This window comes from Hevea brasiliensis, chromosome 6 (genome assembly GCF_030052815.1).
Source record: "Hevea brasiliensis isolate MT/VB/25A 57/8 chromosome 6, ASM3005281v1, whole genome shotgun sequence".
NCBI classification, from domain to species: Eukaryota; Viridiplantae; Streptophyta; class Magnoliopsida; order Malpighiales; family Euphorbiaceae; genus Hevea; species Hevea brasiliensis.
The window spans coordinates 15,702,671-15,774,759 of NC_079498.1; the positions used below are offsets into that span (position 1 = coordinate 15,702,671).

Sequence of the window (72,089 nt, forward strand, 5' to 3'; positions counted from 1 at the left end):
CCACTGGCAGAATTTGCATACAACAATAGCTATCAAGCTAGCATCCAAATGGCCCCATATGAAGCACTGTATGGAAGAAAATGTAGAACTCGGTGTCTTTGGGTGAATTGGGCGAAGATAAACTAGTAGGGCGGACACAGTGAAACAGTGAGGATAAAGTAAAATTGATCAAAGCTAATCAAGGTTGCCTCGAATGACATGAAATCTTATGCGACACGAAGAGAAAAGAAATAGAATATGTGGTTGGCGACAAAGTGTTCCTCAAGGTGTCACCGTGGAAGAAAGTGTTGAGGTTTGGAAGAAAAGGTAAGTTAAGCCCTAGGTTCATTGGCCCATATGAAGTCATTGAGCGTGTGGGTCGATGGCCTATAGGCTAGCTTTACCACCAGAGCGGGACAAGATCCATAATGTGTTCCACGTGTCCATGCTCGGAGATACCGCTCGAGATCCTTCACATGTCATCTCCGGAGAAGAAATTGAAATACAGTGGATTTGACATATGAAGAAGAACCTCTACGGATCTGGCTCGGAAGTAAAAGAATTGAGGAACAAGCGATTCCAGGTGAAAGTGCTTTGGAGGCACCACAACACCGAGGAGGCAACTTGGGAAAGTGAAGAGACGATGAGGCAACAGTTCCCTCAATGTTTGCATCAGTAAATTTCGAGGATGAAATTTAAATTAGAGGAAGAGTTGTAACACCCTCCGGTAACCACTCAGTACATTCTCTTTATTCGGTGACCGGTGTCGGTCCGGACAGCTAGAACATCCGGAAAAATAATTAAACTTAAGTGAGGGACCAAAATTAACTCAAATATTAATAAGAAACACTTAGTAAAAATTTTAGAAATAAAATACAACCAAGTCAAACGAGCCGGTGCCCAAGCGATGGGTAACCGGAGGGAAGTTGCGGTTCTCGCAACTAGGAGCCCTAGACAGGGAAAAATTGTAAAATAATTTTTGGGACTCAGAGAAGGGTTACTGAGGTTCCCATGGCATTAGAATGCCAAGAAAATACCTAGGAAAAATTTTCAATCGGTACAGACAATTTTGACCCGTTAAGCCAAACAGAGGGCATTTTGGTCATTTCGCCTTCAGAGGTGATTTTTGGCCGACTTGTCCAGTTGAGTAAATAATTAATATGATATAAAATATGAAGAAACATTGCTAGAAATTAAATTGAAAATGAGTAGTGGAGGAAAGAAAAGAAAAATGCAACATATGCAATTTATGACATCAATGTGATGTCATTTAAAATTTCCAACCAATCACCATTAAGCCCTCATTTGACTAACTAATAAAGAGACAAATTGAAGACTAAATTCATCAAAAAACCAGCAGCTATCCTTCTCTCCTCAAGTGCAGCCGAAATCCATCTTCCTCCCTCCATTGATTTTTTTTCAATCAAGCTCAATTTCTCCTTTGTTTCCACCACTAAACCCTAAACCCCCTTCATTAAAACTTAACCACACCTCTTGGGGAAGTGTTTGGCAGCCTAGAAAGTGAAGGAAAGTGAAGTTTTGAGTGGGAAAAAATCTGCCCTAATCAAGGTTAGTGCATTAGACACTTAAAACTTCTTATTGTCATGAATTGTAACTTGTATTGAGTGAGAATTGCAACTAAAATGAATAAGAATTATGTGTATACATACTATGAATTTTTGGCAGCCCTTGTGAAGGAATTATTTTGATTGTTTTGATAGACTTAAAGTGGGCTACAGATCAAGTTTAAACCATGTGTGCATGTGATTATTGAAGGAGCTAGTATTTAAGGTGTTGTGAAAACTTATAATGGAACTAGGGTTTTAAAGAGTGAAAAATTGACTTGGCTTAGGAAATTGTTAGAGCACATTTTAATGGTCAATTAGTGACCATTTTAGGTATGTTGACCATAAAATGGACTGAAAAATAGGATTGCAAAGTGAAGTTGCAGGCTGCCCTAGGACAGCAGCAGAGGGACTGAAAATTCAGTCCACTTGCACTGCCATAACTTGGGCTGTGTTGGTCCAATTGGTGTTTGGCCAATTGGACATGAAACTAGGCTTATAATGGCACGTTTTTGCTGAAGAAACCATGCCCAAAATACCAAAGCAAGAGGACCAAAACTTGGCCCCAATCCGGATACCCTGCAACTGATTCTGCAGAATGACCAAATGAACAGTACTGTTCATTTGGCCATAACTCACTGTAGATTTGGTCAATTGACCTGAAATTTTTACAGCAATAAGTTAAGACATAGATAAACAACTTTCATGAAGCAACCTACCTCAAATTATGGCCAGAACCTAACCCAAATGGCAGTGGCAGTCACTGTTCATGTTACTGTAGATATGGTAATTTCTGCAGAATGCACATCTGGCCAGCTGTGGTTTTTGGACCATATCTGGAGCTACAAAACTCCAAATAGAGTGATTCAAAAAAGGAAATTCAACTAGACAAAATAAGGAACAACTTTCATGTTTTACATTTCTTCAAATTCCCACAGCAACAGTGTCCAATGGAATAGTGAAGTTGACTCACAAAAACTGAAAATTCTGCTTGTGTTGGTTTAAACTTTGAAATGGTATAAATGCTTAATGCCAACAAGTTTGGAATGCCAAATGTGGTATGTAGGGAGTGCCAAAGTCAATGTACATATTTTTATTCTAAAAGTCAACATTTTTGTTGACCAATAAGATGAATAGTGACACTAAAAATTTGAAATTCACAAATTGAAGAATTTAAAAGTTTCAAATGCCCTAGTATACCTAACATGATTGGTTTGGATAGTTTGGCATGCCAATAGGGTTCGATTAGCGATCGCACATAGCAATATGTCATTCTGTGATTTTATGGCTTTTAGCCATTCGACTTTGTATTGAGCTTTGGCCTTGTGCTCGATATATTCTGAGACAATTGTTAGTTGTTTTGTTGCACACCTGGAGATGCATATGTGACCGATGGTGACGCCCGAGGTACTTGATACCCGCTACCCGTTATCCATCCGATCGTCTAGTGTAGGTTACTTGGGCAACCAAATGAATGAAAGTGAACAAAGTTACTGAATTAATGTATATATAACCATACTAAACAAATGAATCATACACATTCACTATATATTCGTTTTCTTGCTATTTTCTTTTATTATATTATTGCACCACTAAGCATTATTGCTTAGCGCGTTGCTTTTGCCACGCGTAGGTACTGGAGATCCCGATCGTGAGCCCAGTAGACCGCAGACTGGGTGAGTTCATCCTGCAGATCTGCACGATTGTCTGTGTCACCTCACTACCTGCAGTGCATTGGTAGGGCACTAGGTGTCATTTTGTCATTTTGTAATTAAATTTTTATTTTCTCATATGTATTTGGGATTATGTAATGTATTTTGAGGTTCATGTAAATAATAAAGATTTATGGTTATGTATGGAAGTAATTTGAGCTTTTAATTGTTATTTATATATATGAGAACCCTGAGAAATGGATGTTTGAGAAATGAAAAGGCTATTGAGAACTGAAATTGAGAAATATTGTTGAGTTTTTGATATTGAGACTCTGTTGATGAATTGAAGTTGGGTTTGTTTGAAAATTATTTGGAAGTGTTTTCACAGGTTCCGAAGAACGGTTTTCTCCATTTTTAGCCGGTACTCCGCCGGATTTTCTTTAAAATTTTCGGAACCTTAAATGAATAATACTTTTGATAAATGGCTTAAATAAATTGTATTTCATAAATTATATGCAAAAGCATGATATAAATTAATTGAGGAATATTAGAGTGTGCCGGTACACCGTGTGGCATTACTTACTCGGGTATACTATACACGGGTAAGGGGTGTCACAGGAAGTGCAGGCTTCTATGTGTTGGGAAAAAGTAGGTAAAAGAGCTTTAGCAGGAATGGAGTTGGTGGAAATCACCAATCAAGCTGTACCCTTAATTAGGGCAAGGTTGAAGACAAATGCAAGTAGATAAAAAAGTTATTCAAATCTCTATAGAAAAGAAGTGATTTTCTAAGAAGGGGATATGGTGCTTCTAAAGGTATCTCCGATGAAGGGTGTCATCCTGTTTGGGAGGAGTGGCAAATTAGCTCTAAGGTATATTGGACCATATAAAGTGCTACAAAGGGTGGAAAATATATCTTATAAGCTAGCTTTGCCACTTAAAATGGAGAGGATCCATCTCGTGTTTCTTGTGTCTTTGTTGAGGAAGTATGTGGTAAATCTGAACAAGGTTATAGGTGAACCCGACATGGAAATTCCAGAGGATCTTTCTTATATCGAATAATCAGTATGGATTTTGGACACATATATAAGAAAGCTCAAGAACGACGAGATACTCATAGTTAAAGTCCTGTTGAATTGCCATAACATAGAAGAATGCACGTGGGAGACTCGTGATTCCATGTTACAACAATATCCTTACCTGTTATAGTTATGTTTTGCTTTTATGTGATCATGTTGTTATATTAGTTCTTTAACATTTAAGAACGAATGTTTCTAAAGGGTGGGGGGGGGGGGGTGGAAAATGTAACACTAACCTTTTTTCGATGTTGGAATTTCTGTCATTAATATTTTGATGTATTCAGAGATTCCACAGATAAGGAAAATGGTGGTCAGAAATATGTGTATATGTGTATGAGGTGTTCAAAATATATTTAAAAATAAAAATATTTTAAAGTGTTTTTGTGGGCAGAAGGGATTTTGGTGGCCAAAGTATGGACTTTCGACAGCCAAAGTTCCTTTTTACTATTCAAATCCTTTTTGGACAGAATGGACCCTGGTAGCTAGAATTATGACTTTCGGTAGCCGAAAGTCCCTCGACAATGAGGGCATAAAGGGCCAACAATCTATTTTTTTGCCAAATAGGAACTCAAACTCTCTTTTCTCTCTCTCTCCAAGCTTTGGTGAAATGCAAGGTTGGGTTTGAAGAGGTTTTCTTAGCCATTTCATGCTTTGAAGTTTGATTCTTCTACGGGGAAGCTTAGTGAAAGTGGATTAAAGTCAGAATCATCAATTCACATCCTTCTCCAATTCAAGGAAAAGAGGTAATTTCTCTTTTCATTTGATCTTTTAGAAGAATCCAAGTATGTCTAGGTATCTTAGATTGTTGGTTTTTGATTTCATGTATGTTTAGAGGAGTTTTGGGACATGTCTAGGTTGAGAATGGGGTTACATGTTGCGATCTTGATATTTTTATGGTTAAATATGATATGTGAAGCTAATGAAACTTTGGATTCTAGCTTTCAATATTTACATGTGAGTTTCCTTAGGGCTTAAATAACAAGTTTCTTTGGTAGGATTCAAGAATTTCTTGAAGATGTAATCTTGAAGTTTGGTTAAATCTTGGATTCAAGTTTAATTTAGTTTTGCATGTGTGTTTAGAGCTTAATTCCAAGTTATTTTTGGCCCAAGACTTGTGTTTATATATTTGGATCATATTTTGGAAGCTTGGAATGTGTTTTTGGGTTTTTGGGAGAGAAGTTTTACTGGTTTTTAACTTGGGAATTCTAAAAATTACTAGGCTCGACTATCGAAAACCATTATTTTGGCAGCCAAACAAGTAGTTTCTCAGGAAAAAAATCTAGATAAATTTCAAGTTCGGCAGCCAAATTCTAATACTTCAGTAGCCATAGTAGCTACTGCCCGAAATGGGCACTCGATGTTCAAGGGTTCGATAACCAAAGTCCTAGACCCTAACAGCCAAACTTGGTTCTGCCAGCCTTATCTCTTCTTTAGTTCTAAGGCTCCAAAATATGATTCAACTATCCAAAAAACCCTAGAATTGTCTGTTTGATGTATGTATAGAGTTCTAGAGCTTTGAATAACTCCTTAGGTTCCAATGTTTATAGGATTGAACTTGAGAGATTCAGGAAGCTAAGGTTCTGAGACTAGCTACCTTTCGTGTTAGGTGATTGATAGGCTACAAGAGGTGAGTAACTCTAACCCTAATAATTTAAGTTCTTTAAATGCAATTCATGATCATCCACATGCACCATTTCATTGTTTATTAAGGTGTATGTATTTAGAATATGAATATATTGTATTTGGCATAATTCTTGTTTATGCTTGATGGACTTTAGATGACTTACTGGCCTCCCCTATGTCATGTATATGCTATGTTTATGATGTGATCATGCATGATCTGGGTGGTAAGATCAAGTGAGACCTAATAAGCCCCTAACACACTATTTTTAAGTGAAAGTCTTAAGGAGCCTTTGTATGAGCTAGGCACATTAGATTTGGGAGACCATTGATGATAAATCCATCCTATGTAAAATGTTTGTGATGTGAAACTCATTTGAATGATGCATTACATGTGTATGAAATGAATGATATAATTAAATGTCGTTGGTTAGTTTGCTCACTAAGCTTATAAAGCTCCCCTTTTCCCCTAACCCTAGGTGCAGGAGTGTTGGAGTAGAAGAGTTCTTTAGAGTTTAAGTAGCAAGAGTAGTTGTAGAGTTTTTTTTATGTATGTTGTATGTTTAATGGACATGTAATACGTAAAGAAATAGTTATTGTGCTAGTGTAATGACTCAACAAGAGGATCGTTACCAGCGTTAAGGATCGGGTCAGCTTAAGGCTTTCAGAATTTGTAGCAAGTCTAAAAACTTGTTAATCATGAACATAGTCTTCTATCTCGCAATCTAAGCATACTCTAAACTATTACACTTTAGATTTCCCATTCATCATCATCATCATAAAATATCAGTTTAAACTTTGAACCTTTCCATACATAAAACACTAAAGTGTAATTGTTTCATACATATATTCTCACATGAGGAGTTAGCGTAGATTTAAAACATATATAATTACATTACTATTGCTTAATAACAACATCTATTAAACTTGAACACCAGCACAGTAACCATTCTTTTACATATTGTATGTCCACTAATCATACAATATACATTTGAACACTCCATAGCTATCCTTGCTGCTCAAGCTCCATAGAACTCTTCTATTCCTATACTCTTGCACCTGGGGTTAGGAGAAAGGGGTGAGCTTACACAAGCTCAGTGCATAAACTAACTACTTTAATTATCATATTCATTTCATACATATGCAATGCATTATCCATATGGGTCTTACATCATAAAAATTTCGCATAAGATGGACTTATCACCAGTGACTCCCCAAATCTAATGTGCCCGCCTCATGTAGAGGCTCCTTAGGATTTTTGCTTAACTTATATCCAATATGCCCAACTCATAAAGAGACTCCTTAAGACTTTCGCTTACCATATCCAATATGCCCGACTCATATAGAGGCTTATTAGGACTTCCGCTTATAACATGACATGTGTCATGCACCAAAAGGCATCGTAAGATCTCTTCTTGAATTTTATAGATCCATAAAATACATAACATAATATGTTCATAATCATGGGAGGAGTCAGTAGGTCATCTATAATCCATCATGCACCAATAACAATTATGTAATTATGCAATATATTCGTATTCTAAATGCATATACCTTAAATAAATATGACATGATGTATGAGAATGATTATAAGTTAAATTTAACAAGATTACATTTATTAAGGTTAGAATTACTCACCTCTTATAGCCTATTAATCACCTACGATGAATGGTAACTAACCTCAGATCCTTAGCTTCCTGAGTCCCTCAAGTCTGATCCTATAACTATCAGCACCTCATGAATTATTCGAAGCTCTAGAACTCTATACACATATCAAACATCTTATTCTAGGCCCTTAGGAATCATAAAATTATGTTTTGCTACCTTGGAATCAAAGGAGGAATAATGCTGACAGAACCAAGTTCGGTTACTAGAGTCTTGGAATTTGGCTGCCTAACCTTTGATCATTGGGTGCTCATTTTAGGTAGTAGTCACTATAGCTACCAAAGGCTTGGACTTCGACTGCTGAACCTAGAATTTCTCTAGATTTTCTCGAGAAATTACATGCTTCAGTTGCCAAAACAATGGTATTTGGCAGTCAAACCTGGAAATTTCTGAAATTTCTAAGTCGAAAACAGTAGAATTTCTCTTTCCAAAACCTCTAAAACATACCCAAAACCTCCAAAGCACAATTCAACCACATAAACACATTCTCAAGGCCTAAAACAACTTGAATCCATGCTCCAAGCTCACATGCGACACTTAAAAGCTAGGATTCATCAACATAACCACAGGAAATCCTTAGGTTTAACTAAGGAAACTAACCATTCTAGATCCACAAACACTTAGACTTGACATAAACAATAACAATACTTCATTTAATAATCAAATAGCAAGAGACATCAAAGAAACATACTTTCTTTCAGAAAAACTCAACATGTAACCCTTTTCCAAAGATTAAAACTCAAAACCATGTAACAATCACATGCAATTCAAAATCCAACAAACCCATATATATACTTGAATTCTTCTAAAAGACCAAAAGAAAGAGAGATTACCTCTTTCCTTTGAAATGGAAAAGAAAGTCAATTGACGGTTCTAACTTCAATCCACGTCACCAAGCTTCCCCGAAAAAGAAATCAAGCTTTTCCATGTGCAATAGCTAAGAAAATCTCCTTGGAAAGCCTTTTGCATGTATACTAAGTTGAGAGAGAAAGAGGAGTGAGAAATCAAGTCACCTTTGGGTTAGAAAATAAGTTGTTGGTCTTTTATACCATTACTTATCGACGGACTTCGACTGTCGGAGTCTATTATACCCAAAATCAATTTGAATAGTAAAAAAGACTTTGGTTGTCAAAAGTCCATCTTTCGGCTGCTGAAGTTCCTTATGCTCAAAAGTTGCTTAAAACTTTTCTTTAAGCAAAACCACTAATATATTTTCATTTTTAAATACATTTTAAAAACATCATATATATAAATACATGCACTTTTTACCACCATTTCCTTGCCTGAGGAATCGAGTTCTTCAGAATATTCCATCAATGATAGAAATTTCAACATCGAAAAATGGCAGGTGTTATAGCTGGTATTCAAGATTTTGATAAATTTTTTAAGTATAAGTGACGTAATTGTGTATGTCTGAAATCTAAGCTAACTTCTCATATGAGTATGTATGTAAGAACTAATTACACTTTAGTGCTTTTTATGTATGTACAGGTTTAAATTTTGAGCCAATTCTATGTAAATTATGAATGAGAAAACTAAAGTATAGTGGTTTGGAGTATGCTTGGATTGTGAGATATAAGGGTATGTTTGTGTTTAATAGGTTTTTAGGCTTGCTAAGGGTTCCAGTAACCTTAAGCTGACCCGATACCTAGTGCCTATAACGGCCCTTAGTTTGGGTCATTACAGTGTAAGTTCGATACCACTTCCTAGTCCGATCTAAATCCCGATCTTGATTATAAGATCGCCTATCACCCTTATAGTTTATTTTTTCTGATCACTAGTCATTGCCTTTTACTGATCTCTTTTCTTCTTTGAAAGCAGCACATTCATCATCTAGCCTAATATACTTCTACGCCCTTTCCATTAATTGTTGATAATCCCATGTAGGATTTTTTGTTAATGAATCGATGAATTTCACATTTATAGATCCCTTTTTTATTACTTCACATGTTGTTTCATGAATGAGATTATCAATCTGAATAGCTTCAGCATTAAAACCTTAAAATGTAATCTTATAGAGACTCCCCTTCCATTTGTCTGATCTTTTTGAGATTTGAAGAGAACTTTCTTAGGGGAATGCAACTAACAAACTTTTCCTTGAAGGAACTCGCCAATTGATTAAAGCTTTCCATTGATCCTATTAAAAGCCGTTGATACCACTTTTGAGTAAGGCCCATCAATGTGGTTAGAAAACCCTTCATAAAATATAATTGTTAACATTTTGCAATAACATAGTAGATCAAAAATTAGCAAGGTAACTCTTAGGATCAGTTATGCCATCATATTTATTTAGGGTGGGTAATTTGAACTTGGGTGGAAAAACTTCAGTTAATATTGCCTCACAGAGAGAAGAACCATCACCCATGCCAAAATCATCATCATTAGGGTGTTTTTTATAATTTTTGATTGCTTTGGCAACCTTTTAACTTAATGCACTTTCTTCACTTTCAGACTCCTCCTCCCTAAAGAACTCCAGTTTTGATTTGCCTCTATTACTTTTGGATTTGGCCTTCTGTGGATGATCTCTAGAGAGGACAGGAGCTACTGCTAGTGAAGGAGGAGAAGGAAGAGGTGGTACTATAGGTGTTGCTGGAGCACTTCCTCTATTGGGCTACTCATATTCCCTTTTTAATAATGCCAACATAGCTTCCATCTCTTTAATTTTCAAGAACATAGGATCTTGAGATGAATCTGAGGCTCCAACAAGAAGAGTTCCTAGATTATGAATAGTCGTAGGAATTTCAGCACCCCTTGTTAGGGTGCCAGCATCATTGATGATAACTTTAAAAACCACTTTGCTGGTACGTATACTTGTCTTAGGCATAAGAACCAAAAAACAATTAATGAATTGTTGAAAAAATGAGAAACCCAAGAAAACAAACAACAGTTTAAATGTAAACGAAAATAAGGAATCAACCAATAATGCTTGACGGCTTTTTCCTGCAGATGGCACCAATTGATGTTGCCTGTAGTTCTTGAGTCAATGATTGACTTCTTTAAAATTGTAACTAGAAGAAATGTGAGGTCGGTGGCCTGAGTAGGGCCACTCCAATGCTCAAGTCAGTAAATGCCTAAAGAGAAAGAAACAACTACTAAAAGAGAATTAAGAGAATTGAATTGCGTACCTTGGAAGGTGTCATGATTTCTATTTATAAGGTGAAGGGCAATGCCTTTTTACCACACTTAGGATCTTGCAAACTCATATCTAGTTATTTGCTTTCATATATTATGGAAACACAATATACTCAACTCAACTCAACTAAGCCTTTATCCTAAGAATTTGGAGTCGGCTATATGAATTCTCTTTCTCCATTCTAAATGATTTTAGAATAGAGAAAGAGTTCTCGGTGAAAATATGGCACATTCTAATAGCCTATTTTTGGTTTCTAAGATAATCTATTTTTATCCAAACTTAATTCGAGCTGGTCTTTCAAAATCCTTTCAATGGCTTCGCTTCTAGTCTTATCCAAACTCCTTATATCTTATCCGAACACCTTATATCCTGTCCGAACACTTTGCGCCTTACTCGAACACTTTGTGTTTGATTGCCTTAAATGATGAATTCGGATCCAACTTGAACTAAAGATCCAAGCCCTTTAAAGACTTAATCCGAATTTTGGGGTGTACTATATCACATAATTTAGCAAAATATAAAATAATATCATTGCTTTACATAATAAAATATAATATGTTATTAATTTAATATATACCAATTTAAAATATCTGAAAATATTTTGCAAATAATAATTGCTATATATTTTCAAATATTTAAACATATTTTTATAATTTTTTTAAAAATTAAACACTTGACCAATGAAATGTAGGCTATCAAAGTATGTCTTTTAATAGATGAGATTATTAATATATAATATTGATTTTATGATTGAATATATCGACAAAAAAAAAAGTAATGAATTGATTGAATAAATTAATCTATATTTATATCCATTAAGGCCAGAATACATACAAACTCTTACATATTTACAACAGTTTTTATTTCTTTTAGAGAATTTGAGTTTTTTAATAAATCTTTGGAGTGCACAATATAAATTTACGAATGTATCTCAAAACTTTAGTGCAATGAATGAATTGCAATATAATATGTAAAAGTAAAAGGGGCACAATTTTGGTTTATATCAAAGTAAGTGTATTAATAAGATTAAAAAAATATAAAATAAAAGATGAAACTTAAAATATGAGGAAAAATGAAAAATTAAAAAGCAAATATTTTTTTTTTTTAAATTTTAAAGTAAAGAGATAGAGTAAAATACCTAAAAAAAAAATACTATATTTTTAATTTAATCAAAGTATCTTTTATATCTAATTTCACTTTATATTAAATTTTAATAATTTTATTAAAATATAAGATAAAATTGATTTTATATTAAAATATCAATTAAATAATTTAATAATTGTAATTATTCACACACAGCATGGGGATTCGCCGTGTGTGTGTGTAAATATATATATATATATATATATATATATATATATATATATATATATATATATATATATATTAATTTTTAAAATTAGGTAAAGTTATTTATTAAAATTAAAAAGTAAAAACTTATTTTGGCCTTCAAAATATAGTCTAATAGTCATATAAAGTTTTAAGGTATTTTGAGGTTCAAATAAGCTTTTCAAATTTTAAAAGAAATCAAATGAGTCTTTTAAATTTTAAAAATAAATTAAATAAGTCATTTTATTATTTTACAAAAAATAATTTCTTTGAACTTTTAAAAATAGATAAAAAACACTGAACTATAATTTGCTTCTAATATAAATTCAACTAAGGCCGTGTATGAAAATCTTTTAGTGCAAAAGGTCTTCATAGATGATTCTTTATATCTAATTTGTAACATCTCAATAGATATATGCTGTATTTTGAACAAATTCATAATTTATTCTTTACCAAATAGTGCAAAACTTATCTATAGAAAGATGAACTCATAGAGATTTTTTTTTTAAAAATCATTTGGTAAAAAAAAAAAATTATCAATTTGCTCTAGGATACAACAAATATCAACTGAAATATTATAAATTAACTATGTAGAATTATTGATGAGGATCCTGTGCACCGGAAGATCTTCATGTACGGCCTTTGTTAGATTTATATTAGAGGCAAATTATAAATCAATATTTTTTGGTATATTTTCAAAAGTTGAAGGATTTATTTGTCCCGACTTATTTGATCTATTTCTAAAAAATTTGAATGACTTGGTGATTTTTTTTTTTTAAGTTGAATGGGTAAATTCGATCATAAAACACTTTAAGAATTTATGTAACTATTTGGTATAATTTAAAAGGATATAAATATGGCTTTCACCGGTTAAAAAAAATATAGACAACATTAAAAATACTTAAATTTAATTTTTCTTTTACAATTAAATTAAATCTTTACATATAATTAATAAGCCATTGAATTTCTTTTCTTTCTTCCATATTTTTAATTTGTAGGGGATAAAAGACATAAGAATAATTGGATTCTATTAAAATAAAAAAAGCTATTAATCCACTCTATAACAGTTAAATCTAACAATAGAAAAAGAATCACACCACCCCTAATTTTTTAGATTAAAAAAAAAGAAAAGAGAAGATAAAATCATTTTAGTTAATTTACATATGCATAAATAATTTTGCAGATAAAAAGGATTCTTTTCCTAATTGTTCTGTACATGTATAATATGGGCCTTCTTTAGTTCATCAATATTGTAAAGAAATTTCAATTAAATTATTCTATAAAAAAAGAATTCAATTGAATCTTTTAAAAACATGTGTAATTTATATTTCTTTAAAATGAAAATTTCTTAAAGTTAAAAAGCTTAAATTCTTTTATTTTAAGCATAAAAATTGAGTAAAAAAAATTAATTGAATAGAATTTTACAAAAATTAATTAAATTAATTTATTTTTAATCAATTCTCATATTTAGAATAAAAAATTTTAATTATTTTTAAATTAAAAAATTATTTTTAAAAATAAAAATCAAATATAATGATATAAGAATTCATTTAAATTCTTTTATTATAAATAATTTATTTTGAATGAAGTCACAAAATTCTAACTTTTAAACGGGAAGAATATTAAACAAACAAAATGATGTTATTCATAAGATGCTAAAATTTATTTCTTTCTAAATTTATTTAACAAAAATTTACTTAAATTTTATAAATTAATATATATTTTAATTAATAATAATTATTAATTTTTTAATTAAAAATTAAAAAAACCTTACCATGGCGTGTTAGTTATAACCGGTGAGTTGACGCTCGCCGCTAACCACTCAACCCGTCCTCTCTTTTCTCTCCCAGTCATTATTTTTTTTTATTTAATTTTATTTTATAGATAAATCGATAAAATAATAATTTCTAAAAATAATCTCTCATTTCTTTTCTTCACAGGAAGTTGGAAGGACACATTTTGATTCTCTCTCTCTCCGTTTATCAATTGGGAGAGATTGAGTTTTCATGATTAAGCCCATGGCGATTTCTTCACGCGGTCTCTCTGTTTTGGGCGTCCTCTTCTTCTTCTCTTTCTTCTTTCTCATCGGTCTTTCCTTCGCCGATGACGTCTCCTACGATGACGATTCCCCCAAGTCTCCCGGCTGCGATCGGGCTTACAAATTGGTATGTAATTTTTTGTTATTTTGATTTTATTGTTAGGTTAATGTGAATTTTTAAAATGTTGGTTGGTTAATTTCAATTTGTCAAAAGTTTATATACATATGCAATTTCATATGATGTATGTGTAATTTGTGAGATCTGCGATCAGTTTAGGTTTTTTGATGTGTTCGATGCGTAGAAGGCTCTTGAAATATATAATGCAAAGAGGGTAAAGTCTTGAATGCAATTTGGAGCACGGAAGTTCTGGTGTTTATGATCTGTTAAGATATGAAAAATGACAGGACTGAGAAATCTTCTTTGCTTTTTGATTTTTTTTTAATATTATTTTATTATTTGGTGTTTGATAAGGAATGGGCTTGGGAAGGATAGAGAGGATAAAAGGGAATGGAGGATCACCAATGCTGCAAATGAGGGGGGTGGCTTTAAAATTGTGAACTTTGGAGAGTTACATTAGTAAACTATTTATGTACTGTTGTTTGTGGGATGAATAGGTGAGCTTAGTGTTTTTGGTTATGAGGAGGATTTGATAATAAGGAAACCATTTTATTTGTTTAATTCTTCTGTTGTCTTGTGTCTCCTAGTTTGTGTGTTCAATTTTCCCTGAATGTTGAATGGCATGTTGGGGTTCCTTTGACAGTAGCATTTCATGTATTGTTCTTAAAATTTATTCAAGAGAAATGTGTTTGTTGAATAGTTGGCTTTATTTGCACAGACAAGCTGGATAATTTCTTGTTCATCTTCTTATTCATTGTCCAGCAGCAAGAGAGGGAAAGGTGGAAGCTTTCTATTTTTGAGTTAACAACTTCTCATGCTATTCTCATAAAGGAAAAACTAATGGCATTCTTCAAATATTCAATCTATTTCTGAATAGCAGGAAAGGGAAATATTCACCAAGGACAAGGAGGGGGAGGGGAAGGGGGGGGGGGGGGGTGTGGGGGGGCGGGTGTCTTCGGAGGGGAGAGGAGCTTTTTGGCTTGCTACTTGGGCTAAAGTTCCTCTTTATGTGTATTATGATGGGGTGGCTGTCTGGAAAGAAATGGTAGGTTTTTAAAGGGGTTTTGATCATTGGGCATTCTATAGCTTCCTGATGCAGAGATTTATACAAAATTTATTTAGTGATGCTTTTATGCTGCAAAAACTTCCATGACTTCTTCGCATTGCTATCTTGTATACCACCATGATACTTCATGCCAATTGGCATTTTCTTTTTTCCTCTTTGATAAACATTTTTATCCAAAAAAAGGTGGCAAGATTTGGCATATGAACTGGCCACAAACTGTTGACTGATAACCTGTGAAGAACTTTATTGAAAGTACTAAGAAATAATCAAGTAGGTGGCCTGTTGGTTATGCAAAAAATAAGGGATGCATATATGACACTGAACTAGTAACCCATTTAGGTGGCCTCTTCTTGCTCTGTGCTAGGCAGCTAACTCTGACTGGATGCTTAAAGAAAAAAACAGAAACCTTCTTTTACCACATGGATGAGCATAGAATATTTTACTACTGTGTGAGCATATGCAAGATGATGAAAATAGCTTTCATGACATGCAGAATTGGGGATACACACACACAAGCGCGCACGCACACACACACATAATTGTGTAAACAAGTGTGTGCATGTGTTTTATATGTATGTATATATATACTAGTTTCTTTCTGTTGCATTATTATTTGTGCATCTGATTTTTGATCTAAAGCTACATGAAACAAATTCACTCATTTGTTTTATTTCTTGGGATGAAATCATTCAGGTCAAGGTTATGAACTGGGTTAATGGTGTTGAAGGTGAAACTTTAGGTGGGATAACTGCAAGATTTGGGGCTGCATTGCCTTTGGAGGCTGAAAAAGGTCTCAGATTGCCTGCCATTTTCTCAAATCCCTTAAATGGCTGTTCTAGTTCTTCTTCAAAGGTTTTGTAATGTTTCTTATTTATTTATCAGTTATTATTTTCTGATTGAACTTATCTCACTATTTATCACATTAGCATAGAACTCTTACTTGATGTTTCCAGATTTGGAATTCCTGGAGATGTTGATTGGAAGTCTGTTTGTTGGAAATTCCCTGCTTATAAAATTATGTTATTTGGAAATTACTAAGTGTTCCTTGTGAACTTCAAAAAATTTTACAGATAATAGTTAAAATTTCAAAATATGTTGAAAACCGTGGAATTCCTAGCCTTAACATGGTTTTTATGAAAAATATTGAGCTCACGTTATGGGATGATGTATCACCAATTCACCATAGTATGTCAAATTTCATCTTATCAGACGAAATACCTCCATGAACTTTTGGAATTACAATGATGGTTATAGTTCCTTTTCCTATTCTGCAGCTTTCTGGCTCTATTGCAGTGTCCATACGTGGTGATTGTACCTACACTACAAAAGCAGAAGTTGCACAGTTGGGAGGTGCAGAAGCTCTTTTAGTGATAAACGACAAAGAAGGTGTTATTTTAGTGCCCTTAACTTTTCTGTGTGCTGAATTATTTAATCTATTATTATCATAATGTTCTGGAGTTTAACATTTATCATTAACTTTTGTTGATTTTTTTTTTTGGTTTTCTTTTTTAAATTTTTGTTTGTATTCATTCTTTTAGGGCTTGCTGAGATGGGATGTGATAAGGACAGTGGTTCTCCAAATGTTTCAATTCCTGTTGTGATGATTCCAAAGTCAGCAGGTGAATATCTGAACAAGTCAATGGGGGGTGGACAGAAAGGTGAGCCTCTGAGCTCTTACTGTTGTGTTAAGCATTCTCATTTTGTCCTAGATAAGTAGATATACTTATTTGATGATGTTTTTCACTATTAAGGCGTGCAAAAGAAGCCATGGAATGTTGCCCATGTGTGATATGAGTCAGATAGGAAAGTATTGATATAGAAAGGTGATGTAGGGTCAGTATATAGAGAAACCATAGAATAAGAAGGTGATTTTCTCCAGGTTTTTCATGATTAATGTAGTGCTTTTGCCCTATGTTGCTTGGACTTGGGTAAGGGTGTCGAAAATGGGTACATATCCTTGTGTTAGACTTGTGAACTTTCTAAATAGAAAATACGTGGATATAGATCTAAATTTGGACATGGGTGCTCGGATACGTTATGTAGGCCGAAAGGGTTGAAGTAATATATTCAAAAGGGGCCAGTCACGATTAAAATTGTGATTTACAGCCATTAGATTCTCGAAATATTCAATATTTTTTTTCTTATTTTGTACCTATCATTTAATTCAAAGTTGCATTTTTTTAAACTTGTTTTTTTTACCTATCCTTTAATTCAATATGCTTTTCATCTTGAGAGATCTTTGTCATTCGAGTGTCCGACTGTATTAATATGTGTCAGACACATATTCGATGTTGTGTCCCGTGTTGTATCGTGTCAACCCGGGTATGGTAGGGCAAAATGAAGACTTGTAGTATCAGAGCTTTTGCCCTTCATTGGAGGGTACCCATTTACCATCATACCAAAGTATAGTATATTAACTGTATCCCTTTGAAGTCTTGAATGCTATGTGTATTCCTCTTTCTCTCTGTTGTAAGCATGCAGGAAATGCATACTGAAGCAAATGAAATTCAAAGGAAAAGGCAAGTATCTGATTGTAATTTGTTTTCTTTATGCAGTGGAAATCAAACTATATGCACCCAATCGTCCTGTTGTGGATTTTTCAGTGATATTCTTGTGGATGATGGCTGTTGGAACAGTGATCTGTGCTACTCTTTGGTCAGAGTTTACTGCTCCCGAAGAGAGTGATAAGCATTATAATGAATTATCACCAAAGGTAACACATTATAGTTTTCTTATATCTTCAAGTTTATGGCTGAACTTTTCGAGTTTCTTCCCCATCTTTCCCTTTTCTTGTGCATTTGGATTTACTCAAGTTCATTTTTGGGATTGCTTGTTACAGGAATAGCGTACTGTGAGTAAATATCTTGTAACAGTTAAACTTGAAAATATCTAGTTCATTATGCGAACATGTTGTACAGAACTACAGATGGTCATATGATAGATCACTGTCTATGATTATCTTCCGCAGGATTTCCGTTGGTGGATTAATTGAACTGTATTTTACACATAAAATTTCATAGGACCATTTAATGATTGTGACCTTAATCGAGTTCTTTCTGGTTTTCATGATTTTTATATTTTAAAAAAATTTTGTCATTAAGCTAGTTAGTTTGATAGTTATTCTTAGGGGTGAGCATTCGGTTTGAACCGAACCGAACCGAATTAAATTATAAAAATCAAATTTTAAATTTTAGAAACCGAACCGAACCGAAATGGGTGAAAAACCGAATAGAACCGAACCACTCTATTTCGGTTCGGCTCGGTTTAAATCGATCGGTTTTTATTTTTGATTATTTTTTAATTTAGACTTGATTTTCAAGTTATTTGGTTTAATTTTGACTTTGGTTTGAACCTAATAACTATTAATCAATGAAATTAAACAATTAATATATATAAAATAAAATATAATTTATAAATTTTCCATAAAAATAAATCAATTCAAAAATCGATTCGGTTTGATTTGGTTCGATTTGAATATATAAATTACTATTCGGTTCGGTTCGGTTTAACCGATTTTTTCTCTTCAAAACCGAACTGAACTGAAATAACCGAAATTTTTATAATGTAAAATCGAACCGAACCGATTGAATTTTAAAACCGAACCGATTGAACCGAATTGACTTGGTTCGGTTCGGTTTTTCGGTTTGAACCGAATTCTGCTCAGCCCTAGTTATTCTTCAAATAAAAATTTGGTGGAATTTGCAAGTTGCACCTGTGAATTAATTAGCTCTATGGAAAATTTTCCCAATAGAAGAATTCTTTTACTCAATAACTGAATTAGTAAAAGGGACATTTTATTGCTCCATAGAACATTCTTAAAGTGCCAGTTACAGGCTGTTTATTCCACCTACTAGAAGAAAAATTACTGCCTGCAAAAAAGTGAAAGGCATTCATTCTGTTGACCCTGTTTGGTAAGAAAATGCTAGCCAGCTTGACTACATCTTTGGCATTCCACAGAAGACAAGGTATCAATTCTCATCTTCACTCAGTATAGGATAGTTTAGGGCATATCTAATAGGATTTTGGAATTGTTGAAGAAATGATTTATATCTTGTAATTTGATCAAGATTTGGAGTAGGCTGAGGGTTGGATTAGTGGGCTGTAAGTGCAGAAAATTATTTAGGGATAAGAATTGCATAATTGAATGTTATGAATCAATTGTGAGGGCATATCTAATAGGATTTTGGAATTGTTGAAGAAATTATTACATTTTGTAATTTGATCATGATTTGGAGTAGGCTAAGGGTTGGAGTGGTGGGCTGGGAATGCTAAAAATTGTTTAGGGAGAAGAATTGCATGATTGAAGGATTCAGAATTGCATGATTGAAGGTTATGAATCATACAGAACTTTTTTAGTTTAATGGTTACATGCTGGAAAAGCCTCAAGTGTATGAAGCATAGAAAATCTCAGATAGATACATTGCCTGGCTACATTGAGGGTGAGTATCAGATTACTAAGTAACCTTTCCCTCCACCCTCATTCCCCCTGCCCAAAGAGATATCCTTAAGTTAACTTCTTTGTAGAAATCTTGAATCAAAATTTTTATATTGTTTAATTGACTATACATAGGTATTTATATAGGACTACACTAATTAACAGACCTAACTCAATAGGAATCCCTGTATGACTAGGTACACTCATTATATAGGACTCTACAAGGTTAATGTTCATAACACTCTCCTCAAGTTGGAGTATAGATGTTAATCATGCCCAACTTGTTACAAATGTTGTCAATCCGAGCTCCATTCAGAGCCTTTGTGAAAATATCCCCTAACTACTCTCCAGTTTTGACATGCCTTGTTGAGATGATCTTCTGTTGAATTTTTCACAAAGAAAGTGACAATCAATTTCAATATGTTTAGTTTGTTCATGAAACACAGGATTCGATGCAATATGGAGAGTAGCTTGATTATCACACTATAATTATGTAGGCAGAAAAGTCTTAAGGCCAATTTTATCTAATAACTAAAGTATTCACGTTATCTCATACACTGATAGAGTCATAGCTCTATATTCTGATTGAACACTAGATCGAAAAACTACGCTTTGCTTCTTACTTCTCCAAGACACCAAATACCTTTAACAAAGACACAATACTTGGCAGTTGACCTTCTATCAGCCTTAGACTCTTCCCAGTCTGCATCTGAAAATCACTCAACATCCAAATACCCATGATCACTATATAATAAGTCTCATCCTAGAGCTCTCTTCAAATAACACAAGATTTATCCCAAAGCTTCTCAATGAGCAACAATTGGGAAAGACATAAACCGACTCACTACATTGACTAAATATGGAATATCAGGATGAGTTACTGTAAGGTAGTTTAATTTACCTATCAACGTTCTATACTTTTCTGGATTTTTAAACAACTTACTATCCTCTGCTACAAGTTGCAAATTTGGGGTCATTGGTGCACTACAAAGTTTAGCACCTAATTTTCCTATTTCTGCCAAAAGGTCAAGAATATGCTTTCGTTGAGGTAGGAAGATACATTTTTTACTCATAACTTCAATTCCCGAGAAATATTTTAGTAGGCCTAAGTCTTTTTTCTGAAACTGGATTTGAAGTTTTTAAGGGATGAAATACTTGCCGTGTCACTCTCAGTGATGACAATATCATCCACATATACTACCAGCAAAATTAGGCCAGCTTTAGACTGCCTATAGAATACTGAATGATCGCACTTACTCTTTTGCATGCAAAACTTCTGTACTGCTTCACTAAATCTTCCAAACCAAGGCCGAGAGCTTTGTTTTAGGCTATAAAGAGACTTCCGAAGTCTACAAATTTCACCCAACTCTCCCTGAGCAACAAACCCAGGTGATTGTTTTATATACACCTTCTCCTGAAGATCACCATAAAAGAAAGCATTCTTGATATTTAACTGGTACAAAGACTAATTATATGTAGCTGTTAGAGAGATAAACAACTTAACAAAAGTTAATTTAGCTACAGGAGAAAAAGTGTATCAACTCCATATGTCTGAGCATATCCTTTGGCTATAAGGCGGGCTTTTAATCTAGCAACAGAACCATTAGGATTCACTTTCACTGTAAACACCCATTTGCGATCAATAGCTTTCTTCCCAGTGGGCATAGGCACCAGTTTTCATGTACCATTAGTATCTAAAGTCTCCATTTCCTCTTTAATGGCAGCATACTTACCAGGATGAGCTAATGTCTTAACAATAGTTTTAGGAATAGAGATAGAGTCTATATAGCTAACAAAACACTGAAAAGAAGAAGACAAATGATCATAAGAGACAAAAGAGGAAATAAGGTAAGTGCATGTACATTTACCTTTACGAAGAGCAATAAGAAGATCTAAATCAGATTCAGGAATAGTGGTGGGACAGGATCTTCGGATGAATAAGCTAGTAAAGGATATGAGTCAGTGTTCTCCACTCTCCTGGAATAAACATGAACAACTGGAGGTCGAACTATTGCCCGTGGAGGAGGAACATAAGACTGGGGAGACTGAGTGGAGCTGGACATTGGTTGAAGGTGTATATTAAGAGATTATCCTTCTCCCCCTGACTTCCATACACAGAGATTTGTGGAAAAAATAGAATAGAGTCGAAAAACGTAACATCTGTAGTCATAACATAACGATTAAGAGTTAAAGAAAAATACCTATACTCTTTTTGGAGCAGAGAACAATCAAGAAAGACACACTTAAGAGATTTTGAATTCAATTTGGTAATCTGTGTATGGACATCTTGCACAAAATAAGCACAACAAAAAATACCGGGTTCAATAGGAAACAAAGATTTAGAGGGAAATAAAACAGTATGACAAATATCTTCATCAAGAACAAAAGATGGCATATGATTGATAAAAAAATATGCCGTAAAAACTGCATCAGCCCAAAACTGTTTAGGGACCTTCATTTGAAAAAGGAGAGCTCAAGCTGTCTCAAGAAGATGCTGATTTTTCCTTTTAGTCACATCATTTTGGGATAGTGTATCAGCACAAGAGGATTGATGGAGAATGCCATTTTGTGTCATATAAGACTGGAAGCTTTCTTAAAAATACTCGTTGGATTATCACTCCTCAACATACGTAGAGAAACATTAAATTAGGTTTGAATTTCAGTACAGAAAGCACAAAAGATAGAAAATAATTGAGAACGATTCTTCATTAAATATAACCAAGTAACACAAGAGTAATCATCAACAAAAGTAATAAAAATAATTCTTCATTTTTAATTTAAGTTTGAATTGTTGTTTTAATTGTGCTTCATTGAGGGGTATTTGAATACTGTTTATTCTTTGATTGACCAGGAAAATGCTTCAACAGCCAAAGATGATTCTGAGCAAGAATTCATTGATATTAATGCGAAGAGTGCAGTAGTTTTTGTTCTAACAGCATCAACTTTTCTGGTTCTACTCTTCTTTTTTATGTCAAGTTGGTTTGTCTGGCTGTTGATTATACTCTTCTGCCTTGGTGGTGTTGAGGTATGAAGTTCTTTTAGAGGATCTTTTACACTGTTATGGCATATGTCAATACTCAATAGCTGGTATTAGCCAAATAAAGTATTCAAGACATATTGTTGCTATATTTGAAGGACTAGGGCTAAAAAATTGAATCAACAGTGTTGTTTACTAGTGCAATTTGAAAATATTGCTGTTGAACAAAAGAACGACAGATATATAGATACCATATATGGGGTTTGGAGGTGGTACATAATTAAGATGCATAATGGACTGTTTCCTTTTCTTTGCACGCTTAGGACCTCATTTGTAGGAGTTTTACACAGATGCAAATAATCAACACATTCATTCTATGAATTTTATCATGGTTAATCAACGTAACTAAAACTGGCCACTTAAAACTCGTAAAGTGTTAAAATTCAAAAATTGAAAGCTTGATTCTGGTTCTGTAACAAATATGCAAACCAAACTATTGATGAGTTGCATACTGGTTTATGATGAGACTTGCATATCATCTGCATGCACACACATGCACTTCCACACATGGAGAAATTTATTTCCATGCCCATTTCCTATTGAGGCAGTCTAGATCACACTAGTTCTTGGAATTATTGGAAATATAAAGTGAAAAAGGTTGTTTCCTCGTTTCTGTATGCAGTACGAAATGCATATGAACCCAGTCAGAGCAGTTTATTCTATATATGTTGTTTTCCTTTTGTATGTTGTGAATATTTTCAATGGCTGTGATCATATTAATTCTACATTTTGCTTATTGAACTACATATATTTTTTTTTCGTCAGGGCATGCATAGTTGTATAGTATCTTTGATTTCAAGGTAAATCAGATTATATTTTTTATGCTTGCTATATATCAGCTAATAGCGTTATTTTATTTTCTTTATTCATATTATTCTTTCTTGTTTAATGAGCAGAAAATGCAAAAATTGTGTGCAAAAGAAAGTAAATTTACCTCTTTTGGGGGAAACTTCTATTGTCTCGCTTGTTGTATTATGTTGCTGTCTGGCATTTGCTATTTTCTGGATCGTGAATCGGCGGACATCATATTCGTGGATTGGGCAAGATATTCTTGTAAGTTCCATGTGTGAGTATAGGTTAGTTTTTTATGCACTTTTGTATTCAAGGAAGTGACTGCCGTTGCTAAGTATGAATTTCTAAATATTCTTTTAGAGTTAAATATAAATGTGATGGATCTGCTAGAAAGAATAGGTATTCATGTGCAAATCATGGCTGCTTGGTTAATGTACTTGTAATTTTTGTTTAATTTTTTCTTTATCTGTTGAAACCGTTCATTTGGAAAACTTTGTTAACATCTAAAACTCTAAATTGAGCGCATGAAGTGTGTATTCGAGTTCCTGTTCTTTTTTTTTTTTTTGAACCTTTTCAGCAATTCTACCAGTGGAAGTGGAAAAAGAAAAAGTGAAGTGAAAAAAAAAAAATCTTGATATTGACTCTAATAGCATTTTCTAGTTGAGCATTAATATGGAGGATGCCTAAGATAGTATCTTTTGAGAAATCTTTTACCAATTAATGTGTTTGATGCAACTAAAATGAGTGAGACTAGACCATTGTGTGTGTGGGGCTTCAACATAAACTAACAATATCTTGCATTGCATAGAAACCTCAGCCACATAATTTTATAGTATCTGGTTGTATGGTGCAGTGCAAGGGATTTCAGGAATGAAAAGAAACATAGAAAATAGCTTTAGAGAAAAAGAAAAGAGGAAGAAATTATTAAAAAAAAAAAAAAAGATAACTAAATTTCAATCATAGCAGCTAAGTCCTGGCTTAGGTAAGGGAGATTCATATGGTCAACAAGGCCCTATTGTGAAAAAGGAAAGCCAACATAAAATAAAGAAATCTCAATGCCAATGAAAAATAAAGTAAAATAAGATATGATGATGATTGCAAAACAAAATTCTAATTATGGCAAGGAAATCCACTCCTATACAAGTTTTCCTATAATCTTTGGCTGGTCCTTTATCATTTAGTTGGTATTTTTACTAAATGCATGTTGTTCAATGCAAAGGAAAACCTTGGGATCCATTGAAAAACAAAGGTGAAAACGAGAAAGAAAGGTGTATGCCTTTTCTACAAACTAGGAGATGGTTTGGTGCAGTATGTAGTACATTTGAATTGTTGAAGTTAGGTAAGACTTTAAATGACTTCCAGTCCCTTGTGGTTCCTTGCTGAATAATGGCTTTCTTGTTATCAGGGTATCTGCTTGATGATAACTGTCTTGCAGGTGGCTAGACTGCCTAATATTAAGGTATCTGGGCTTTGAATTTGTCATGCATTCATGAGATGTTAATGGCCTTTTTCCATAATATTGTTATTACAATGCAGGTTGCTGCTGTACTTCTGTGTTGCGCATTCGTTTATGACATCTTTTGGGTCTTTCTATCCCCAATAATTTTCCATCAAAGTGTTATGATTGCTGTAAGTATTTGTCTCTTGTTTGATATTTCTTTTGTGCTTTCAAGTTGAGCACTAAAAAATTTGGGTTCATGATATTAATAATTGCAGTTTCTATTTTTAAGATTGATTCTTTTTTTTTTTTTTCTAATTTTTTTTCCCTGTTAGATCTTAGATGTACTAAAATGTGACGCCAAAAACTGTAATTGGTGAATTTTTTTTGTCATGGGAGTGTTTTTGAATCTAATTGCTGTGCCGTGGGAGTAACAGATTCTTATTATTGTCATATTAAGTAAGCTTACTGATACAACAAAATGCTTCCACCAAGCATAATCTTCATGTCAAATTCCAATTAAATTGCTTTGAGAAAAAACATGCAAGAGTGAATTGGCTGTACATGGCCCAAGAAATCCTGAACTGAACTTGGAAGATTAAATGTATGTATTGGGAAAATGAACAGTGAATCTTGAAATGATTTGCAGATAATATTTTTTCATTCATCTACTGATTTATTATGGTAACTGTTGATGACAAGCCTTGAATATATAATATTAGGTAATTCTGTGTGTTCTCATCAAGTGAGCAAACTATTATCATATATTCTTGATAAATTATAAGAAATTACTCAACTTACTTTCATCTTTTTAGAGTGTCCTGTAGTAATGTCTGTTCCCTCCATTCTCCAGTGATGTGGTAATGACTCAGTAACAAGTTCACCTTCATACTTCTTATGACTGGTATTAGGTTGATGTATGGTTTCTTCAAGAATATTTGCTGAATCTAGCTACTTTATAAGAAATTAACAGCTAATTGAAGCAATACATTTATATAGTCGAAATCATATTGGAAACGAGGTGTGAGAATCATTTCTTCTAGAATTTGTCAGCTAGACATTGCTACTAAGTTATCCACCACGTTACCACAATGTTCTTTTCTGATTCCTCAATCTCTCAACCAAATTGCCTTTTTGGTACTCCTTTTTTTTTTGGTTGCAAATTGTCTCTATCAAATTGACTGAAAAAAAAAAAAAAAAAAAGAAAAAGAGGAGGAGGAGAAGAAACGTCACAGACCTGGACTTAACTTCTCTGCTGCCTTTTATTGGATGGCATGTGAGTTGCCTTGTACTAAGTTAAGGGTAATGGGCTTTTGTTTAAATGGGTTGGTGGTTTAAATGGGCTAGTGGTTATTAGTTTTTTTTTATGTATTTTTATTTTTATTTTTTATAAATTAAATATTAAATATAAATTATTTGAATATTGAATACATAATTATTTGTAATAAGTTTGCAAGATTTAATTTAAATAATTTTAAATTATGTAGTAAGGTATTATTAAATTAAATATATAGTAAAAATTAAAATTATATTACAATAGAAAGTTAAAATTATCATTTCAATATTACATTTCAAAGTAAAATTAATATAATACATATTAATGATAATTTTCACTCGTATATGTAGTTTAACTGACAATAATGATGGTGAAATGAAATAAAAATAAGTAATAAAATAAATAATATATTAAATATATTTTTATATGTAATTAATATTATATTAACTAAATTTGTGGTACCTATGTAATTTATTTTTATAAATTAATTTATTTTTGCACCTCACTCGCAGCGCGCGCCTTGCGCCTAGGTCTAGGACCCTTGGCTCCATGTGTGCCTTAAGCCTTATAATAACTATGATCTTGCTTGAGCTCACTGCTTTCTCATTTGAACTCCTTTTCCATTAGTAATTTTTTTATTTTAATATTTCTGTCAAAAAGAGATCTATGTCTATCTTCATCTATGGAATGTTAATCAAAACCTGTTTTTTCTATTATGATTTATGTCCCAATTTTATAGGTGGCTCGAGGTGACAACAGTGGTGGGGAATCTATTCCGATGCTTTTGAGAATTCCTCGATTTTCTGATCCTTGGGGTGGTTATGACATGATTGGATTTGGGGACATTCTTTTTCCTGGTTTGCTTGTATCATTTTCTCGGAGGTACTGTTTAATCTTCATTTTGGTGCTCACTAGTTTTTTTTTTTTTCCTTTTTTTTTTGGAGGGGTGGGGGTTGTTTTTGGGAAGGTGTTGGGTTTGGTTCTTCATCTAAAATAACTTGTAGTTTGGAGAAAGGAGATAGGCTAGAGATTGGAGAACAGTTTAAGAGAGATTTTCTGAACCAGACCCAAATACATAATGGAATATGATAGAAAACAGTTATGGTCCAAGGAAGAGTGCAACTTCTATGAAATTTGGAGTTCAAAGTTTCACCAAACTGTTTTGTATGTGAAAATATGGTTTTGCTATAACTTTTCTGTTTGGTAATTTGCTCTTTCAATCTTGAATCATACTCCCCCTCCCCCCTTTCTATGGTTGTCTCAGATATGATAGAGCAAATAAGAAGAGCGGGTCCAGCGGATATTTTCCTTGGTTGACAATTGGCTATGGATTTGGTGAGCATTCTTGCATCATTTTGTTTATCTTATTGGATCACATTTCTTTTAGAAGATTTCTCTTTAACTGCAAGATTAGAGTATCTGGCATGTTTTGCTTCTGCATCTATTGCATGGCCGGAATAAGAGATTCATTTTACAATCTAAAGTGAAAGCTAACGGTATGCCAACAAAGGCATTTTGGTTAAAGGATAACGTTCTTGATGTAGTTTTATTTATTTTTTTATTTTTATTATTTTCTAAGAAAATTTTGGGTTTATTAAATTTTTGCTAATTTTTTAGATGTTCCCAAATATTTGATGAGCACAAGCTTACAAAAACATGAATGCAATTAAATGTAATCTTAGTATAACTGTACATGATATTGGATTGTCAGTATACTACCATTGCTATTCATTTAATCAAAATTGTGCAACTAAGCCAATAGCCTCATAATGGTAACAAAATGCAGAACCTCTGTGCAGAGAGAGACATCACAACATCAAACCCAGGACCTATGTCAAACTCACTTAGTTACTGGGACTAACCTAATCGAAGAAAATGAAATGCAAAACTCTTGTAATATAGGTCATGGTAAAGATGGAGACCTATTTAGATTTTGCTTAATCAAGGTAGTCAAAGGAAAAAGGCGCAATTAAGGCAATAGATCCTTTTATCGCCCGAGGCTCAAGGTGTCATGAAGCAACTCATAGCCCTCCTAAGGGGCAAGGCCAAGTTATAAGCCGATGGAGATATGAAGAGTATAAGTGATAGAAAAGTTGAACAGGTGGCCAAGTTCATAAATATGAAAGATGGGAAAGTTTGGATTGGAGGGCATTTTCATAATTGAGGAATAGTTCAAGAGGTACAAGAGTAATTGGGTAATGTTTTTATATTTATATAATAATAGTATTGTCACCACTCGAGCATTATAAGGTCTCCTGTTGTAGGAGGAAAACTCTAATGATATACTTTATAGGAGAAGTATGGTGTTGGCTCTCCGCCATCCTCGAGGTCAGTGGACCTTCATGTGAGCTCCTTAGTTGTCTAGACTAGGAGACGGCCATTGTTCTCTAGCAAGAAAAAGTCAAGCGTCTCCATAGGAGGAGGTCTATGGACATTGTGGGGCCTGAGAAGCCTATAGAACATTCTGGTCCTAAGATTGAGGTTAATCTATAGGGACAGCTATTCAGTATGGTATTTTGGAAGGCAACATGTGTTGGCTTAGGTTTGATCACTGTCAAGGAGTCCCATATTCGATTAAACACAATGAGGAGTGACACTCTGTCTTGAGAGATGTCTGTGTTGGCCTGAGGTTGGATCATTGACATAAAAGATTAAGCTAATAGGAGAACTGAGTTGGAGTTTGCTGTCCTAGAGATGGAAATCTAGGTGCCACACAGTTTCAAATGTCATGTTAGAATCTAGGACTGTGACATTATGTGCATAAAAATCCAACTTTAGTGAGTCGAAGAAGGATGAACACTCAATTAAAGCTGTCTGTATTGAAGAGATTTTTTTTTTTTTATACTTAAAAAAAAAAATAATATGAAAGAGAGAGAGTAAAAACTTAGGAAAATTCACCGGGGAACAAATCTACTTGAGAGGACAGTAACGGTGGGAGACCATTAGAGCAGGAAATTCACTTTGATTAGACTAACTATTGTTAACTTTTTTTTTACTTAAAAAAAATATCCTAGGTTACCAACCTAAGAGAAGGAAAAAAATGTGTACTGAAAATCTCTGGGACTCCATATAGTAATGGTTGATTTGGTTTGATTCTGTGACATTGCAAGTGATTCTTATTCCATGAACGATTCACTATTTAAAACCATGATTCAGTAGCACTTAGGAACTGAAACCATAATTACTTCTAGAAACAGGTAGGTAAAAAAGGATCAGCCTTCCTCTCGCTATTTCTTAATAAATAATTGTCTATTTGAAGTCCTATATTTTTATATGTGAACTCGCAGGTCTGCACCTATGTCTTGTGCTTTCAATAACTATGGTCCATTTCTGGGTTTGTTTTCTCTTCTTTAAAATCATTGCAAGGTCTCTACAGGCATTGGCTTAACTTAAGACATTTTGCCATTTGAATCAACAAGCTCATAAATGAGATCATCATTCATTTCTTGTTTTTTAGCATTTTACAGAGTTTAAATGTATTGAATTCAGTATTCTCAACTTGTTCTGTTCAATGATGTTACTTTCTACTATTGAAACCACATAATGGGAGGCGGGTGTATTTTTTATTTTTTTATTTTTTTATTTTAACTCACTCCAATAATCTTAGTCCTTGAATTTTTTGCTTCTGAGTTTAGTAGGTATATTATATTCTCTTGTGATTGTACTAATAAGGAGCTCATGATTGCAGGTCTTTTCCTCACATACCTAGGTTTATATCTAATGGATGGGCATGGTCAACCTGCACTCCTCTATCTTGTTCCATGTACCCTAGGTAATGAATTGCATGATAATATTAAGTTTTGAACTGACTTGTGTGGTTTTTGGGAAAATTGACAATTTAATAATTAATAGCTGAATTTTGTCAGTTCTAAAAAAACATTGAGTAGAAATATGACGTAATTAGTAAGTGCTTAAATTAAAATGAAAAAAAAATTATGCTTTTAATTATATTATTTACAAAATATTAATGGTGGTGATAGTTGTGGTGTAATAATATTTGATGGAGGTTTTAGCAGCATTGTCTTTGGTGATAGTGGTGGTGGTTCAGCGATAGCATATAGGAATAAGCATTATTCAGTTAATAAAAGCAAATTGATTTATATATATTTTTTATTAATTGACTAGCTACTTTTATGATTTGTACATGTGTCTATTATTCTGAAGGTTTAGATTTTTTCTCTCAATGGAATTTCACTTATATTTGAGTAAATGTGTCTATAATTTTTAAGGCTCTATTTGATTTGCATTTTTGAGCTGGTTGGATTAATTTTCTGATTTTCTCATCTTATCATATATCCCAAGGACCAATTGAAATGGCCAAATTTTAAAAAGGGCCTATATCGAAAGCCAAGTGACCAAATAAATGAATCAAAATATGTCAATTCAGTTTTAAAAGTTGTTCTATTAGTCTTTTAGGAGCTTTTGTAATTGCAGTTGATCTCAAAATTTGATTCAGTTTTCTTAGTTGAATGAATACCCCTAAATAGTGGTAGATGGGGTGATGGTGGTGGTTGGAGTAATAGTTATGGTTGTAATGATTGTGGTGGTGGAATTAGAGTTGGTTATGATTGTGGTGGTGGAATTAGAGATGGTTATGATGGAGTTGGCTTGGCGAATGACAACAATAGTGTTGGTGGTGACTTTGAGAGTGACTGTTCACGGTCAAATTATTGATAATGGTGGATATGATGTTAGTGACAATGGTTTTCTTATTGGCAATGATGGTCATTGAAGTCATGTTTTCTTTCCCTTTGAATCAAGAACCAGAAGCAGAAGCATTATCAATGCACGTAATTGCTAAATATGGCCAATAAATGCCTCCTACGTCTGCTGGTTTGCTAGTGAAAACTGAAGCTTTTATATATATGCTTTTCTTAAACTAATCACTCTTTCTTTGGACATTGTTATTAGGTGTTTGTGTGATATTGGGTCTGGTGAGAGGAGAGATAAAAGAACTCTGGAGCTTTGGTGCTGAAACTTCCTCATCATCTGGAGATGCTCCTGGGGAAGCTTGAAGCTGTAAATCAGTGACTTCTCAGAAAAGTAAATGCCGGGGAAATAACATGTTGCTAAGTTTTGTATTGTAAAGTGAGTAGAATCTTAATCTTAATCTTAATCTTAATATTGTAATCTTAATCTTGTTCATTACAATCTCAGGTTGATGTGGTGAGTAGAATAGTTGGTGGTGAAAGAAGGGGATGCAAGTCTAATTTCATTTCACTTTTGACGTATATGCCACTGTATGTTGTACCATGGGTCAATTCTTCCCACAACGTTGTTGCCCATGTCTAATATTTCAGAAACTCTTTTCTTTTTTTGAGCATCTCTATGTACCATGGGTCACCTGCAAAATATCAAATGATGAAATATAGAAAGTATAAATGGAGTTAAAATCAAAATAACTATAAAAAGACACCTAAATTTGAGGATTAATTATTAAAAAAATGTAAAAATAAAAATTATTTACAAATCTAATGTGAATTTAAAATTATTTACAAATATAGTGTTTGCTTAAAAAAATATCACTGATAAGAAAGTTTTCTTGACATATTGTCATATGCTTTTAAAAATGTTACTCTCAATGATATTTTTAGAAGCATGTAATAAAAAGAATTATTTAAATATATGCAAGTATTTTTTATCTGTTTATTTTTTTATTCAATTATTTTCTCTTTAATCAGTGTAATATATATATATATATATATATATATATATATATATATATATATATATATATACCTTATCAATTGAATATAAAGTATTATTTTGTTAATAAAGCAAAAGCTCAAAACATAATTGTTTCATATTGAAAAAGAAATTAAGAGCACTTTGATGTAAATTAGATAGAAATTGAACAAATTAACTAATTTGTCAATAGAATAAAAAATAACAAATTAACTTGTTTAATTTTTGAAATATAGGGATTAAATTATTAATTTTATCAAAGATCGAAAATTATATTGGAGTTTGCCCAAAAAAATTTAAAACACTAAAAATAAAATAAAATCCCCAATTTGTTCATTAGGTAGAGTTCTTGTGATATTATAATAGTTTTATTTTTTATTTTATTTTAGTCTTAAATAATTTTAAAATTGTAAAAATTATTTTATTTAAATAATTTTAAAATATATATTTATTGCACACTCATTAAAAAGAAAATAATTGAATAAAAATAAAAGAAAAAACAAAAACCAAAATAATAATTATACACTTTTAAATAATTTTGTCTTTCATTTCACATGCTTTTAAAAATATCACTGGAAATAGTGTTTTTAAAAGCATATGTTACATGCTTCTAAAAATGTTATTGAGAGTAGTGTTTTCAAAATTATATAGCCATATACTTCTGAAAATGTCATTGAGAGTGGTGTTTTCAAAAGCATATAAATGAACTTTCTGATAAAAAGTTATTGATTTGACATATAAAAAAAACTTCTTTCTCAATGACTTTTTCTTAAACAAATACTATTTTTATAAATAATTTCAAATTCACATTAAATTTTTAAATAGCTTTTATTTTTACAATTTTTTTAATAATTAATCCTAAATTTAAACCTAATCAAGAGCAAGTGATAGCATACCAAAACTGATGACTGACTTTTTCTTTCTCTTTTTGAAAAGGTGAGTGCTACCATACCAAATAGGCCAAAAAGTCAATATTTTTATTTGATAAGCTTGGCCAAGACTTACATTTGAAGCAAATAATAATAATTGGAAACAAAAGAAAAATGAATGAAAGTTTATCCAATGTTATTGGAGAACTCAGATTGAATATAGGATATTTTATGATAAAAATCATAATTTAATTTTTTAATTTTTATGAAAATAAGTTAATCTTTTAGAATTTTTTATTTTATTAAAATTCACTGTTAATCGATTATAATTGAAGCAGTTAATTCAAATTTAAGAAAATAAATTATTACAAATATAAAAAATTAAAAAGACTAAACTGTTATATAAAATGAAATGTAATGCAATGATTAAATTGATATAGTTTTTAACTCATTAATGATGAATTTTAATAAAAGGATTATTTTATTAACAAAAACATATTTCAAGAATTAATTTATTTTTCATAAAAAGAATAAAAAAATTAAATTATAATTTTTATCATATTTCAAAGATTAAATGTAAATTATCCTTGATTATATAATTAAGAATCGAGAAGGATATTTGTGTAATGCTATCTATCTTCTCATTTGACATTGCCAAATAAATTGCTATTCTCTATATTATACAAATATTAGAGATAGTTCGTCTTTTCTCGATTTATTAAAATTTTATTATTTTTCTTAAAAAACTTTTAGTAATATATTTGTTTAATTAAAAAATTTTCCACTCAACATATTTTAATATGCCAATTATATGATTAATAAATTAATATGATAATAATATTTTAGCATAAATAAATATACGAAAAATGGCTTGTTTAGTTTTTTTTTTTTTTTTTAAATAATCGTAGCAATTTTGGAAGAAACTGACCAAAACTTGCAAATATAAAGTAATTAAACAAATAATTAACAAATGAAAATAACAACTCAACATTAATAGGATTCCAACTTGAGATTTCTAGGTAGTTTTAATGACTCAATTTTGACTAATTAACCACTAGACTACAGAGCCCATTTTCAATGGCTTACCTAGTTAGGTTGCTCATTAATGGGGTTTCCCTGGATCTAATGTATGTATGTAAACTTCAAAGTCAAGAGAGTTGATAATATTCTTGAACAAAAAAAAATATATATTATTCACCATTTAATTTTTACTTGAATTAGAAAACCAAACGCCAAGTTGGATCCAATTGAAGAAATGGTAAAACTGAAAAAAGCCTTCTTTTATATATATATATATATATATATATATATATATATATATATATATATATATATATATATATATATATATATATATATATATATATATTGCACATAATTTTAGATTTGCTAATTTGAACTTATCTAACAATAATTAATTAACATAGAACATTTCTTAAAATATTATTCCATTTGAGACACAACCATCATACAGATATAATGCCAACTCAAGAACAAGAAAAATACAATAAGTTGCTAAATTAGCCAACATCAAAAGATCCCTCAAACTTCACCTTTATCACAACAACAGCTTTTGTTTCTTTCTGCTAATTATTAAATCCTTCCAAACTGAGCAGAAACTCAACTTGTTCTTTAATCTAGCAGTTGGCAGGGTGAGGAAGCTTGCACTTGGCTGGAAGCTGAATGGCAAGGTTTGGATCAATCCCAAGAGAAGGAAGCAACTTGGAATTCTTGTAAGAGCATAGACACCGAATGTCTGCGTGGGAAAGAGCCGAGCAGCAGTCGCTTGTCGGAGCAGCAGGGTTTGGAGGAGTCACAGCAGGCTTGCATGCCATTAGTCCTGCCACCGGCATGTTGCAGATGGTTTGTGCATTAGAAAGCTGAAGCAACCTGTTGCTGCTGATTACTGCAAGGAGCACAGCAATCACAAGAAAAAGCTTTTGGACTCTTTCCATTTTTGTTGCTATACTCTATTACTACTAATGCTTTTCTTTTCTCTCCAAGTTCTGGGTTTTGGGTGTTTATATAGGAAAAGCAAGAATGGGTTCTTGAGGAGATAACTCGTGAACCTAACTTGGCAGGTTTTGCCAATTCAGGAGACTGTGGTGTCACAGGCTTTCCACTCGTGGTGGGGAAGATTTCTTGGTATTGGCCCAGCCCTGTTTTGATAGATTAGTTAATCTAAATCTTGTTCATTACTCATCATATTTGTCAAAGATCCTAAACCTATTTCACACTTAAATTTTTATATTGTATGTTTCGTGATGTTGAATTAGAGTCTCTATCAAAATATTAAGAGTTTGAATATTACTTCGTGTGATAAAATGTATTAGATCTATGAGAATTTATTTTTCAATATTCTCACAAATAAATAAATTCATACAGACAATAAATTTGAGTTATGTAAATTGCTAACTATCTCTATTACAGTTTTAAAAATCTGATTAGACCGGCAAATTGAATCGATCCAAATAGCAACCAATTAAAAAAAAATTGTAAAAAATTTAATCGAATCAGTTTAATTAGAAATCAATCTAATCGAATCAACCTAATGGGATTAGAGAAATGCACAAGTAATGAATAATAAATGATATGATTCATTCAATTAAACTGTCCGGTCGAATCATAAATTGATCATGATATTGAAAATTGACAACTTTATGTACTTTTGGAAATAATTCCATTCCACTAGCTATGTTTTTCCTTTCTTTGTAAGAGATGAAATGTGTAAGACAAGAAATGTCTTGTGAGTGTGTACGTGAATTAATCTGTTTTAGACAAACTGTTCTATATATGTGAAATAAATTTTCTTCCTTGATTTGATTAAAAAATAGGTCACTCATATAAATCTTAAAATATTTTTATAAATATTTTCTCCTAATTCTGTTATTAAATAATTACATCTTCAAGGCTGTCTCTTTTTCTCTTTTTTCCTCTATATATATTTTAACCCTAAATTTAGTTTGGGGTGACTGTGTTAATCAGCGGTAGCTCTTACCATCTTTTCCTTTTTTGATTTTAATAAACTCGGATTTATTTTCAGTAATAGATTTGCTTTCATTCTTTTATTTTCTCATTGTGTGGATCATTTTTTTATTTTTTATTTTTTTCCTACGGTGAAATGATTTCTCTATGTGGTTGTCATTTTCCATTGTAATTTCTCAAATAATTATAATAATTGCGATGATGACTTTTAATAAAGAAGATGTAGAGATATCAAAATAATTCAAGAACTATGCAGAAGGGCTTCTATATGGCATTTTAAGAAATTTGCCTTATTATGTAATTTTAGATCATAGTTTTTTTATATCAATATTATTATCTTTATATCGAAATCTTCTGCTTGTGTATCTGTACCCCAAACATAAAGGAAAAGTTTAATTTCCTATAAGAAATGTTTAGTTTAAGGAAAAAAATAATTTAAGTAGAAATTTAAAATTAAAAATAAAAAATAAAAACACCTAAATTATCAGAATATTATTTTTGCAAAATCTCTTTCAACCTCAAATAAAAACAACAAATGATTAATTTCCTATATTTCCACAATCTATATCTCATTTTAGGCAATTTGTTGATTAACCCATCTATTATTTTCTTCAATGTAGATAATTTGTTGAACTTTGTGGACTCAACATGCTGCGAGAAAATGGTGTTGTCAAGTTTTTGGGATTCAATCCATTCATTCAGTAATGAAATTTCTTCCTATTCAGCAAACTACATTGCTTGCGCAACTCTCCATACTTGGATTTTGGCTTCCTCATTTCTCTAGCGGATAAAGAAAAATTGTTGATTTTGGCCTTTAAGACAAGAAAGAGATTCTTAGTTTTTAATTGCGAAAAGAGTTTATTTTGGGGACCGAAAATGGAATTGAAGAGATAACAGATGGGGCGAGGTAGCTTGAAGGATTGTAATTTCTTTAGTTAATAATAGAGTTAAAATTTGGCTAGAAAAGGAGTTAAAAAGTTGTTAGATTGTTAGATGAGTTGGTAACATGAGATATGAACTATAAGCTAGTTAGTTACTCCTCAATCACTTGTATATAAAGTAAAGAACTGACTATAATTCATTCTTCATTTTTTGTTTACAGTTTTCATTTCTGTTGGAATCCAAGTTCAAATAAAATTAGATTTAGAATCAAGTAAAAGTTTTTAATTAGAGTTAGATTAGAAAAAGAAAATTAAAGAGAAAAAAAAAAAGGAAGTGTTTGATTTTGGGTCAATCCTAATACTTTTAGGATTTGGAAGACAAGTCCAAAATAGGACTTGGTGACCAATCACCATCACGTGATCATCTATAAAAGGAGAAAGCTCCACTTAAATGAGAGAGTAGTAGGTGGCCATAATTTGGAATTAGTGGAAGCATGAAGTGGAGGAAGGCCATGAAAATCGAGTGTTCTTTTATTTTGAGAGATTTGTGAGTGAGAATAATCATTAATATGTGTAATTATTATTTTTCTTAATAGTAGGTTTGTTGATGGAGTAGGCTTATATCGAACCACTTTAAATTTTGTATTATTTTATATTGTCTGGGTGATTTTCATAAGTGGTATTAGAGCTGTGATTCGCGATGCGAAAGATGGCGAACACAAAAATTTGAGGTAGTCATTCAGTGGAAAAAATAATTTTAGTCTATGGCAAAGCACCGTGAAGGATGTTATTGTGCAATAAGGATTAATTAAAGTTTTGAATGAGAAACAACTTGTGACCATGAAAGATGATGATTAGTAGGAACTTTAATAAAGGCAGTAAGTACGATTGGATTGACGTTAGTCCCTGATGTGAAGTACAATGTCTTCGAGGAGACTTTGACAATTATTTTATAGAAAAAATTGGAGAGCTTGTACATGTCAAAGTTACTCGCAAATCGTTTATACTTGAAAAAAGAATTATACCAATACAGAATGGATGAAGGTACTAATGTGAGGGATTACCTAAATACATTTAATAAATTAATTACCCAATTAGCTAGCATTGGTGTGGAGGTTGATGAAAAAGATAAAGCCCTCTTGCTTCTAAACTCCCTCCCAAAATCTTATAAAAGTTTGGTGACAACCCTAACAATTAGGAATGAGATTTTGAAGGTGGAGGAGGTTGTGACAGTTATCTTGGATAACGAGAAGTTTAAGAAGACAAGTAGTAGCAATGAAAGTGAAGCTTTTGTTGCTAGTTCTAGTCATGGTAGAAGCAATCCACGTAGAAACAATTAGAAAAGAAATAGTAGATCGAGCTAAAGACTACAAGTAGACCTTGATGATAAGAAATGGTACTACTATAATGAGAAGGGTCACATTCAATACACTTGTAAGAAAATGAAAGAAGATCTTGTATAGCTTAAACAATTCAAAAAGAGTTACGTAAAAGAAAAAGAAGGAACTGCTACAATTATAATTAATGATAGTGTTTATAGTGATATTTTGAATGTGGATGATGATGAGAAAAAGGAAAAGAATCCATTACAAGATGAGTGGTTAATGGATTCTGCTTGCCCATTCCATATTTGCTCAAAGAATGAGTGATTCGATGTGATTGAAGAAAAGAAAGGAGAGAAAGTGAAACTAGCCAATGGTGAAAAGATGGAGATTAAAGGTGTTGGTAGGGTGAAGATCAAGTTTCATAGTGATCACGTGAAATTGTTTGATGAAGTGACGTATGTTTCTTAATTTAAAAGGAACTTAATTTCATTGGTAAGTTGGATTCTTTGGGTTATGGGTGTTTCATTTATGGTGGAGTAATGAGAGTTGGCCAAGGTACTCTTGTGATCATGAAGGGTGAGAAAATTGGTGTAAAGAATGGGTTAATTGCATCCCTAAACTTTAATTGATTAAAATAAAATCATTTAACTTTATTTTAATTACAATAACAGTCCTTAAAATAGAATCTGGTGTGAGCTCTGATGACTTACTTACGTGTCAGTCCAATGTGTCATTTTTAAATGAAAATAAATCTACATCACCCAAATCCTCTCTCTTATCTTCCACTCCCGTATTACCTTCCCGATGAGATTGCAGTCAATCCTCGTGAATCTGCCTATTTCTGTCAAACTTTTTCTTTATCTCCTTCCTGTCACTCACCTTTCTCTGGTTTATTATCTCCGTCATCAATATAGGCGTGAAACAAAATCCTAATTTGAGTAAAGTGAAAAGGTAAGTTTTGTTTGGAGAAAACATTTTTCATCTCTCTTTTGTTGGGTGTGAGTGTTGCTTTCTTGACTTTTTCATGGAAAGTATTATTTTGTTATATCTTTTCTAATAGACAAATATAATATGGGTAGGACCACATTGAAAGGGACGAAGGTGCAGTGGGGGATAGATAGTCGAATATTTGCAAAGGTTGGAAGCCCCACAAGAATATGGCTACCCCCTCGACAGGTAAACCCATTAAAATACTTCGTGAGTTTAAAAGCTTGTGTTTTGGCAATAGTTGTGAAATGTATTAACTTTGGTTTGTTTATTGTGGCCAAATTATTGCATGTTGCAAGACCTGGTGGTTCTAGGTTTTTTACTATAATATTGCATGTTAAGGGGGTTAAGGGAGAGTGGGGCTATTATGATGGAGTTACTTGGACAGCTCCTTTCTGTCAAGATGATGAAATGTCATTAGTAAGGATAGATAAATTATGTCAGGGCTTGAAGTTACATGGTTTATTGAGGTATTATTGGAGGGTTCCAGGTGCTGATTATAAGGGTGGTTTAATGGCATTAGGTTCTAACAGTGATGTAGTAACAATGTGTGAGCATGCTGTTGAACATGTTGAGGTGGATATTTATGTAGAGCATTTGACAATTGAAAACTTAAAAAGAGAATTTCAAATTGATGACAGTCTACCAAAACAGTCTAGTTTGGTTATTGAAGAGATTGAGGGAGAAACAGTAGCACATACTGACATCCCCATGCAGCCTTTAGCTAAAACAATTGAACTTGGGGAGTGTAGTTGGACCACTAATCATGCTAATTTATTATGTGATAGGGAAGCTAATGTTGATTCTAATATAGAGATTGTAAATGATGTGCAATGTGAAGCAAGTATCAGTGAACATGGTGTAAATGAAGAGAATAGTGATGATAGTGTAAGGGCAAAAGAAGTAAATGCCGATGATGGATTTAATGAGTATATTGATGCTTTAATAGGGAGTGAGAGACTTGATGATTATATTAATCCCATTATGGAAGACAATATGGGGAATTTTGGGAATAATAGTCAAGATGTGCCATGTGAAGAAGTAAATATTTGTCAGAGTGGGGGGGATCATGCAATGAATGCAAGAGAAGGAGTGAATGTTGAAGAGGTAAATCCTAACAGGTTAGGGGTAAATGCTCAGGTAGATGATGAATTACATGATAATGAGTATGAAATGGAGATGTTCAAGATGTTCTCCATGGAATTAATAATGAAATTAATAATGACAGTAATAATCAAAAGCAAAATCAGAAGGGTATGCCTAAAGCAACTGAGGAAAGAATGAGGAATGAAGGTTTTGGGGCTAGTTTGAGGTTTGACACAGCTGATACTGATTCTGAATATGGTGATTTAGATGAGTTGCATTCTAATTCAGATTCTGAGGGTGATGGGGAAAAGGTTAGATTTCCAGAGTTTAATATGGATAGGGATATTGATGATCCTACATTCAAGGTTGGTATGATATTCTCAACTAGAGATGAGTTTAAAGATGCATGCAGGGCTTATGGGATTAAGCATAGATTTGAACTTTTTTTTCCCAAAAAGTGACTTCCAACAGGTACAAGCTAGATGTAAGAAGGAGTGTGGCTAGAAGATTTGGGCAAGTAAACTACATCGTAAAGACCCCAATGATCAAACCATGCAAATAAAGACAGCTTCATTGAACCATAGTTGTGGAAAGAGTTTTACAAACTACAATGTCACTGCAAAATGGATTGCTTCACACTACTTAGAGACCTTCAGAAATGATCCAGACTTGACTTTAACAGGGTTAATTGGGAGGATAAAGATGATTACAGCATATGTATTAGCATGACCAAAGCTTGGAGAGCAAAAGATCATGCTTTAAAAAGGATTCATGGGGATGAGGCTACCCAGTATGGTAGATTGCATGATTACAAGTGTGAAATTTTAAGAACTAATCCTGGGAGTACAATGACATTTAGAGAAGAGAAGGGAGAGTTTGCTGGAACGTACATTTGTTTGTCAACATTAAAAGAGGCATTTAAAGATGGTTGTAGGAAACTCATTTGTCTGGATGGATGTTGTTTAAAAGGGACTTATGGGGGACAACTATTCTCAGCAGTTGGGATAGATCCAAATGACTGTATGTTCCCTTTGGCATATGCTATCATGCGTATGGAGAATAAAAACAGTTGGCAATAGTTCCTAGAGCAGCTTAAAAAAGATATGCACATGTACAACAGTCACCAGTGGTGTTTCATGTCAGACAGGCAAAAGGTAAACTTTGTTTTTTAAAGTATTTTTCATATTAAATACATAATTGGTTATTATAATTTTTATATTTACTAACTCAAATCTTTTTCTTTTTGTCCAACCACTTGTGAATGTATCTAAATTGGGTGGATTCAGGGACTTGTTAATGTGGTCAGTGAGATGTTCCCAAATTCAGAACACAGGTTATGTGTTAGACACATGTACACAAACTTTAGGGAGATTTAAAGGAAAGGAACTTAAAGACCTTGTGTGGAATGCAGCTAGGGCCACATACCAAGCCAAATTGGACTTTTGGTTAGAAAAGATTGAGAATAAAAATAGTGAAGCTAGGGAGTGGTTAAGGAAAAGACCTTGTGAAAATTGGTCTAGAGCTTGTTTCAAAACCACTGCAGCATGTGATATGTTAACAAATAATTTGTGTGAGTGCTTCAATAGGTACATCTTAGATGCAAGGGACAAACCAATCATTACCATGCTGGAAATGATTAAAACAAAATTGATGAGGAGACTGTTTAGGAAGAGAGAACAAATGCATAAAATTCAGAGTGCAATTTGTCCAAAGATATTGAAAAAATTGGAAGAATTGAAAAACTTGTCAAATATGTTTCAACCTCAGTTTTTAGGTGGTCCACAAGTCCAAGTTTTTGGGGGGGCGGAAGTCAGTTTGTTGTTAACATGGTGGAGAATACATGCACTTGTCGTAGGTGGGAATTAAATGGCATTCCTTGTGCTCATGTTTGTACCGTCATATTTGGAAATAATGAAGAACCTGAGGATTATGTGCATGACTGTTATTCAATGAGAACCTATTTAAGGGTAATCCATCCCATTAATGGTCATGATATGTGGCCAAAGGCATCAAAAGATTATATTGTCACCCCTAATGAAGCAATTAAGAGAAAGAGAGGAAGAAAGCAGATGGCAAGGAAGAAAATAGCTAAAGAACTTGAAATGGCAGCGGCTAAAGGGAGACTATCTAGGAAAGGAATGGTAAAAATGAGATGCCAAATATGTGGGCAGGTTGGACACAAGAAAAGGTTCCATAAAGACCATCCTGTGTCACAATCACATGAGGAAGCCCTCCCTGCTTCAACTCAAATTTCTTTTAATGCTGTAAGAACCTTATTCAATGTAATTACTTCTTTGCTATTCATTTATTATGTTTGCAATATAACTAAACACTTAAAAAAAGTTTTCTTTTTTTTTTTGCTAGTGTATAAGGAAGACATCAATTAGAGGGCAATCATCAAGAGAGGAGCAAATCCCAATTGCCTCTGTAAGAAATCAAAAGATTTAATCCATATTTTGTTAGGAATGGTATTTTTTTTTTCATTTGGATATTTGATACTATTTATTTATTGATTATAGAGAACAAAAAAAAATCATATGCAAAGTCAAGCAAAATAGGAACAGCTGATACAAATGCAAAGGCTGCACCTATTTCATCACCTACCACAGTACAATGGATGATGGATTTAAGTCCTAGAGTACAAATTGTTGTTTGTGTATTTTAATTAAAATGAGAAAAGTCACTTAATGTAATAATATTAATATTTGTATCAAGGTTCAAGTCAGAGACCTACAAGGGTACCCAATAATGTGGAAGACACCATGACTGATGCAAATGTATTTAGATCACTGTAGACCTCATCTTCACAGCAAACCACAATTGATGCAACTAAAAATGGGCCAATCAAAGGCAACTCAAAGAAACAACAATCAATTGTGGTGGGGAAGGACAAAGGGAAATTACCAGCAGATAAAGGGAACAAAGGAAATGCACACTCCAAGAAGAAGCCATGGAAATGATAGCAGCTAAAGGGAACTTTTTTGAATGTAGATTGTGTATGGAAATGTGTTTTGTGGACATAACATTAGGAAACTTTTTGGTTTTTGGATGTTGTTTTTGATAATGTGTTCATGTGATATAGTTATGTCCATCTTTTTGGGTTTTTGATTTTGTATGTGGCAATTGTTGGTTATGGATATATTTTAGGCAATTGTCACTTACTGACTCACAAGTATGGTATGATCACGGGATATGAGGAGTAATTAAGAGTGCTTCAACTCTGAATCATTGTACATGCCACAAATGTTTCAAGTGTGAAGCATTTTTTGACACAGATAATATTATTATTAATGAAGTTATTGATTTTATGTCTTGAACATTGCTTCTTTTGGCTTGTTATTTTGAATATCAATTTCTGCATTTATAATAAAAAGGCAAATGGTACCTACTTGCAAATGTAGCTTACAAACCAGTTTCAGTTTTACATATATCATTTTATTTCCTATAAAGCCAAAAACATCAAGTCAAGCTTTGTTTACCATTTATAATTTTCAAACTAATGTTTAAATACAATTCAACACAATTCAATCATTTCATAAAATACCATAAAATATTAAGCCAAATTTTTCATTGCATATTTTGTATTGCACCATCAGTAGCATATTTAACCTTTGCATAATACAAGTTTCACAAACTTAAAATCAAGGTAAATACAACTTTCAGCTTCTAAAACATTTTGCTGCTAATGGCCAAAAACACTTAACTAACAAAACACTACCTCTCTAACACTCCAACTTCACCTCACAGCAAAGACATGCACCAAAGGCTCACTTTCCCCATCCGAATTTCTCAACTAAGATATACACTATCCAACACTAAGCAACCACCTTCCATTTTCTTCCTTTTCTCTTAGCAGCTTCAACTTTTCTCTTCTTTATCAATCCTTTTCAGCAGTCTAGAAATAATTTGGCTTGATCGAAGTGGGATTGGATCATCAAACCACTGAAAAAACCCACAATGATCTCTACTCTAAACAAACAAAAATGCCATTACCATTTCGCCTACTTAACCCAAAATGAAAAACCCAAAAATATCCCATATAATCAAAATTACTTACCCCGTAATTTCTGCAACCATAAAAATGTCTCCTTGGGTTACTTCTTGACCAAGAAGTACGCAACTCAACTTCCATGTTACAAGTGCATCTTGGAGCTCCTAGATTCATCATCACAGATCCTTAAGAATGGATGAAGGAATTCAAAATAGCAAGGGACAGATGAGGAAGGGATTCAAAATTTGAAAGAAAGAAATTTATTAGCTAGAGCAGAAATCAGAAGAAAGGTGTAAATGGGTTGCATGTTTCAATGTACCAAAGATTTTTCATATCTTTCTACTGTTAGAGTGGAAGATAAGAGAGAGGATTTGGGTGACGTGGATTTATTTTTATTTAAAAATGACACCTTGGACTAACACGTAAGCAAGTCACCGGAGCTCACACCGAATTCTATTTTAAAGGACTGTTATTGCAATTAAAACTAAGTTAAATGATTTTATTTTAATAAATTGAAGTTCAGGGATAGAATTGAAAATACCCCTAAAGTTTAGGGACAGACTGTGCAATTAACCCGTAAAGAATTTGTACAAGTTAGAAAGAAGCACATTGATTGAAAGAATGCAACTAGAGGCAATAGGCAAATATCAATAATCAAGAATGCAAGGAAGTACTCAACAGAAATTAATTTTACAAAAATGTTGAAGACTAATTCTATTTGACATGGAGGCAGATATTATTGGAATCCAAGTTCAAATAGAATTAAATTTACAATTAAATAACAAGTTTTTTTTTATTAGAATTAGATTAGGAAAAGAAATTTAATAAAAAAAAGGAAGTGTTTGAATTTTAGTCACTGATATGTTTAGGATTTGGAAGATAAGTCCAAAATAGGACTTATTGACCAATGACCATCACGTGGTCATCTATAAAAGGAGAAAGCTCTCCTCAGATGAGAGAGCAGTTAGTGGCCATAATTTAGAGTTAGTGGGAGCATACAATAGATGGAGGCCACGAAAATCGAGTGTTTTTTTAAGAGATTTGTTAGTGATTTGTGGGTGAAAAAAATAATTAGTATGTATAATTATTTTCTTTAATAGTGGATTTATTATAGTAGGCTTACGCTGAACCATGATAAATTATGTGTTCTTTTATTTTGTCTAGGTGATTTTCACAACAATTTCCTTTAGCTATTATCATTGTATCAAAGATCAAACTTGTGTGGTTACAGAGGATTAATCTCCATTGTGAATCATTTATTGTGCTTTTTTACTAAATCTTGATTCTAAGTTGCTTGTTCTCTATTTTAGTCCTGATACGAGCTTTGATTTTTTACTAAAATGGAAGAAATTGGAGTTGTGAGAGAAGATATGAGAAGTACAACTGTAATTAGACATGGAGATGAAGCTCTTAGGGTCTGTTTGGTTTAATTTTTAAATACAGTTGATAATTGTTAGTTGATAACTGATTCATGTTAAGTATTTGGTGAAACTATATTTAGCTGTTACTGTTAATATGTGAAATGACTAATAAGGGTATATATAATATAATTTATTTTATTATTGAAATAAATATAAAATAATGAATTATTATATTATATTATATTATTTATTTTATTATTAAATTAAATATATAATTATTAAATTAAAATATTATATCATTTATTATATTATTAAAATAAATATATAATTATTAATCTATTATATCATATCATTTATTTTATTATTGAAATAAGAAAATAATTAAATTTTTTAAAAAATAATTAAATAACTTTAAAATATAGATAAAATAATAAAGTAATTATTATTGTTGATAAAGAAAAAACTTATAATTATTTTTAAATTTTTAGATATAAATAAATATTTTATATTTAATGTTATTAATAAAAAAATATTTTAATAAAGTTGAAATGTGTTAATTAAAATATTAAAATTATAAATGAAAAAGATAAAAATATTAATAATATTAATTTTCGAGTTAAATAAAAAATGATAATATGGTCAAAATAAAAAAAAATCAAATCAGTCATCAGTTAAGGAGAAACAACTCTTAAAATAGAGCTGATATAAACTGCAGCTGACAGGTACCATATCAGTTACTTGTCAGCGATTAGTTTTTTTTTTTTTAAGCTTACCAAATACTCTAGTTCACCTATTTGGGTGTCTATTAGTTATTAACTGCATCCAATAGGTGAACCAAATACTTCCTTAATCTCCAAAACTAAGACAATTTGTGTATAATTCTAGTGAGTGCATCACTGAATGGCACTACTACTTAACCTAGAGTAGATCTATGCTTATAGCTTTATGTGAAAAATACAAATTAAGGTTTATAGATGGAAAAATTGAAAAACTTGATGTTTGGTTTTTTGATTTTGAAAAATGGAAAAGAGTTGACAGTATAATCACATCATGAATTTTAAATGCAATTTCAAAAGATCTTTTAGAGGCATTCTTTTATTCAACCACCACTAGGAACTTTGGCTAGAAATTGAACAAAGGTTTGGGGAGAGTAATGGCCGTATGCTTTATCAAATTAAAAGGGAAATTTGATATTTCACTTAAGGGAGTATGCCAATAGCAGCATACTTTACTAAACTCAAAAGGCTACGGGATGAGTTGGGTTGTTTAAGCCAGGCTCTTGCTTATAATGCTTGCATTTGTGGTGTTTTAAAGAAAATGGCTAAAATAGACAATTGTGACAAGTTGAATCAATTTCTGATAGGCCTGAATGAAACTATGACCATGTAAGGAATTAGATACTACTAATGGATCCATAACCTAGTGTTAACAAGGCATATTTAATGGTGTTAAGGGGTGGAGAAATAGAGAGAGGTGTGAGGAAATATGAATGAATAAATGGCTATGTCAGTTAAAAATTACAGTCCTAAGAAGGAGACTGAAAGGGGCAGAAAAAGTCAATTGAACAAGGAAGAAGTGACTAAGAAAAATGATAGGTACTACAATTATTATATAAAAACTGGCCATGTTGGAGATACATGTTTTAAGCATCATGGATATCTAGACTGGTTCCATAGGCTTAAGTAGAAAAAAATAAACCTCAGTTGAATATGGCATCCCAATTACATGATAACCCATTAGATGAAGGTGCTTTGGTAGAAGACAACAAAACTGATGGATGGAATGCAAATCTAGCCTTGGTTATGCAATAGGAAATTGCAAAATATATGAAAGTGAAGTCTACAATTGATTGCTTTAATTTTTTAGGTTTTGCAAGTAATGCTTACCACTCTCATTTCTTTGATAGTGATTGAAATAACATGGTAAATGGATGATTAATATAAGGGTCACATCTCACATGACATGTAACCCAAACTATTTAGAAGTCAAACCAAACCTAAAAACCCATACTTCGACACCTACCTGATGGAAGCATACAAAATGTCAACTATATAGGTACCGTAAACTTGCATCCAAAACTAAAACCAATAGAAGTGTTTTACATTCCAACCTTTAAGCATAACCTGTTATTTATAAGTAAACTAACTCTAACATCATACATTTACATTATCTTTTACCTTAACCATTGTGTTACTACAAGAAAAAAAGAATATCAGAAATGAAAATTTTCATTTATGATTCCATAAAATCCATTTCTAATCCAAATTATAAATGGATAAAATCTGTTTTGGATCAACCCGTTGGTAGATCAATTAGATTTAGAAATGCTAAATAAAGTAATATTTATGAATTTGAATCAATATAGCAATCAAAATTTAAATATGAATCGATTAAGCAATCAATATTAAAATCCCAAAAGATCTTTATAGCATCATCATCAACATTAGCATTGTCAGGAGTAAAAGTAGGATTTGGAGTCTAGGCCATAGGATGTGGCCCCTATAGCATTTACATATCACCATCTCTTGCATCCATTGCATTTGTTGCTCATGTTGTTGGTCTCTTTGCCCCATATAGTAGCCATACTCTCTTTTAACTATTGATTTCCCTCTTGCATGTTCTCAACATTTTAGCAAAGCTAACAAAGCTCATTCTCAAGTGCCTCAAACTGAACGTGTCATGAGGTATTAAAAGATGATGCTTGAGATGATGGCAGGTAAAACGTAGATGCTTGGGATCCAACTCTGTAGACCCGACACTTCTTCTCACCTCTTATAGCTTGATAGTAAAATGCCACCTTATCCATAATAGGAGGGTCATTGCACCCCTCCTCTGGCTAAGACGACTACTCTTTAAGCACTAGAAATGCATCCAGCATAAGTCAATACACATATCAAATACCTTTATCAAAGCAATTGAATATACTCACTTATGTAAATAATGACTACAATTTAAAGGTAATTAAAATACTTGTTGACTTACCTTAATCGGTTTTGCCTATGCATCAAAGTTGCCCTTCTTAGTATGTGTCACGTCAAAAAGCTCATAAGGGATAGGGCCTTGACCAGGTTGAGATCTTTGAAAAGATAACATGATGTGAGTCAGCTTACAATTAAGCTGGATTAATCCCTACTAATCTATATACATGCACACTCATAAATAATAAATATTAAATTATTACCAAACTTTCCACATACGAAGTGTGTGAAATTGAGCCCTCTATATACTGAGATATACCTACTCTGACTCCTTCAGTATCACTACGGTGATTAGCAATCTCGCTCTTATCTTTGCATTTGGGCTATTCTATGCCTCTTTCTATTTAGGCCTTGTATTTAGTTAATAATAGAGTTAAAGCTTGGATGAGAAAAGGAGTTAAAAGGTTGTTAAGTTATTAGATGAGTTGGCAACATGAGATATGAACTATAAGCTATAGTTACTCGCCAATCACTTGTATATAAAGTAGAGAACTAAGCACAGAGAAAAACAATTCATTCTTCATTTCTTCTTTACAGTTTTCGTTTCCTTTAGCTATTACAATAGCTCAACCGAAATTAGAAGCATTGATAAACATATGTCTATAAATCGCTAATATTGTCTTTGAATTAGCTCCTGCATCAAATTAAAATCTAGAAACACTCAATAACCAACTATAATGTAAGAAAATATTCCCCAAAGTGAGAAAAAAATCCTAAATTGTAGAAGACTATGAAGTACTTGGAATTGTTGTGTGTTGTTGAGCTAAGAATTGAAATGAGGGCGATGACTTTAATTCCATATTGCTGTTGTGAAGGTGCTTATGTATGAGACTACTAGTTGCTTCTAAGTTGTGGGTTTTCAACATGTGCTTTGTAAGTTTAATTTGTGAGGGTGGATTTAGAGATGAGGTGGGTTTTTAACAAAAGGGGGATAGTGATTTCAATTGTTGGTTGGCTTTAACTTCTAAAGCTGCCTTTTAATAATGAAAAACATAGCTCAATTGAGGCAAAACAGAGAAGAAAGAAGTCAAGATGGAGTAAAAAGATCGCGAAAGGAGTGTGCAATGAAACTCGAGGACATTGAACTATGGTTTTGAAACATAACTTTTAATTGGGAAAAGTACATTTAAGTACCCTATGATTTACGTGTTTCATTAAAAGGGCCTTGAGGGTTTTTTTTTTCGTTACAATTAAGGACTTGTGGTCTAACGTCGTTAGTACTTAAAAGACAAAGTAACTAATGGTGATAGACATTCGTTGACATGGTAGGCATGTGCTGACATAGCACTAAAATCAATGCCATGTCAATGACAAGTCAGCATTACATCAGCAATTTTGTTACTATTATTTTTTTGGAACCTAAGTGCAAAAAGCTGAAAACACATGTTCCTTAATTGCTAAAAAAAAAAAAAAAAGAAAGCTTAGGCCTTCAATGCAAAATATTTGAAAGTACGTGATATCTAGGTGTACTTTCTAATTTGATTTACAAATAAGTCATTATACTTTGACAAATAAGTTCTTAAATATTATAATTATTTCTAATCTCTTTGCCCCTGTCTCTCCCTCTCACTCTATCCATCTTTTTCGCTCTTTCTCTTAATATTTAAGTCTCCTCATCTCTATCTCCCTCTATCCATCTCTTTCGCCCTCTCTCTCTTTTTGTTTGTATCTCTCTCCATCTCTTTTCCTGTCTCCATCTTTGTCTCCCTTTATCTATCTCTTTTGCCCTCTTTCTTTTACTATTTGGATCTCTTTCCATCTTTGTCTCCTTTTATTCATCTTTTCTCCCTCTGTCAATCTATTTCGCTCTCTTTCTCTTCCTATTTAGGTCTTTTTCCATCTCTCTCTCTCTCTCTCTCTCTCTCTCTCTCTCTCTCTCTCTCTCTCTTCCCCCCCCCCTCCCTTATCTATCTATGTCTACATTTCTTAAAGGTATTCCCAAAATCCAAAACCAAGTAGCAAAAAATTTCTCCATATTGTGTTGAAATTGAGGATTTATTAACTTATTCACAAATGGCAAGATTCTAAGTGAAAGGTGAAAGGAATGAACCATCCCACATTTGAAAGAGAGAAAACATGAAAGGTATTCATAAGGATGTGACTTGCCTACCCGCATAGTGCTCTTTTGAGCCTAATGATAACAAGGTGTTCCCAACAAATTTGTAAATTCAAGTGAGTCAAAGCAAACAATAATATGCAGTTGGGCCAAAGAGTTACAGTGTGGATCAACTGGAGAAGAAAATAGGAAAGAGGAATGGGAAAGGTTTCAAAAGGTAAAAGGATGGCAATAATTTGAAATAAGCATTCAAAATTTTTTAAAGAAAAGTACACTTAATTATACTGAGTTTTTAAATTTTCAGCATTCAAGGTCAGGGACTTTCTCTTTTTGACACTTAAGGGACTTGTAATTTCAAAATTTTGCACTTAAGTCTCAAAATAAATAATGACATTTAAATTGTTGATATTAATGCCATGTCAACACCATGTCAACCACGTTAACACCATGCTAGCCATGTCAGCGCATGTCTAAAACTGTTAGTCACTTTGTCTCTTAAGTGCTAATGACATTAAACCACAAGTCCTTAAATGCAAAAGAAAAAATCTTAACCTAATTTAATAAAATGAATAAAGCACATGAGATATAAGTGTACTTTTTCCTTTTTATTTTTAAATAAAAAAAGTTTCGTTTCTAATTAGATCATTAGTTATGATTATAGATACGAATTAAAAATGGAATAGTTAATGTGCATAGAATCTTTGACACGTCATTAATGTGTGGTGAACCACTGTTAACTGGGTAAAATTGTGTTTACTTGTTACATTTCCTTTAAGTTAAAGGAGTAATGGGTTAAAACATATAATTTTAAAGGTAAAACAATGTATTTAGATTACGCGCAAGCTTGAATTTTGATTACTTATAAAAAAAGGAAGGGGAAAATAAAGGGCATGTGTATACTATTATTACTTGAAATGACTTTTCTTATGTAATGAGCAATAATGCAGCTGTTGTCCATTATCCCCACCCCACTGTATGTACCCTTGGATTCACATTCCTTTTAATAAACGCCAAGAGTCAATATCTAACAAGTTACCAACTAAAAATATGAGGTAAAAAAAAGAAAAGAAAAAAGAAGGAAACTTGCTTTTTTAAAAAAGCTAAAAGCAATTTGGCAAGTTTATGCCTTTAGCATATAGTTTTTGGCCTTTTGCACATCGGTTACATGTGAATATATATATATATATATATATATATAATGGTTTTTTCATTTTTTTGTTCTATTCTTGTTAAGTTAAACGTTGTACCTACTCTTGTTCTCCACCTTCTTTGTTTCTTTTTGCTTTTTTTTTTTTTTCATCTGTTCCTCTTCTCTTTATTGAAGCTTTTCGTTACCACTTATGCGTTTAATTCTAAGGTTTTTATTGACTTTCCAATAAGATTTATCTTGTTGTGTACTCATCACTCTCAAGATTATCAACATTTCATAACTAGGGACTACTGTGAAAATGGGTGATTCATTGATATTCTATGTGGATGGCTTTGTATGTGTTTATCTCCTTGAATAATGCCACAGATAAATGCTCCATGCTTACTGTGTTTAGGTTAGACCTCTCAATGGTGGTGAAGATAGAGAAGGCAAGGGCACCGATGCAAGCAATGGCTAGCAAAGGGGTATGGCGATTCTGTGTGGTTGATGTTACATTCCTCCTTTTGCTTTGCTATAGGATTAAGGTTTGGCGGATGGGCAAGATTTATCATGGGCTAATTTGTATGATAAGCTATTTTAATTGTGGGCCTAGAGATTGAATCTACTTTTGAGAATTGAGCTTTTCTGTTTTATTTCAGACCTATAGTATAGAGTATCGTTAGATGCCCTTTACACTGGCTTAAAAAGCCCAATAACTGATTGTCGTTCCTCCCTGCCCCGCTGTCAACACCGCCTTATGAAGTTACCCAGGCATTGCAGGACCTTCGGCTTCTCTCTTTTTGTCTCGACTTACTGAAAACAATGAGGGAAGATAGATTGAACAAAAAAAATTATCTATGCTTTCGAGCCAACAAAGAGAGAAATCATTTTTGGAGATTTTAATTCGAATGTTGATGTAAGAGAGAACATGGAAGGTTGTTGACGATCTTGAAGGATTTTGTTTTTGCTGGTGAGATCAAATTATGGCCATTTGTAATAACTTTTTAAGATAGAGTTTAATTAAAATATTATATTTTTCAAAAATATTTATATTAATATTTAGATATTAAAAAAATAAATTATAAATTTTTAAATTAATATTTAACATTTTAATTATAATAGATAATAGAAAAGGTGATATTATTATTTTTATATTTAATAATTAATTTAAAAAATATTTTTATTAAATGCTTATATTCTAAATTATTATATAAATAATTAATTATTAACCACTAATTAAATAGTAAATCAACTGACAGTTACTTAAACATGTTATTTTAGATAGAGCTAGTAATAAATAAATAAATAAAAATAATAAAAAATTTAGAGACTTTTGACCAAATGAAATTGAAAACTCAATCAAAAAACATAAAAGTTCACCGGCTAGATAATTAGTTTTGTCATTATATAAATTAACACCTGAATTTTATTTAAAGAATTTAATGCCATATTAAATTTCATTAGAATCTATTTAACTCTTATACTATTATTTTTAAAATTAATACACTCTTAATTCAATAAATTTTAATTTATTTATCACATGCATATACGATAAAATAAAAATAATTACTTTTATTTATTTTATAACTTTTTAATTTATTTTCATCATATTTCTCACTTCTTATTTATTTTTAAAGAATAATTTTTATTTATTTAATATTATTAAAAATTATATTAATATTTTATATTAATAAAATCAGTTAATTCAATAAAATTAAGATATTTATTAAATTAAAATAAAATTTTAGGATGCTAATTTTTTTTAGCTTTATCAAAGTATCTTTTTATATTTATTTTATGATAAAAAAACTAATCTTTTCAAAATTTATGATTAATTTTTTAATAATATATTTTTTTAAATTGAATCTAAATACTTTGATCAAAACTGACTAATAGGAGTAGTATAATATGATCTAAAAGAATTACATATTTCTGAAAATTTAACTCAAAATTATTTAGAGTGAAAAAAAGAATTTATATAGTCTACCCTAATAAATTTTTTCGATAGAGATTTAGTTAAATTAAGTTTATTTAAATCTAAAAACTTTCATGAAAAAAGCAACAAGTTTTATCATTATATTTAATATTTTTTTAATTAAAATAAAAAAATAATATGTATATTTTTTTTAAAAAAAATATATATTTATCACCCTTATCATCATTAAAAAATAGAATGATTTGATTTAATAGGAGTATTGAGTAGAAGCGTGTGAGTGCAGATATGGCGTGGAAGAATGGTGCTGATAAGAGTGCAGATAAGGCTTAAAGCATTTTTGAGGGCTGATTCTTCACAGCACACCTCTTTCTTACGGAACAGTCAAATCAAGACAAAAGAAAAGGAGGAAGTTTGCATCACTTATCCTCCATTTCATTGCCGTATTAGAACTTGCTTGCTCTACTGCCATCTTTATGTTTTTTATTTTGATTTTGATTCTGATGATACCTTTATACTCTGATTGGATTAGTAAAAAAAGATAATGTCTGTTTTTCATTAAAAAAATTAAAATAATTTAAAAAAATGTTTAGTTGTAGTTTATTTAAAAGAAATATAATATAAAATATAAAATTATATAAATATTTTTATAATATAAAATATATAATTCATAATTTTTATTAATTTTTTATTTATTATAATCTTTTAAATTAGGATGAAATTATTTATATACCTAAATAAGATTAGTAAAACTTATGCAAAGTCATAAACTAGGCTATTTTCAATGCCATAAACAAGGCGGTGCCTTTTCGTTTTCGTTTTACTAATCTTATCAGAATAAGGAGACCGTAGCAATGGATCATGATTTATGCATTTTCTTATATACAGGATCCTCTGATGAGCCAAGTATAGATCATACTCATGCTAGATAAGAAATCAGAAATGCCATAGACTCTTAGATTTTTAGGAGAGGGAATATTTTTAGAAAGTCATGGATAAAGAAACACACTGAAAGTTTTTATTGAAGTTCTGATAATCTTACAATATTACAGACCCTCTCTTATATAGGAGAAGAGGATAGGAAAAGCCAAACATACAACCGTAGATGATGGGATGCTATGGTCTTTTATGACTTTCTCGTGACTAACTTTCTTGTGACTAAAGCCAATAGACACCATTATCTTTAACTATAGAAACTGAATAAAGTTTAATATAGACACTGACTAAAATTTAAAATAGACAAACTGGTGATGATCATGAGAAAATATTTAAAGAGCATCCGAGACTGGGCAGTCACATGAAATTCTAACTAGGACTCAAGTTTAAAATAGACAAACCGGTCATGATCATGAGAAAATATCTAAAGAGCATCCGAGGCTGGGCAGTCACAAGAAATTCTAACTAGGACTCAAGTTGTAATTGTCATAATCTGAATTATCAAAGCCAACGTCTTCATACAAATGCTTATATATTGGTTCAATTGTGTTTGTTTATTGTTTTTATTATTTATTTTGTAAATATTAATTTATTATTTGATATTATTTATAATTTTATAATGTATAAAAGTGAGAAGGGGGATGAATAAAAAAAATCCATGATAATTTACTATTTGACTAAATTTAATAGACTATTGAAACCAAAATTGATAGTTTTTAAAAAAATATCAATCCAACTTTACTAAAAGTAAATCATTTTTAATTAGGAGTAAATTATAATTATAATAATTTGTTATTATAATGAATGATTAAATTTAACTAGATATTGAAAATCAATATATTATAGTAATATTATTGTAACGCCCCTCACTCGTCTACAGTGTAGCTGAGCGAGGAGTGTCACATTCGGTGCCAGAGCACCCTATCTTGTCTTATCATATTCATTGTAAATTTTTAATATCATTTAAAAACATGTATTTCATATGTTAATTTTTTTTATAACAATTTATTTTTGTGGATACCTGGGAAAAGCCTTCTCTGTTTAATTGGCATCTGGCGGATTCCACTAGTTACCTGTTAACAACAATTTTCTATCTCTACATTTCATATCATGTCATTTCTGCTTATACAATTTCAAGTTCATTCATTTATCTAGAAATTCATAACTTTATTTACAATCCAAAATATGTAATTACAATTTTTATTTACATCACAAACTAGTAATTACATCATGATTATACACAATGAACCAAAATACTAGTCTATACATGAGCCCTACCAAAATATAAAAGACTGGTGAGTTGACTCTAGACTATATGCAGATCTGGTCAACTGCGGTAAGAACACTATTGTGGCAGCTGCTGATCTCCAGTACCTACGCGATGGAAAATCCAACGCGCCAAGCAATTTGCTTAGTCGTGCATAATCTTAAAGCAGAATAACTAAATAATTTAAAATGACGATAATATGTGTAATTTCATAATTCTAGGTCAATGGCATATTTTATAACACTTTGGAATCAATATATTTATCAGGATCTTATCTATGCATATATTTCATTTTCAGTCTCCTTAAACTCATATTAGTGAATTTGTCATCAATTTTAAGACATTTATAGATTTCCTACACTTTGGGAATAGTTAAATTTAACGGTATCTTTTCTATTCATTTCTTATACAGTCTAAATCATTTATAACATTTTTATACTTTGAAAATAAATTAATTATCAGTATCTTTTCTGGGTATTAATTTCATTCTCTGGCTTTTTAAACTCATATTAGAGTCTTTGGAATCGTATCAGTGTATTTTATGTCATATCTGTATATTTGTGCCCAAGTAACCTATAACAAACTATAATGCTGGATGCACGGGAGTGTACAGGTTAGACAACCATATGTCTACCTTGTATATATCTGTCAGGCATGAGGCCTACTGTCAGGCACGAGGCCTACTGTCAGGCTTGTAAGCCAAAAATAAGGTTAGGCACAATGGCCAATGGGTAGGCATATAGCCTGTAGAACAATCATATCAGACATATATTGTCAGTTCATGATTTGCTCTGTAAGCAGTACTGCTATCTGTGGTCCCTAATTGGTATACCAATCGATCCAAATATATACATATAAGCCTAGGCATACTTTGGGTAAATTAGTACTATTAAGCACTCATAGTTTTATTATTTCATGCTATGTACCATTAAGGGTTCATAACATATTTTTATTTCACTTCATGTACTACCTATGCTTTATACCATTTCCATGTTATTGTAATGGGAACATAAGTCCTAAGCACTTATTCATATAACTTATGTATTTATCACTCTTATTATTTTATATCATATACTATACATATTTATAGTATTGTTATTTCATATATGATGAAAACATAGTTTCCAAGTGTATTTTCCTATGACTTATGTGTTTAGCAAACCATTTAGGTAAATTTATATTTTATGTATCAACTAATTTCATGTCACCTTGTAGTGGGAAAGTAGGTCCTACATACCTATTTCATATAATTTAGCATGTAGAGACTTATTAGGGATAAGTTCTTACTAAAAACAATTTAATTCAAGAACCTTTCTTTAGGTTCAGTTTCACTGTTTTGACTTTACTTATCACGTTGCGCAATTACACATTATTACTTATTTTTTTGAAATGTACATATCACTTTATAGTGGGAAAATAGGTCCCACATACCCTTTCATGTGGTTTAGTGTTTAATGACTTGTTAGGGTTAAATTCCTATGATAAGATAATTTATCTCATGGACCTTTCTTTGGTTTCAATTTTTGAGTCTTACTTTTACCTATCTATATGATAAATTTGTAGCCACTGTTTGGCCACACTTCCTTCATGGAAGTTGTTCCTCTATGTCTTATCATATCAATTTGATTTTTAGAACTCAAGTTATGGTCGGATAACCATAACTAACTCATTCCCAGATTTTGGTTCCTTAATTAGGCAGCTTTTGGACTTAAATTTTATCTAATTAATGGAATAGGTTGCAGTCACTTTTAGGCATGGTAATCTTCATAAAAATTGTTGCCCTACTTCTTATGATCATTGAGAAATTTGTATCACAATTTTTCAAGTTTTTTGGAATTATTTATGGACAATTAACTGACCTGGGTTCATATATCCTGTGCTAACAGGAGCTCAGTTCAGGACAATGACTGCAGGTCACTTTTTGAGATTCTTAAATTCATAATTTGAGGACGGTTCCTAAAACAAAGTTGTAGCCCTGTTTCTTAGATTTCTGGAAAGGTATGGATTATCTCAATTAGATTTTTCTAGTGGGAGTTATGACTAAAAGACTGTTCTAGGGTCAAGTGAAGTTTGGTTAGATTGTAAGTTTTGATGCAGTGACTTATTCTAGCTGTTTGACCTAGTTCTCTTGTTTTCTGGGTTTTGGTCAAAACACCAATTTTATAGGTCTGTGTCTTGTGGACATTTTGCTACTAGTTTCATTCCATTTGAGTTCTTGTAGACCAAGTTATGGTCATTTTGCCAAAACTGGTCGAGTGAGGTTAGGTCCAGCAGTTTCTGGGTAACCTAATTCTGGGCAGTTTTGTGACCCAACTTGGGCCAGCAATTTGGTTTGGTTTTTGGCATTTCTTAATTCAATGGTCCTCATGAAAATTGTAGCCTTATATCTAAGCTTTCCAATGGTATCAAATTCAGGTCATTTGGACTAGTGTAGAGGGAGTTATGACCAAATGAACATGTAGGTCATTTTCTAGATTTGGTGCAGGGTAATCCAAATTTGGGCAGTATTTAGGTCAAGTTTTGGATAGAATTTGGGCATGCTTTCTTCATGGAAAACGGGCTATTTTGGATTTAGTTTCACCCCCAATTAGCCTCATACCAATTGGAGTCATATATTTTCAGTTATGATTCAAAAATCATGCTGGACTCATTGAGTCCCAAAACCTATAGAAAACAAGCACTCCCAATTTCAATTTCCTCCATCTTCCTTACTTCAATTTGCATGCATAGCACTTCTATAAGCAACAATCTCAACTCAACCAAGTCAATTTCAAGCATTTACATAAAGTCCCCACATCATATACATAAACCCTAATTCCAATCACCCAATTTACACAAACTCAACTCTTTTACACTTCTTATCATATCAACTATTCAAACATCCTTATGGAACCATTTTTCATCATTTAAAAATAGCAAACCTCATAAGATTCATGGCTGCCAAAATTAGGGTTCTTCAATTCCTTTTTATTTGTTTTCATTTTCATGGAATACTCGCTTATGTCATCATTCTTACAAGATTTAAAGAAGAGAGGGAGTGGTATTTTTGCACTTATCTTGTGACCCAACTTGCAAACTTCAATTTCTTTTCTTCAAATGGGTATCTAAAGCTTCCTTATGGAGTGGGGAGAATTATTTGTGAAGAGAGCTATGGGTTTTGATGGGTAAATGAAGAGGAAATCAAGCTTTAAGCTTGATAACAATGGTGGGGAGGGAGAGACCAAGGGAGACGGCAAGGAGAGAGAGAAGAGGAAGAAGAAGATGGTTGGTGGGGTTTTGTCTCTTGTGGGTATTTATATATATACATTTATGTGTATTTTTTTTTTAAATTTCATAAGCCTTTTTTTTTCTTTTCTTTTCTTTTCTTTTCTTTTCTCATTTTCCAATTCATTTCATAAATTTTTAATTTATGTTAATTATTTTATTCTCTCAATTTTTAATTTGACATTTAGGTCAAAATTCACCTCTGGGGGGTGAAATGACCAAAATGCCCTTCGGGGTGCATATCGGGTTATTTTTATTATTTTTGTATCAATTAGTAAATTCTCTAAATTTTATTTTATTTTCTCTAACTTTTCTTTAACATCTTTAATATCATTTTTACCTAAATAAACCTTAAAATTGGGTCATAAAATTATTTCCTATATTTATTAAATTTTTCTTTATATTTATTTCATTAATTTAGGTCTCTTCACTATAGTTTAACTGTAGTTTTAGACATTTTGACTATCTGCATAGACATTAGTCCTAGAAATAGTAGAATGTACGGACTACCTATGGTGAGGGCGTTACAATTATATTATACATGAAAAAATAATAAAAAATTACATACAAAAAGTAATGAGTATTTTTATGTGTAACACACATTTAAACAAAAAATAGTTACTTTAAAGTTTGATTTTTTAAAAAAAATCATATCTTATTTTTAGAAGTATTTTTTCAACTAAAGTGTGTTAGATCATGGTGAATGAAGAGCAGTTAAGAACCGATCTGTGATTTCCCCTAGAACAGTTTTACAAGGATATGTTGAACTATCATCGTATTTGTGTGGCTCAGCTTCACCCGAACTTGTGGCGAACCTTGGTAACCTTTCGAGGTTTGTACCGAGCTAAAAATTTAACTCGGACTCTAAAGATTTTTCCAAAACTACAATGCCTCGGGAGGTGAAAAGATGAGGAGTACTGGTTCTTTCAAGCAAAGTCAAACTGTGGGCTTTTCACTAAGCTCTTGTCTTCTTTGAAAAACTAGAAAGATAGGTTCTTTGTACTCCGGAGTAGGGATCCACGTGGCTTCTAGAGTGTTCCAAGGAGCTAAAACTACTAGGCCGAGAAACCTCAGGGAGATATCATCCTGAACTTAGATGAAGAGGCAGTTGTTATAGAGTTAAAGAGCTAGGCGAACACTCATCAATATTTGAATGCTGATATTACAGGTGCCGAGCTAAAGTGGTGGTTGGCTAATGTGGTGGCTGGGGAGAGAGTTCCACTTCAACTGTCTGATCTTAGTTCTATAATGGGTAAAAACCCTTGTACTCATTCTCTTGCTCAGTATGAACTCACTAATTTGCCTTTTGTGTGTAGATATGGCCAGGACCGAAGTTGAGAGAGCTGCTAAGAAGAGAAAGAGAGAGAGCTTGCCAAACAAGTTCTTTAGAAGAAGGAAGCTGCTACGCAGGCTGCTATGGGTAAGGCGAGTGGACAATAGTAGCAAAGGGTCCGAGTTTAGGAGACGAGATCTCCAACTTGAGCTCAGGAAGAACCTACTAATCTTGGGTCCCCTCTAATCCAAAATCATACTTTGAGCTAGGCGTCAATCCCTACAACTTCAGGGGATGGCTCTTCTGAGCAACTAATCTCTAGGGGAGCTCAGGTGTTGTCGCAGTCTCTTAAGAGGAATCAATCTGTGAAGGGGAACATAGATTTAATGAAGGTAACTGCCACGACCCTATGCCTTCTTGAAGATCGATCTCGAATGGGTCCTCAGAGTAATGGCGATCTTCTGAATCAGTCTATGAGCTTGAGCCTAGAGGCGGTTGCTACTCAATACATGGTGAAAGAGAAGGTGAACTTCCTTAGGCATGAAATGTCTAAGGTGGTTAGTAAAGCCATATCCTATAAGAATAACTTGACTATAACAACTACCCAGGTGCATGACTTGGAGGAGCAAGTTTGAGTTTCTAAGGAGCGTGTAGCTCAGTTGTAGAAAGAGCTTGAAGGTGCCAAAGTAAGTCGAGTTACTGATTAGTCTAAATTTTAAGAGGAACTCAAAGCCAAAGAGAATGAGATAATTGAGAAGGAGGGTAGTGCCTATGTATAGGCTCACGGTGATCTTCTTGCTGAGCTATTGAAGCGCTATCTGAACGAAGACTTTGCTTGTCTTGAAAAGCTTGCCCTTGGTGCTGAAGCTGAGGATGAGGAAGCTAAGGGGTCTAACAGCATGAATGATAATGTACAGGCAGGTGGAGATCCACCTGCTGAATGATTGTACTGTCTTCTTTTTTATTTAATGAAATATGAGAATTCCAGTTTTTCCTTCACAAGTTGTGTACTGACCTGCTATTTTTATCTTGAGAGATCATTTTTTTTATACTTTGAAAAAAAAAATCTTCTTGGGGCCTGAACCTTGATTAGGGCAAATGTTTTTGAGTGTTTGGAATTTTGAGTGGGATTTTGGGAAAGATCGCCTTTGATAGGATCTTGTGCTCCAAGAGAGGTTTGTGATTTACTTGGTATCTTTTGTGCCTCAAATGAGGTCTTTGTGCCTTGGATGAGGTCTTGGTGCCTCAGATGAGGTCTTGGTGCCTCGGAAGAGATCTTTGTGCCTCGAAAGTGGTCTTTATGCCTCGGATGATGTCTTTGTGCCTTGGATGAGGTTTTTGTGTCTTTGATCTTTTTAGAGATCAGTAATTATGTATGTGGATCAGGTTTCCTTCAAGATCGTCTGTTTAATGACACATTATATATGAACTCATTTATTGATAATATTTTTTCAAGTTGGAAATATTCCATGCCCATGGTAGTTCATTTCCACCAGGGTAAGCAATTTTGTAAGTTCTCGGGCGGATGAATTTTGAGATTACATATGGTCCTTTCCAGTTGCTGCCTAGTTTTCCCACTCATGTTGTACATCCTGAGATATCCAGTCTCTTCATAACTAGATCGCCAATAGTAAAGGATATGTGTTTTACCTTTCTGGTTGTACTTGCTAGTCATTCTCCGATGATATTTGGCCATCTTGATGAAAGCTTAGTCTCTTGCCGTCTTTGCTAGATCGAGATTGAATTTGAGGTCTTCATTGTCCATTGTTGCTTCTGGATTTTCTATTCGGGAACTTAGGATGCTGATCTCTGTGGGATGACTGCTTCTGATCCGTATGCTAAGGAAAGAGGAGTTTCTCTAATTGATAATCTGAGAGTGGTTTGAAATGCCCATAGTATAAATGGGAGCTCTTCTGGCCATCTTCCCTTTGCTTTATCTAGTCTTCTTTTTAATACGCTTAAGATGGTTCCATTACTGACTTCAGTCATGCCGTTAGACTACGGATATATGTTAATGTGAATTTTAGATCAATTCCCCATTCTACACAAAATCCTCAAAATTTGTGTCATTCAAACTATTATCCATGATGATGATTTTAGGGATACCACTGCGATAAAATATATTTTTCTTAATGAAAGAGATGGCCTTGTCAGCGGTGATGAGTTATGCTGCTTCTGCCTCTAGCCATTTAGTGAACTAGTCTATGGTGATGATGCCATACTGTCTAGATCCATATGCCTTTGGGAATAGTCCTAGTACATTAATTCCCTATTGGTAGAAAGGCCAAGGGCTTTCGATGGCTGTCAATTTTTCTGTGGGCGTTCGAGTGATGCAATCATGCTCCTAGCATTTTTTGCACTACTGGACCAAATTCTTGGTGTCGTTAACTGCTGTAAGCTAAAAGTACCCTTGTCTGAATGCTTTCTTTGCAATTGTCCGAGCTCTTTCGTGGCTTCCACATAGCCCCTCATGAATGTCAATCAGGACTGCTACTCCTTCTTCTGGTGAGATGCATTTTAGCCATGGCTAAGTGAAGGACTTCCTGTAGAGTTCACTATTGAGGATGCTGTAAACTAATGATTTTTGAACAATCCAAAGGTTTATTGGGTAATGTCACATGTTTGAGATAATTGAAGATTGGGGACAATCATGTTGAACCGATGTTGATTGGGAGGAGCTCTTCCCGATTGATTGTCAGTTGATTGATCTCCTCAAGGTGGATCAATTGAGATAGGTGCTGCTCCCTTGCTGTTATCATCTTGGCTAAGGTATCTGTGTCACAATTCTATCCTCTAGGGACTTGTATGATCGTGACTTCTCCCAAGTTCGATTGGATTTGGGCTATTAGCTGATGTATCCTTGCTTCGTATTTTCTCAGGTTCGGGTCTCCCCCTTGGAAATTGCCCTGACACTAATTTACTACTAATTGAGAGTCAGAATATATAGTAATGTTGGAAGTTCTTACCTCTTTGATTATGCGTAGGGTGATCAATAAAACCTCATACTCACTACATTATTCGTAACCTGAAAGTTCAGCCGTGTAGCGTACTTGATTTTTATGTCTTAAGGGCTTTCCAAGATGATCCCAATTCTTGATCCACTGGCGCCTGCTGCTCCGTTGACCCAAATGCTCCATGTTGCTTTCTGCTCTACTTTTTCTTCCACCAATGGTGTGAGTTTGATGACTAAATCTATAACACTCCTCACCCAACTACAGTGTAGCCTAGCGAAGTGTGCTACATTCGGTGCCGGAGTACCCTATTTTGTCTTACTTTATTATTTTAATAATTTGATCTCATTATATTTTAATATTAATTATTTTTAGACGGAGAAACCAGCAGAGTTTCTCCTATTTTATTATCAGTTGGCGTACTTTACTATTCACCTGCTTGAAATTTTCAATAATATTTTACAATAAAAATCTCATCAATTATTCTCATAACCATCTCATAATTCACATCTCATTCGTATATCTCAATTATATATTCATTTCCATACATTTTCATTCATGCACAATTTATATATATAAATTCTCAAGTTTCATTAATTTACATGATTTACAGACTGATTACATAAATTCATAATTTACATGATCTACAAGTTAAATTACAGTTCCATAATCTATATTTTAACATACAATTCATAGTTTACATTACAAATAATAACTAATTATAATGTACAACCTTGAATACTCTGCAGATCAGAACTTCAAAATCTCTGTTTAGTATTTGCTGGGCTTTAACTTCAATACCTGCGCGAGAAAACAAATCCATCGAGCTAAGCATTGCTGCTTAGTAGTGCAATAATATAACAAGGAAATAATAGAACAAGTAAAAATAATTGGAGCATATTTTCTATACTCAAGAATTTTACTGGGTTCATATGAAATTTTCCATACAATATATCTTCCATCATTTATGTTGTTCTCTAGAATCACTTATTTCATAAGTTTACAATAATAATTTATATAATGCACAAATAAATCTAAAATTTATACTTATATTTATATTCTTATGAAAGTCACATTTGTAATGTTATTTAAGTTATAATTCTTCTACTAGTCTTTTTATCACTTCCTTGATACTTTCTAAGTTGTTTACAATCATTTCGTAATATTTAAATTTTTTAGAACTAATTTAATTTATTTCAGATCATTCTAAGGAACAAATTTTTTGAGCTAATCTAATTTATTTCAGAACTTCTTCTCATTTATTTACTTTCTAACATTTTTAATTACTAATATTCGTAACTTATTTTAATAAATTAGACTGTCCAAGTAACCTATGACAGGCTGACTAAACTGGATAACGGGTCGTTGGCACTGGACACCGCGGTGCCTCAGGTCATCATACCATGGGACGCAGAACATCAACCACGTATGCAGTCAGTATGGCTAAAAAGCTATGATAACACATAATCGGGCATTAAGCCATGAGTGTTGGCATAAAGCCATGAATACGGGCATAAAGCCTTTCGTAGTACTGCTAAAACAGTACCCTATTGGTATGCCAATCTATCCAATCTGACACACATGTTTAGGCTATACAAGGGCCCATAATACCATTAAGAGTTTATATGTTTCATCATTTCATTATATTTTTCATTTATATTTTTATAGCATTCTAATTTTGTTTATAATGGAAACATAATTTATAAATTCACATTTCTAGGTAATTTATGCATTCATCAGAATATTCATACTAATTACAGTTCACATTCATTTAATCTCATGTACCATTCACATTCAAAACATCTTTCCTTTCTCTCTTGATGGGAACCTAAATCCCAAATGACACTTTTATTACATTTATTTATTCAACAATCTATTCATGCAAAGTACATTTCATACTTCAAGTTGTACTGCTAATATATTATGAACTCCATTGGTGTTGGGAGTATAAGTCTCAACAATCCATCTAGATTAATTTCATTTCATATTCAAGTGGTATCACTCATGTTTTATTAGACCTACTAGTAATGGGAATACAATTCTTAATTATATATTCACATAACTTAAATGTTCATTAAGCCATTTAGGTAAATTATTATTTCTATTTCAAGTAATCTATGAATGTTTCATGGATTCTAAATTTCATACCTTAATTTCTTCTACCAATTTAGTTATTACACTTTGTGTCTTTTTATTACCATTCACATTACTATTCACTCAAATTATTGACTTTTTAATACATAATAAATTTATTGAACTTAAGTTCACCAAGATACCACATTTTGCATTCTAAAGTTATCGGTATTGGTTGCCAATACCATTTCAAAGCTTAGTATTAGTTATTCACAATTTTCAAATTTCAAGCACTAAGTTTACTGTTCTATTGGTCATTTGTACAGTAGGAATTTGACAAAATTTTCTTCATGAAAGTTGTTCCTTATTGTGTCTAGTTACATTTATTTTTTTGAATCACTCTATTTAGAGTTTTGTAGCTCAAGTTATGGTCATTTTATCATAACTGGCCGGATTGATCTGTACCTAGAATTTCTGGGCAATTTGGTTCTGCCAGATTTGGTGACCTAAATTTGATTGGCAATTTGACTAGGTTATGATCAGAATTTGGATTTGTGTTCTTCATGAAAGTTGTAGGACTATGTCTCAGCTTTCTACTGGTAAAATTTTAGGTCAATTGGACCTTTCTAGACTGAGTTATGACTAAATGAATAAATATTGTTCATTTGGTTATTTTGCCCAGGCAGAATGCAAGTCACCCGGATTAGGGCAATTTTTAGGTCAACTTGGTTTGGTTTTCTGGGCAGGGTTTCTTCACCAAAGTTGTGCCATTATGTGTCTAGTTTCATGTTCAATTGGCCTTGCACCAATTAAACCTCTACAACTCTATTTATAACTACCCAAACCTGCTGGACTCATACTTAGTCTTGCAGGTCAACCAAGGTAGCTCACCCAAACTCAAATACCAATCCACAAGTCACTTCATTTCCTCCTCGCCCACATTCAAATGGTCACTAATTGACCATTACAAGATTAATAAACCATCACATGAGCAAATCCTAGAATTGTTCAAGTGTCCAATTTTTTTTCATTTCATACATGCATCACACTTGCATTTCACTTACTCTTACATGTTCAAGCACTCATCTCATGCTATGGGCAGCTCATAAACACTTTACTTCAAGTAAATTCAACAAACCCTAACCACCCCTAAGCTGCTAAAATTGTAGGGGTGAATATACATAAGTTTTATTTTTTTTTTCTTACAATTTCCATTTATCTCATGTTAATAAACATGAATTAAACAAGAATGGAAGGAGATTGGTCACTATCGACACCATATTTTGGCCGATCACCGAAGTCAATGGGCTTTAAAATCGACTCCCAACCGACATCCTTCGATTACAAATGACTTTTCCAAACACATCGATTGCTTGATCATAAAATAAATCGATCCCACGCTTAGTAATTGCTTTCCGATCTCTTATCAAAGGGGTTAGAACCAATTTCAGGTCTCTGTACCATCCAGTCTTGCCTCCCGATCTCTCTTTACAAATATTGTGGAAAGTCATTTAGCTAATGTTAGAATCGGGTTCCTCACTTGTGTGTCCCCGATATTCCTTAAAATAAAGTTAAGGTTTCTGTCTGATTTAATGAGGATTCCGATCTTAAGAATTCGAATCAAGTCTTTCCAATTCTAATGTTCTAAAATTCTACTCGGTGTTTGGTCATGGCTTAGCCCGATCTCATGCTTACAATGTTTTTCCGACCTCTTATACTTAGGTTAATATCTGCTTTTAAGTTTGAGGTTCTAATACGTTCAAACAAGTACTCATACAATTGGGACGCTTTCCGATCTCATCAAGAAATTGAACAAAAAGAGAGGACTTCACTTCATTTCAAAATAAAAATTTACAAGTCATTCGGCTGGAGGGTCTCCCCCAGCCTGTTCTCTAAGTACATCATCATTTCTCTCATTCTCTCTCTCTCTCCCTCTGGATCCTTGTCGCTCTCATCTTCGGCCTCTGGGCCGAGCTCGTTCATCCAGGAGAGGTCCTCTTCTGGATACCGCTTCCTCAGCTCAGCCAGAAGGTCATTATGGGCGTTCACATAAGCCCCAGCCTCCTTCGTGGTACTCTCCTCTTCCTTAGCTTGAAGTTCCTCATCCTTAGCTAGGAGCTCTTCCTCCTTCACCCGAAGGTCTTTAGCATAACGAGCGAGATCAGCAGACAGACCAGCTCGGGAATCCTCAAGTTCTCGTTCCACCTCCACTATCCTCTCCTCATAATGCTTCATCTGCTCTTCCATTTTGGCGATGTAGTAGTTAGCAGAGGAGAGCTGAGCTTGTGCAGCTGAGGTGTCTTGGACTGCCTTAAGGATCTCCTTCTTTAAGGTGTGGGCTTTCTCTCTGAGTACGTGCTGATTTGCAATGGCCTCTAAGCCCAAGCTCATTGTTTGAGCTAAGATATCATCCATGCTCTCCTCTGCCAACCGGTTTTGATCTTCTTGGAAGCAGATGGAAGCTCCCATGACTTTAGCCAGGCCAAGATTCCCCCTTGTAGATCGGTTCCTTTCTAATGATTAGATCAGAAGTTGAGCACCTCGGGAAAGTTTCCTAACCGTAGGACCTAAAGACTCCCCTTCCACATTGGAAGAGATCGGAGGAGGCGGGGGAGGCGAAAACTCAATTTGCTGAGGAGCAGAAGTGACGACCTCTACCTCAGGGATCGGTTGCTCCTGAGATCGGGGAGGAGAGCTCGGTACCTCTACTGATTCACGACGAGGGGTCTGAGCATCAGCAATGGTGGCCGCCTTCATCGCCCTCACTTTTCTGGAGACCTCCCTCTTTCGCTTGCGGCTCTCCTTGGAAGCATCGCCGCTCACCATATGGGCACAAAGAAGAAGTCAGTGAGTTCAGAGACCAGAGATATGGGTAATACCAGGGCCAAGGTCAGAGAGCTGAAGCTTGTATGCTTCGTCAGTGATTAGCCACATCATCTAATACTTCAGTTCAGCCATCACCACGTCTAAGTAAGAGAATTTTTGGGTGGATGCCTGAGACTTTAACTCTTTCACCATGGCGTCTTTGTCCTTATTTAAGGCGATCTTTTTTAGGATCGGAGCGACCAGGTGTTGCCAACTCCGTGGGATACCCTCAAAGCCGTTCCGAATCTTGCTCCTCAAAATGAAGAACCAGTTCTTCCAATTCTTCAATGAAGAAGGGAGATCGATAAAGAGAGAACAGTTAGGCTTAGCATGAAAGAACCAGAACTCATCATCCTTCCTTCGAGCAAGCCTATGTAGCTCGGCAAAGACTTTGGCCGTGGGTTCCAGTGCCTTAGCTCGGCAAAGGCCCCGAAAAGCTATTAGAGTCTGCTAGGAGTTCGGATGCACTTGAGCTACCGAGACGTGGTGAAACTTTAGGACGGCCTTGTAAAATTCATCCAAAGGGAAACGGAGCCCGGCCTTCAGCTGCTCTTCATACACCATGATGAGATCACTCTCATCGAAGAAGTGATTGGGCCGATGATCGCCGTGACATTTGATCAGTTCAAAGGAATCGATCCGCAGATTGTACTCCTGACTTATAGATTGGAGATCGATTTCTCTCAAGATTGAAGGCAACTCATCAATTGGCAAGTTTTCTCTCCTCAAAGATGCCCCTCGCCTTGGTCTGGCAGCCGGACCAGTTACCGAAACAAGGGCCGTGCTGGTTTGACCACCCAATCTAATTACGTTGCCCTCTTCCGAGGTCCACAAAATGTGGATAGAAGGTGGGCTCGCAGCTCTCTGGCCCTCGGTGCCGCTCATTTTCAAGAAAACAAAAGAAGTTTAACTAAGAAAAGGATCAAAACCCTTAACGAAATGTGATCGATGCTAGAAATACTTGAAGAAACGAGAGAATATTGAAATTGCTAACAAAATGCTGAAAGTGACATAAGGGAGCAACTGATTGACCTTCACCCTATTTATACCTGTCTGAGCATTTAATGCTCATGAAGTCCCAAGCGGCGAATTGGTTAGTGGAATCGACCCGCTCTCCTGACACGTCGCGGAAAGGTTCCAGAAACACAATAATAAAATCGAATAAAATGAGATCGGTTAGCTAGGGTTATCGGATTGGGCAAATTTTTAGAGCCACATATCGGCTAATGATGATTTAGTTAGAGAACAGATCGGATATGCACATCAAAGATTGAAAAATAACTGATGCAATAATTAAATGATAACCTTCAAATAAAATTTCATTTCATTTCTAAAAGGTCAAATTACATCATTTGGGCAATCTCAAGAGATCGAATTACATCATTAAGAGAACCTTTAAATATCAGATTACATTATTTGGGCGATCTCTAAAGATCAGCACTACTTCTTACCTAGTGAGGACCTATGTCAAAGCCTAGTCTTGTGGCTGAATCAAAAGATGTGTTTGATCAGAAAGCCAGCCATAGGTATCAGATAGATGTGTAGCTCAAATAGGGTGACTATAACTCTCATGATGGTGAGTGGAGTCATCGTCGATGTCATCGACCAGAACCGAGCTGCAGTCGGGACGACCGATGTGGTGAGGAGCCAAATGAACTTCAAGAGGCGGTCATCGACATTAAGATTGAAATTAGCAGTACTCTTGCCCGAGATCAACCCACCAATTATACTGGTGGACTGATTCGAGATCGGCACGATCATCATTTTCGATCTTGATCGGTAAATTAGTCCGGTTCCCTCACTGTCATCAGATATTGTTCTCATGATTCTCCGATTGCCGAGATCGTAAATTTTTAGGCGAGGGGCAAAGAAAATAGTCAGAAAAGATCAAAAGCAGTCACCATAGTCAGAATCATTACCGGAGAAGCTAGAATCAGAGAAATAGAGAGACTGAAGGAGAAATGAAGTGTGAAGGGGCTTTCTCGTAGGTGCATATATATGGGGCCTAAGCATTTATTGCATACCAAAATCGAAGCGGATGCATCGGTAATCGAAGAATTAATTGCGTTGACCAAGGAAGGTCGGGTGAAGAGGAAAATTCTAGAATGGGAGAGATCAGGAAGCAATGAGGGACTCGATATGAGAAATATCGGAAAAGGGTCATAATAGAAAGATCGAAAGGAATAGAGATTGGAAAGCATGAAGAGGATAAAATGACTTCCAATAACTCTTTTCATAATCAGAGCCGAGTTAGTTAAAGCATTGTAGGCGTGATCAAATCTTCACCGCATGCCTCATTTGCAGAATCGCCCACATTGCTGACAGATGCCAAAACAGTTACAATAGTCCTGTACATCTCAATCTCCACCATTGATCATACTTGTAAGGACGAACTCGGAGCCCTTGGATCAAAAACAGACAACAGGTTCGGCGCTTTTCATTCCCAGCCCTCAGATCCATCTTGTAAGGTAAGATCCTGAGCCGTTGGATTAAGAAGAGAAAGGACGGATATTCTAAATAGGATCCCAGCCGTCCATTTTTATTCTCTTTGATTCTCAGACATCGGATTATGTCCTTTGAATCCAAACCTTCCGTCTCCCCAGGAGAGATCCTGACCCTTCATTAGGAGCACCCGTTCCCTATAAATACTTGCATGCAACACTGTAGAAGGGACGGACGAAAAAAGGTGGTAGTGATTATAGTGGAAAGGCTCTGAAATTTAATTTAGTCTTGCTACTTTGCCATTCTAAGCTTGCATAAAATCTAGAAACTTCAGAAACTAGTTTTCTTAAGTATCTCCATTGAAGGAGTTTTGGACACTGAAATTCTTCATTTTCAGTCCGTTCATTACTTTGTAATACCATTTTTTGTTCAGTTTCGTCTTCATCACCCTAACATCAGCATATTATTCCCCAAGCTTGATCTCATTTCGACCCAATTACCGTCGCTTTGGCTCAACTGCATTCTGACCTGGTTCTCGTTACTTCGAAGTAAGCATTAGTCCCTGGACCATCAGCTTTCAACTCTACAATATTTGTGGTCCCAGAGTTAGTTAAATAGCCTCAACCTCCCACAGGTAAGTGTCTAGACTGTCACTTTACCGAATGCTCATGTTTTATTTTATCTGCTTTTATCCTCGAAATTTCCATTAAGTTTCAGTTGCACTAAAAATCCCAACGTAGATTATTCAGGCTGATAGTTATTTCTTAAGTTTACTTCTTCTATTCATTCATAAACTTTATTTATTTCTTCTTAGTTTTCATTTCCTTTGAAAATAGATGTTCTGGTTGTGGGAAAATTATAGGTAACTTAAAAAAATAATGGTAGAAGTATCTTAACATGAAAGTTTTCGAACAAATAAAAATAACAAAGGTTGAATAGTAGATCAGAGGAATAAGTTATGAGGTCAGGCTATAAGATGAGCCCAGGAGAAAACATAATTGAACGAAAATCGAGATGAGATCGGGTCCCAAACAAGTAACTAAAAGATATCGGATATCGCCAGCCAAAGAGTTTTGACAAGGCGATCGCATAGGAGATCGGTGAAAAGTTCGGTCTTGTATCCACCCTTTAGTTATAAGGCATCAGTGGGTTAAGAAAAGCATTGTGTGGGTTTCTGGCGCCTTCAGGCGCCAGAATCCTTAATCCGAGGTCCTTACGATATGCGATCATAACGAATACTCTAAGAGGTCGGGAGAGAGTTCTTACCTGATTCTCATTTAAATAAAACACGAAGATCGAAGGAGAGTTCTTATCCGAGATCCTTCGCTTAAAATTTTAAACCGAATACTCTAAGAGGTCGAGGGAGAGTTCTTACCTGATTCTCATTTAAATAAAATATGGAGATCGGATGAGAGTTCTTATCTGAGATCCTTCACTTAAAATTTTAAACTAAACACTCTAAGAGATCGGGGGAGAGTTCTTACCTGATTCTCATTCAAATAAAACAAAGAGATCGGAGGAGAGTTTTTATCC

At 33.3% G+C, this 72,089-nt stretch overlaps 2 protein-coding genes across 3 annotated transcripts; one reads left to right on the forward strand and one right to left on the reverse strand.

The window, feature by feature from the left end:
* The first annotated feature begins 13,836 nt into the window (after positions 1 to 13,836).
* Positions 13,837 to 31,537, forward strand: LOC110664541 (signal peptide peptidase-like 3). Of its 2 annotated transcripts, none has more exons than XM_058148431.1 (15): positions 13,837 to 14,184; positions 15,935 to 16,093; positions 16,516 to 16,627; positions 16,780 to 16,899; positions 17,797 to 17,954; positions 22,528 to 22,701; positions 23,479 to 23,513; positions 23,610 to 23,766; positions 24,911 to 24,964; positions 25,042 to 25,134; positions 26,959 to 27,101; positions 27,484 to 27,554; positions 29,908 to 29,991; positions 31,131 to 31,262; positions 31,377 to 31,537. In XM_058148431.1, exons 1-14 carry the CDS (start codon positions 14,026 to 14,028, stop codon positions 31,232 to 31,234), a joined length of 1,623 nt encoding a protein of 540 aa, XP_058004414.1. In that variant the 5' UTR covers positions 13,837 to 14,025; the 3' UTR covers positions 31,235 to 31,262; positions 31,377 to 31,537. The 2 variants fall into 2 exon arrangements, 1 of the variants encoding a protein (XP_058004414.1); XR_009149436.1 differs by having other exon boundaries at positions 13,838 to 14,184; positions 31,131 to 31,307.
* A 2,654-nt stretch (positions 31,538 to 34,191) lies between these two features.
* Positions 34,192 to 34,959, reverse strand: LOC110664540 (putative lipid-transfer protein DIR1). Its single transcript, XM_021824260.2, has one exon. It carries the CDS (start codon positions 34,726 to 34,728, stop codon positions 34,411 to 34,413), a length of 318 nt encoding a protein of 105 aa, XP_021679952.2. The 5' UTR covers positions 34,729 to 34,959; the 3' UTR covers positions 34,192 to 34,410.
* Between the last annotated feature and the right edge of the window lie 37,130 nt (positions 34,960 to 72,089).

Coding starts and splice junctions, on each gene's coding strand:
- LOC110664541 (XM_058148431.1), top strand. CDS start 14,026: ATGATTAAGCCCATGGCGATTTCTTCACGCGGTCTCTCTGTTTTGGGC. Junction 23,767..24,910: donor GGATTGGGCAAGATATTCTT/GTAAGTTCCATG, acceptor TCTTGTTATCAG/GGTATCTGCTTGATGATAAC. Junction 25,135..26,958: donor ATCAAAGTGTTATGATTGCT/GTAAGTATTTGT, acceptor CCAATTTTATAG/GTGGCTCGAGGTGACAACAG.
- LOC110664540 (XM_021824260.2), bottom strand. CDS start 34,728: ATGGAAAGAGTCCAAAAGCTTTTTCTTGTGATTGCTGTGCTCCTTGCA.